The sequence below is a fragment of the Panicum virgatum genome, chromosome 4K, assembly GCF_016808335.1.
Source record: "Panicum virgatum strain AP13 chromosome 4K, P.virgatum_v5, whole genome shotgun sequence".
Taxonomy (NCBI): Eukaryota; Viridiplantae; Streptophyta; class Magnoliopsida; order Poales; family Poaceae; genus Panicum; species Panicum virgatum.
In genome coordinates this window covers 31,049,466-31,121,097 of record NC_053139.1, presented here as the reverse complement: position 1 = coordinate 31,121,097, position 71,632 = coordinate 31,049,466, and the positions used below count along the sequence as shown (strand labels likewise).

Sequence of the window (71,632 nt, the reverse complement as noted above, 5' to 3'; positions counted from 1 at the left end):
CGAGTCAATGAAATGCGACCCTCCATCACTAATTACCATCCTTGGTGTGCCAAACCTTGGGAAGATAATCTTGTCAAACATCTTACGGGCGTGCTTTGCATCTGCGGCTCTGCATGGCATGGCCTCGTCCCATTTGGAGACGTAGTCCACGACGACCAAGATATACTCGCAACCTTGGGATTTTTCGAAAGGTCCCATATAGTCGATGCCCCACACGTCGAATAGTTCAACTTGAAGGTTACAAGTTAGGGGCATCACATTGCGAGCTGTGACTCCTCCATGCCTCTGGCAGTTTGGGCATCTTCGGATGATATTTTTTGTGTCTTCATACATAGACGGCCAATAGAATCCACTTTGCCAGATTTTCGCATGAGTGCGAAATACACCATAGTGACCTCCATATGGTGCTGCATGGCATTTTTCTACGATCTTGCGTCCTTTTGCCGTGGGTACACAATCTCTGAGTAACTGTTGACGCTCCTTAGCGCCCCGATTTGTATACCGCAAGCGCACGGTTCGTGTAGCTTTTCCCTTAGAGTATTCCCCCAAGGTTTATCAATCCGTGGATCGACAAAGAACTACCTAAGGTTTTCCATCCAATCTAATGGATCTATCCTATCATGAAGCATTGATTGCATATAAAGGGTAAACCTTTAATAGATATGAGTGATATATAAAGGTTGATCTCATCCATGAATATAGGCTTAATCATAGCAAAACCAAAGATATGACTAGGCCTATCGTCATCTAGTTGTAGTTCAAGCTAACGAGCGAATAAATCATGCATCTCAATCAAAAGCATCTTTAAACCCAAAATCTCCAATCCGATCCCTCGATACTCCACCTACTTAGTGGCAATGGCCTGTCACGACGCCACCCCTTTCGACAAAAGTACCCTGAAGCAAGTCGAACCCCCTTTGGTAGTTCCGCCATGAACCTCTAGCCACCATGAATACAAGATCATGCTAAGCGATCTATCTCGATAATAGATCTAGGATGAAGCAAATCCAAAGAGAAGAACAAAATCGAAAGAGAGAACATGGTCGCTAATAGATTCGGAAGACATGATTATCATTACTCACATAATAGACTTGTTTGGATCATCACCGCCATGTGCACACCATCGATGAATCCAACTAGCTCATGAACTCCGCCATGGCACAACCACGCAGGGAGGCCACGGCGGCTAGGGTCAGCCTAAGCCATCTCCTAGACAACTTCGAAGACTTGCGGCAGCCGTTGTCTCCCTCCGGTCTTGGCCCTAGGTTTTCGTCGAGTACTGGGTGGATGGATGCTCCGAGTTGAATAAGGTGCAAGCTATTTATAAGCTGAGGAAGCCACCGGTCGAAGGGGAGGCCGAACCGCCTCAGAAACGGGCTAGGCCGGCCGGCCCCATGGGCCTAGGCCGGCCGGCCTACCCCCTTTCGGGCTCGCCTCGGTCTCATTTTTCGCGTGCAGACACATCGCATCTTCTAGAGTTTATATCCTTCACGATTGCACCCCTTTTGACGTCGTTATCTTGGAGATATCTTCGAGGAAAGGATAGGATAGGGAATCCTTCCTTAAATCTTCATTTGCTTTGCTTAATCCCGAAGTATCTTGATCTCATCTTCATGGGCTTGGTCCTTTGGGCTCTCTTGGAGGATGGATGTGCATGAATGGGCTTCGAATCAACATGGGCTTTGGTCCTCCCTTTGGGCTTTGGCCTTCGTCTTTCTTCGTGTTAGCGCTCGATCACGGGCCTCGTCATTTCATGCTTCAAAATAGGCCAAAAACCTGCAAAAACAAAGTTCCTCCAAAATATATGTGCAAGTGTGAAAATGACCAATAATTAGACCGGGGTTAGGACGGTTAGTGATTTTGATATTAAATTTATGCCATTATCAAGGATAAACAAGGGATAAAGTGGGTACTTAAGGAGCGCCAACATTCCCCCCATGCTTAAACCTTGCTCGTCCTCGAGTAAGTCCAGGAGCTTTGCTTATAAAGAAATCAGCGTTGCCCCTCAGTGTCCTCTCTGCACTTAGTCATACATAACAAGATATATTGCTCTCTCAAGTATTTAGCATTTAAGTTCATGTTGTGACCGGATACTTTTTCATTATGGAAGATAGACTAGCAATTAAAGAACAAGCCACAATAATAAATAAATGCAATGCTCTCAAACTTAAGCGAACTTCAAACCTTTACCTTGTTTCATCGTGAAGAGTTTTCAAAAGAATGCATATCAAACATAAGTGAGGTTCTCTTGCAAAAGATCATGGAAATACTCATCTCATCAAGTCGCTCAAGCCTACGTTAGATTGTCTTCAACCTATTCTACTCATATATAAAAGTGGAAGGCTTATGTGGAGCTTGGTAGGTAAAAACAATCCTAGCAAAACATTATATATGAAATATTGTCAAACTAAGAGAGAGATCTATTGGATTTACTGAGACTAGTCAAAAAGGCCATTGAAAAATAATGTTGGAGAGGGAGAAAGATGAAACACACACATTTAGATAGGTGGACATGTGCAAGTGGCAAATGGATGATCCCAAGACACAAATGAAGTTCTCGTTATCGGGTTGCACATGGTTGGAAAATTTGAGTATGGAATAATTCTTCAAAGTAACTTGGAAAATTAATGAAGCCAAAAAGAGCTAAGGAGAATTTTATTCTTCTCTCTTTTTTTCTTTCATTTTTCTTTTCTTTTCTCCCTTTTTTCATTTTTCTTTTCTTTTCTCCCTTTTTTTCATTTTTCTATTTTTCTCTTTCTTTTTTTCTTTCTTTTTGCTCCTTAGAACTTTTGATAGCATAGAATACTTACCCAGCCATCCCCCCATGCTTGAACGAATGCTCGTCCTCGAGTATGAATAGTGGGAGAACCAACTAGCTAGGGTAAGTATCTGAAATTCACCTTCTTCTTCGTAGAACCTCTTGAATCTCCGGTGAGCCTTGTCTCCCAAAACTTTTCTTTATATGGTGCCCTTGATTCTTTTGATTCCATCGAAATGATAATCCATACTCAAATTGGGTTGTGGTCAAGGAGGTAATCACAAAAAGATATTTTTGGTTTAGGGTGGATATCTAGCGAGGTTTGCAAAATTCCCGAAGTAGAAACTCACAATGCATGGATAAATAGGCTAGCAAAAAGAAGGTTACACAAAAAAAACGGAATGACCAGTTTCTTAGTCTCATACCAAAGAAATCAATCTTAATCCAACTCATCAAAATATAAGTTTGCAATCTAAAGGTTTCATCATGAAAGAATATATATGTATAGGCTTTGGTAGGTAGAACTTTGCAAGAGATTCACAAATGTAGATAGCATAGGAATTAAGTTTTCAAATTAAACAATCACAAGGTGTAAGGTCATCGGTAGACTTAAATCAAAGAGTAACATAGAATATGTGGGTTTAGAATTTAGTCATTTAACCTCCACAAATAAAAGAGCCGGTATGTAATCATTTTAATTCCATTTAATTGAGAGCAAATGGTCAAGTCATATACAACATAGCGTAGGTAAAACAAAGCAGCAACTTTCATCATTTTTCCATAAGCATAAGGCATTGCCAAAATGTATCAATGTGGTGAGCGCAAAGTGATGGTGATCCTACACTTATTGAAAACAAAAACAAAACTAGGTTGTCCTCCTAGAAGCCATGTGATAGGTTGAGAGGTATATACAAATGTTGCATCTATGGTTGAAGGCATATATGTACAAGCATTTAGAAAAAGAGAGAGTTGAGGAAGAATTACCGTCCTTCTCGATGCTCGTAATGAAGTGTAGCACGGCCTCCCCCATACTTAAGCATTGTGCTAAGCATGGAAGAAGAATCATGAGCATCTTGTGGCAACCATGATTATCTTACTCCATGAGATCTTTCTTCCTTGTCCACGAAATCCTCCCCCATGCTTAGCATGATGCTAGGCGTGGAAGGAGAAGATGGACCATCTTGAAATTCTTGAAGTCCTTCCCTCATGTGTATGAATATCATCTTCAATGTGTCTTCACCTTTGTTGCCTCAATTTCCTTCAACTTATTCTTGTACTAAGTCATGGTCCCAATCATTGCTTCACATTGTCGTCGCCTCCTTCAATTCCTCGTTGTCCCATTGCTGCCTCATCTTCACGAATTTTTCTTTCAATTTCCAGAACATAACATATACTGAAACACTGCTCCATTGCGAAGTGCACGAAGTTTTCTTTCCAACGAGTCCTTATTCGCCCAAAATTGATTTCGAACAAGAGAGTTATTTCCATTTTATCCCAGCGCTGCAATCTGTTCCGAATTTCAGAACACGCAGCGTCCAAAGTTTTTGCCATATCTCCTTTTACGGGTCTTCAAATTTATTGATCTTAGATGTGTTGGAACGGGAATTTCATGGAGCTTCTGAATATCAACTTTTTCTTCTTTGTACATCTCTGTCCATGTGCAAAATTTGATGAAAACAGTGGGACTTGTTTTCGAACTTTGGAGATGTTGACGAATTTGATTTCTTCTTTGATCACGAATTCATGGGAACGCTTTGTCATGCCTGCAAAACAATTTAAGTGCACAATCTACCCCTAAGGTAACAGTCGGGAGTAGAGACAATTGCCAACAAACCTACCATTCCTAAGATCTCAATTTGTGGCATAGCTAGCTTAGCGAAAAAAAAACCTAGTGAGTGTACGTGTGTGTGCTAGTGTAAATGCAAATGAGAGGAAGGTATATAAACAAAGACAATGTTTACACCTAGTTCTAAACACTATGTTTACAACTAGGTTGCCGAACTTCTCCATAGCCACAAAGACTTATTTAACCAAGGTCAAAACACCATGTCTATCCCAAGATCAATAGGCCTTCATAGCACAAGAAAAAATAAAGCGCATTGCAAAGCTTATAAACCAACCAAATGCAACCTCATAGCTTGGTTTATAAAACTTAATGATGATAGTCTTCAATCATGTCTAAACACCATGTTTACACAAGATTGCAAAAAGGAAAATGCTCACGTCAAGCATTAACATGGATATGAAAGCTTTCATCAATAAAGTTCTTCCGAAGGATCAAGCTAACAAAATGAAAGTGAGGACAATGAGGTGGATGCAAAATGTAAATGCAAAGTTAGCAAAAACAAGTGTTAGCAAGGTTGAAAGGACTTTTCGATGTTGTTCCGCAACTAGCTTATTCAAAAACAATTGCTAAGAGTGACAAAAAGCCTTCGCGACACTTCATAAGAAGTGAGGCTTTTGTCAATGAAAAGGTTATTTATCGAAAAGGACCAAGCAACCGAGCTAACAAGGTTTTAGAAGTAGGTTTATGGGTTTCCTATTTTTTTTTGGCTTAAAACAAAATTTTTGAAGAGAGAGTGTTGGGTATAGAAATTCTATCTAAGGTGGTTTTTAAAAAAAACTAGAGAGAAACAAAAGTTAGATTTTTTTGAATGAAAAATATAACCTATGGTTTTAGGATTGCTCTATGAGTGGTTTTCCTAAGGGTTTTAGGATCTCAAAAGCGAGGCTAGTCAATGTTTTTAGAAAAGGTTTTTTTTTAAATGCAATATGCAATGCAATGCAAGGGTGAGACGAACAATATGGTATGCAATGCAACACGGGGTGGGTGAACAAAATGATATGACATGATGAGGTGGTCTAAAACAAAACAAAAAGTTAGCCTAAGTTAACTAGCCACAAGTTTAGAATCAAAGGGTGGTACAATGCTTCATAAATCTCTCTAAAAGGGACACAAAGAAAAAGACTCTAAACACTAATAGGCACACAAAAAGGTCTACAAGTTTCCCAAGATCAAATAACAAAGTGCTCCCTCAATAACATTTAGAATGAACAACATGAAGTTGTGGTTTTTATTAGAGCAATGGTACAATGTTACTTGATATTCCGATTAAAGAGTGCAATGTAGACGGTCATATTAATATATATAAAATAAAAGATCGGGTTGCCTCCCGCAAAGCGCTTCATTTAGAGTCATAGAGCTTGACTTTCTTACATACCTTCTCATTGATGCGAAGCCATGGTCCTTCATGCAAGAGGTGAAGGTGTTCCATGCAGCTCTTATTCCACTTCCCATGTTGGACATGATCAATCACGCTTAATGGAAATCTTGCCCAATCGTCTCTCACATCATGGTCACCTCCTTCTTTGTTGTCCTTCGTCGCTACCTTTCTTTTCACAGATTTTCCTCTCTGTCCAGATTGGGAATTGTGCCAAACGATTGATCCAATGCAAGGTGCACGAAATCTTCTTTCCAACAAGTCTTCATTTGCCCAAAACACATTCCAATTAAGGGAGTTATGCCCCTTTTTCCCCGTCACTGCAATCTGCCCTGTGCTGATTTCACGTGCATCTCTGATGTTTGAGACATAGCTCCTCCCGTGGGTCTTCAATTGTATCGATTATGGATGCGTTGAACCGAGGACTTGATGGAGATCCTGAATATTCAACTTTCTTGCATTGTAAATCTCTGGACTTGTGCACAAAATTGATGAGGCTTAGCGACGTCCGTTCTTAAAACTTGAAGATGTTGATGATGGTGTTCAAAATTTTGGGCACAGTTTCCCTCCTCATCATTTGAGTTTCATGTCCTACATGGTTAGTGAAATTCGGGGCTTCTCCCGACATGTGCTCTTTTAGGGACATGAGCTTGACCAAGTGCAAAGCAAGATCGAGATTTGCAATTATTTGTAAACACATGCTACATAATCACATCCTCAATTAAATTTCATCAACAAGGCATGGTGTAATTAAATGCAGCATGTGTTTCTTGCATAGTGCGGAGCTCATTATTAGGCAGAGGTTCTTTAAGCATGAAATCAACCTTCTCAAGAAACTCTAGCCTATCATCATGAAAAGAACAAGGCATAGAATTTAAACTTTCATTCCGACTATTGGTTCGAGCATGAGATTTTTAACGATTATCAACAAAACCAATAGAAGCTTGAGAATTCACTGTATACCTTAGCCTCGGAGCTTTTTTATACTCATTGGAGTCGTGGTGCTTTGTGCAAGATGTCATCTTGATGCACTCCTCGTGGTCCGTTATGATTTGCTTCTCACGTCCCCATGTGTTGAATGTTGCGCTCTTGTAATCCGTCGTGGTTTGTTTGCAACATCTTCGTTTGTCGAAGATCGACTACTTGTGCCTTCATTTACCAATGTCATTGGGGTTCTTCCTCTGCTCCAAGCCTCTGAATTTTATCATGTACGCTTGATAAAAACATCGCCCAAGCTCCCCTTTATTGTTGTCATCGTCATCTTTTCTATCTTGTTCTCATCGCGTTGCTCCTGCCTCTTCTTCGTGGAATCTCTCATGTATACTCAACAGAACATATAGCTCTATTGAAAAGTGTATGAAATTACCTGTCCAACGAGTGGTCATTCGCTTTAAACGGAGTCCAAACGAGGGAGTTATGCCCGTTTCACTTTTGACGCTGCGTGCTGTCCACAAATTTTCAGAGTGCACAACCCGCTTGTAGGAATCTCCGATTGACTTGGTTCTTGATTCGTTGGGACGGGAACTTCGTGGAGCTTTTGAATATCCAAAAATATGCTGCTATTTGCTTCAGAGGTTGAGCAGAATATTGATGATAACAATGACTTCTTACAAATCGATCCGAAGATGTCGATGATCTTGATCTTGTGGTCTTCGGAGCGTCTTGTTGTGCATCATTGGCTTCAAGGTCATCACCATTGATTCACCAGCGAGTAGCATGGCACCAATGGTCTGTCTCCATAGTTCTTGCTTGGCCTAAGGTGTCGAGATCGAAGGAGGCTCCCATGCTTTGTGTCGATGATCAGAGCGGTCTCTTTCTTTGATTGCACTCGACTAGAAGCTTCTTGAGCATCCCATGGAGAAGATGGGTGGCATCATGGTTCCTCTAATCTTGTTGTCTCTAGCGTTGGTCAACTTCAAATCATCAACTTTTGTGCACAAGGTTCTCCAAACATCTTGCGACATCGTCATCACTTTCTCCATTGTTTGTTGCTGCCTCTTCTTCGTTGAATTTCTTGATCATCCTGCACAGAACATGTACCAAAATTCTACTCCATGGAAAGCCTTATGAAATTACCTTTTCAACGAGTGGTCATTGATCCCAAACGGACTCCGGATGAAGAATTTATGGTCGTTTTACTCCGGCACTACGCTCTGTCCCGAGGCATTTCAGAACGCGCAGCGTTGAAAGATTTTACCATAACTCTTCACACCGATCTCCAAAATTCACGATTCTTGATGCGTTGGAAAGTAGACTTGATGGAGCTTCAAAATAATCTATTATTTGCTCATGGTACTTCTCTGATCTTGGATGAAAAACTCATTACAACAGTAATACTTTGGAGATGATGATGATCCGATCGCATGATTTTCTTCGCGGGCATGCTTCATACCTATTGCTTGAACAAACAATTTTTTTCCAAAAACATTAGTCTTTAAAATCAATTGACACGGCAGAGTACCTTATTTATCATGTTTTGCTTTGGGGAGTGGGGACTCGATAGCGGATGCTGGGCCACTAACAAAAGTTAGCACCTACCACTAAAGAGCGGGTCTTCACGTAGCCATCAACTTGCTTTAGTGAGATTGGACTTGTCAAAGTACAGACGTTGAGAACTTCTCAATCACTTTGTGTCTAGGGTTTTACCTGCATTCATGGACACAAACAAGAAACACAGGATATATGCAATAATAAGATTAGGGTTAGTCCAAAAACTAGATAGATCGCCCTAGGGTTCGTGTTGCCGATCCCCGGCAACGGCGCCAGAAAAGCTTGTTGACGCTCCTTAGCACCCCGATTTGTATACCGCAAGCGCACGGTTCATGTAGCTTTTCCCTTAGAGTATTCCCCTAAGGTTTATCAATCTGTGGATCGACAAAGAACTACCTAAGGTTTTCCATCTAATCTAATGGATCTATCCTATCATGAAGCATTGATTGCATATAAAGGGTAAACCTTTAATAGATATGAGTGATATGTAAAGGTTGATCTCATCCATGAATATAGGCTTAATCATAGCAAAACCAAAGATATAACTAGGCCTATCGTCATCTAGTTGTAGTTCAAGCTAACGAGCGAATAAATCATGCATCTCAATCAAAAGCATCTTTAAACCCAAAATCTCCAATCCGATCCCTCGATACTCCACCTACTTAGTGGCAATGGCCTGTCACGACGCCACCCCTTTCGACAAAAGTACCCTGAAGCAAGTCGAACCCCCTTTGGTAGTTCCGCCATGAACCTCTAGCCACCATGACTACAAGATCATGCTAAGCAATCTATCTCGATAATAGATCTAGGATGAAGCAAATCCAAAGAGAAGAACGAAATCGAAAGAGAGAACATGGTCGCTAATAGATTCGGAAGACATGATTATCATTACTCACATAATAGACTTGTTTGGATCATCACCGCCATGTGCACACCATCGATGAATCCAACTAGCTAATGAACTCTGCCATGGCACAACCACGCAGGGAGGCCACGGTGGCTAGGGTCGGCCTAAGCCATCTCCTAGACAACTTTGAAGACTTGCGGCAGCCGTCGTCTCCCTCCGGTCTTGGCCCTAGGTTTTCGTCGAGTACTGGGTGGATGGATGCTCCGAGTTGAATAAGGTGCGAGCTATTTATAAGCCGAGGAAGCCACCGGTCGAAGGGGAGGCCGAACCGCCTCAGAAATGGGCTAGGCCGGCCGGCCCCATGGGCCTAGGCCGACCGGCCTATCCCCTTTCGGGCTCGCCTCGGTCTCATTTTTCGCGTGCAGACTCCTCGCATCTTCTAGAGTTTATGTCCTTCACGATTGCACCCCTTTTGACATCGTTATCTTGGAGATATCTTCGAGGAAAGGATAGGATAGGGAATCCTTCCTTAAATCTTCATTTGCTTTGCTTAATCCTGAAGTATCTTGATCTCATCTTCATGGGCTTGGTCCTTTGGGCTCTCTTGGAGGATGGATGTGCATGAATGGGCTTCGAATCAACATGGGCTTTGGTCCTCCCTTTGGGCTTTGGCCTTCGTCTTTCTTCGTGTTAGCGCTTGATCACGGGCCTCGTCATTTCATGCTTCAAAATAGGCCAAAAACCTGCAAAAACAAAGTTCCTCCAAAATATATGTGCAAGTGTGAAAATGACCAATAATTAGGCCGGGGTTAGGATGATTAGTGATTTTGATATTAAATTCATGCCATTATCAAGGATAAACAAGGGATAAAGTAGGTACTTAAGGAGCGCCAACAGTAACCCATCTGCACAGACTCGGTACAGATATGGTGCATCCAATAAGTGGCATCTGCTCTCATAGATTAGCTTATTTTTGCTCTCCCCCAGAGGTACATACCCTGAAACCATGAAGTTCATGATATTCGCGTACCAGGGGTGCAAAGCTGTTATCTTGAGAAGCATATCATCTCGTAGGAAGTCATTTATCGGCGGGTCTTGAGTGCTGGTAAAGGGCATGCATGATAAATGATCCACCACTGAATTCTCTACTCCTTTCTTATCCTTAATTTCTAGATCAAATTCTTAGAGTAGGAGAATCCATCTGATCAACCTTGGTTTAGCATCCTTCTTAGTGAGGAGGTACTTAAGCGCTGCGTGGTCAGTGTAGACTATGACCTTTGTCCCTGCTAGATAGGATTTAAACTTGTCAATAGCAAAGACAACTGCTAGGAGCTCCTTTTCTATTGTGGCGTAGTTGAGCTGGGCTCCTGTGAGTGTCTTGCTGGTGTACACGATCGCGTGATGCTTCTTATCCTTGGTCTGACCAAGCATGGCCCCCACCGCATAGTCACTAGCATCACACATGATCTCGAACGAACGCTTCCAATCTGGGGGTTGTATGATTGGAGCTGAGATGAGTGCCTTTTTAAGAGTTTCAAAAGCCTTGTGGCACTCATCAATGAATTGGAAAGGAACATCCTTAGCAAGAAGGCTTGTGAGGGGTCTATTAATCTGAGAAAAGTTCGCAATGAACCGTCAGTAGAATCCCGCATGGCCTAGGAAGCTTCAGATTCCTTTCACATGGGTGGGAGGCCGAAGTCACTCGATGACTTCAATTTTCGCCTTATCCACCTCTGTCCCTCTCTCGGACACCAAGTGTCCTAAGACGCTTCACAGACCATAAAATGGCATTTCTCCCAATTAAGGATCAGGTCCTTCTCCTGGCATCTTTGTAAGACTTTGTCTAATTTTTTCTAGACAATGATCGAAGGTCGTTCCATAGACCGAGAAGTCATCCATGAAGACTCCCATGATTTCCTCAATCATATCTGAGAAAATTGACATCATGCACCTTTGGAATGATGCAGGTGCATTGCATAGCCCGAACGACATTCGTCAATAGGCGTATGTTCCATAGGGGCATATGAACATGGTCTTGCTTTGGTCTTCGGGATGGATGGGTATTTGATGATAACTAGAATAATCATCAAGGAAACAAAAGTAGGAGTGCTTTGCCAACCGTTCTAGCATCTCATCGATGAAAGGCAGCGGGAAGTGGTCCTTCTTTGTGGCCTTGTTGAGTTTTCTGTGATCTATACACATCCTCCATCCCATGATGGTTCGTTGTGGAATTAGCTCGTTCTTGCTATTTTCCACTACCGTCATGCCTCCTTTCTTGGGCACGACCAGAACAGGACTTACCCACTCGCTATGCAGAATAGGATAGATGATTCCGGCATCTAGGAGTTTGAGGACCTCTTTCTTCACTACTTCCTTCATAGCATTGTTCAACCTTCTCTGGGGTTCTCTAGAAGGTGCTATTTCGGGGTCCAGAGGAATCCGGTGAGTGCAAAGAGCGGGACTGATGCCCTTGAGATCCTATAGGGTATAGTCTAAGACTGATTGGTGCTTTTCTAGGACAGTGATGAGCTTGTGTGTCTCCTCTTCTGAAAGTTTATCGCTGATGATCATGGGAGACTCTACATCACTATTTAGGAAAGCGTATCTGAGCCTAGAAGGTAAAGGCTTCAGCTCTATCAGAGGTCGTGATGGCTTTTCGGTCTCGGGTAGTTCAAAGGTCTCGTTAGAGTCCTCATCTGCCTCGATGACTTCTTCCGGGGTTTCCTCGATATCCTCCTTGAGATCCAAGTCAAAAGACTCGAGAGTGAAAGTGGCCATTATTTCCTCGATTGGTTCTGGAGTAGGGAGATCCTCCACCGAGCATTTTAATGCTCGATCCATTGGGATGAGGATAGTGTCTTTCCCTAATTTGATGTTGAGGCATCCGTCTTTGGGAACATCCTTAAAGAGAGCCTTAAGAGGATGTCCTATCAGGAAATCGAAGTTGAGATCTTCGAAGACATGTAAATTCAGTCGGACCTTAACATCATAGTGCCAAAATGGCACGTCTGTGAGTATCCCATAACTACTGGTAAGAGAACCTGAAGTTCTCTTGAGCTGTCTATCTGTTGGAGTGAGCTTGTAGTTGCCCAAAAAGGCTAAAGCAAACTCATCTGACATAAGATTGGCTCCAACAATGGGATTATAGAGGGCGTCCACATCTTCATCTTGTAGACGGCAAAGGAGTGACAAGGAAGGGGAGTTAAGATACATTGGGTTTAAGGATGACTCTCCTTCCTGCAGCCATTCGTTACTCATCAACGTTGTTGTTGGTGTTTCGAAATCACCGGCTAGTAAACTTGTTTGTGCGTCACAGGATCGGATGGTAATGCAAGTATAAGACACAAGATTTTATACTGGTTCGGGCGGAATGTCCCTACGTCCAGTTCGAGCTCTCATGCTCTTGCACTCAAGTTTGCAGTTGGGGTTACAAACGAGCGAGAGAGGGAGCGGGGGTCCCAAGAGTCTGGGTTGCGTGCGCGTGTGTGCGTGTGTTGGGTCGTGACCGGGTGAATGCGGAGTGGTTTTCTCGGTCCCCCAACCCGAAGAGCGTCCTCTCCCTTTTATAGTCAAGGGAGGAATGCTTACACAGAGAAGGACGTAGGGGTCGGGCGACTCCCGACCCCTGCCTACCATCTACCCTCAATTTATGGTCTTCGTCGGGTCATACTGACCGGTCTTGATTAGACGATGAGGGGCCTGCGGCCCACGCCAGAACTGTGTTGATCATGGCAGTACGGGGGTGTGGAACTAGCGCTGGTGAAGGCATCATCAACTATCGCGTACGGTTGTTTGTCATGTCGTAGCGTGGCGCGCGTCATCGTGTTCACTATTGGCGTCATCAGCCGGAGTGGTTGAGCCAAGCCTGCCTCAGGAAGAGACGTGTTGACCCGTCGCCCACTCCGGTTCGTACAAGGGGCATGGTGCGGTCATGTCCCTGTCTCTACGGGGTCACATTCGCAGACTCCTTTTGACTGGGGGTGCTTCCCTGCTCCCGGAGACTTGTTGTTGTATGTGGTTGTCCCTCACCCGACTCCCCTCCCTGGGGTCGAGGGTCGGGCGAGGCGGAACTCCTGATCACGAGGGTCGGGCAAGTCGAAACTCCTTCGCAGAGGTCGGGGTCAGGCGAAACGGAGCCCTTTCAGCGGGCAGCGGGGTGTCCCCGTCGTGGTGGGCCATCCCAGGCTGTCGGGCCTCTGCTTGGGCCTATCTTCCCTACGATCCCAACTTGGCCGTGGCCATTCGGTCTGGTTCTGACTGGCGCGTTTAGGGTATCCGTTACTTCTTTCCTCATCAGTAGCCCCCGACCCCCTCTGAGGTTGCTGTAGCGAAAATGGCCTCTCATGCCATATTTCAATATAATGTTTTGGTGATTGATATAGACAACACAACACTTGGACTAATATGATTGTTAAGATGACCATTCTCAGGCTTTTAGGTTCAAGTGATGATAAAGAGAAGATAGGCGTAGCTAGTCCCGAAGGGCCGCCCCTACGGGGGTTCCGCTACCCGGTTAGCGGACGGGGGTCCAAAGGATTCGGAGATTGAAGAGACCGTGAAGAAACCAAGTCAAAACAATCAAGACAGAGATATTTTCGTAACACTGGTTGAACCGACGCCAGGAAAATTACATACGTCGATGCATTGACTTGGAGCACATCTAGGAATTTTAGTAACACCGGTTGAACCGACGCCAGGAAAGTTGAATACGTCGGTGCAATAAACTCAGCAGCTGAGGCAAAATCTATACACCGGATGAACCGATGCTAGATATTGGTGAACATCGGTGCAGTTGTCCAGAGAGTTAGTTTTTCAGCAACTACACTCACCGGTTAAACCGACACTGCATCGGTTGATTACATCGGTCGATTGAGGTAGCCGTTGAAGTATAATGCCTAGTTGGAGAATGCACTCACCGGTTAAACCGGTGATGCCAAAAACAGGAGCATCGGTTTAACCGGTGATAGCGCTTGTTTGCCTTTTTCCAAAGGCTAGTTTGAGGGGTTGGGGCTATATATATGCCACCCCACGGCTCATTTGAGGTAGCTGGAGACTAAGGAAGCATACTACACTTGAAGAACACCTCCAACCACCATAGAGCTTCATTGTACATCATATAGGCTTAAGCACACTTGTGAGAGTGCTTAGTACTTGTAATAGGGATTAGTTCTTGCGAGAGCTCCCTTGAGAGAAGTCTTACTGCGGCAAGCAATCTTTGTGATCCATCGTGTGACCCTCCGACTTGGTGTGGAGTGGCAACGACACTTTGTGCGGGTGAAGAGGAGACCCCATCCTTGGTGGAGAAGCTTCGTAGTGGATTTCGGCGGGGTGACCGAGAGAGATGGTGGCGGTGCACGAGACTCGGTGTCTTGTGGGCACTTGCCTTTGCTTGCCGGCATCGCCTTTGTGGCGTAGTGCAAGACGGTGATCGGAAGAGCCTCGGTGTCCCGTGGACGTAGGTGTTTGTGCCGAACCACGTTACATGACCGTGTCTACTCGGGAGTTTGCATCCCTCTTGCACTTACCTCTTTACATACCATATTACGTTTCCACATTTATTTTATCTTGCGTGCCTTTACTTTGCTAGTTAGTTTGTTTAGGATTGGCTATAGGTTGCAAGTTTTTTGGGGTAAGTAGAGAATAGCAAAGATAAACCTTAGTCATAACTAGCATGTATAGGATGTGTTAGGTTTATCTTATGCAAGTAGTTTGAGCCCTAGATTAAAAAGCGATTAGCGACCCTATTCACCCCCTCCCCCTCTAGGGTCGGACACCCTGGTGATCCTTACAATTGGTATCAGAGCTTGGTCTCACACCTCTTACGAGGATTAGCCAATTCTATTGGTAAATTTGTGAGAAAGCTCGTACGAGACCTGTCGACTTCACCGTCGAGTGAGTATTATGTCCGAGGAAGGGATGAGTACCGATAGGGCTCCGTTTTTCGATGGCACGGGTTTTCCTTGATGGAAAGTGCTTATGCAAGCACATCTCCAAGCCCGTGGGTTTGATGTTTGGCGTGTCACCGAATTAGGCATGAAAAATGAGAATAAGGCCGAGAGACAATATGATGCCATTGCTAAATCGATTTTATTGTCCTCGTTATGTGATAGTGTGTTTAATCGTGTTTTTGCTAATGAAAATGCTCATAAGCTATGGAAGAAAATTGTCGAGAATCATGAGGGCACAAAGGATGTTGCCAATCAAAAATATCATATTCTCGGCGAGGAGCTTAGTAGCTTTAAGCAACTTCCCAATGAAAATGCTCATGACATGTACTCACGATTAAATACTCTTGTGAATGAAATTAATGCCTTAGGTCTCAATCAAGTGAAAGATGAAGAAATCAACCGCAAGATTCTCCGAAGCCTTCGTAAGCCCGACTACGACATCATCAATATACTCTTGCAAAAAGAAGACTTGGTCAAGCTTACACCCAACCAAGTCATCAATCAAATCATTGCCCATGAATATAGTATGGGGATGACAAAGAAGAAAGAGCAAGAGTCCACCTCTTCTTCAAGCAAAAAGAGTCTCGCCGCCAAGCACTCATGCAAAGCATCAACCAAGGCAACAAGACTCATCAAGCTCAAGTGAACAAGAAGAAGAGGATGAGGAAGATAGTGATGATGAATCAAGTTCAAGTGATGAAGAATATCCAATGGCTGTTCTATACCACCACCTCAAGATTGCCGAGCATGTACATGAGCTCTATGAGCTTGGGTACAAAATACTCATTAGAGGGAGTGCGGTTGGGATGGAGAAGATGGCGAAGAAAAACAACAAGTCAAGACCCCAAGCTCTCTCTGCCATCTACAAGCCCAAGAAAAGTGGTGAAAGCTCAAGTCACAAGAAAAAATCCAAGAGCTCCACCACCCATCGCCCTCGGAGATTATCACCACCTCCCATGTGTCTTATGGCACTAGGTAATAACGATGTAAGTGATGACTCCTCCTCCAATGATGAATCCGATGTTGAAACCGATGAAATTAGTGAGATGATGACACTTCTTCATAATCAACAAGAATATCTCACTAAACAAAATGAAGAAATCAAAGTTCTCAAGGCTAAAGAAAAACTTCATGCCTCATTTGTCTCAAGATATGAAAACTTGCTAAACAAATTCAATTTGTTAGACAATGAGCATAAAGATCTTAAAATAAAATATGAGAGCTTTGAATCTAAAAATGAATCATCATTGGATAAATCTTTTCCTGGCAATATTCCTTGTACTATTCCCATTGACAAGATAGATGTGTCTACCTCTTGTGATCTAACCCCTTTGCAATGAGGATGTGATTGTAGAAACATGTGATGATCTCATTGCTAAGGAAAACGATGAGCTTAAACAATAGGTAGAAAGGCTAATGGCGGACTTGAGGCGGCTCAAAGGAAAGTACACACAAGAGCAAGTCCAACCTTCTCAAGATAACACCTCCGCGGGCGTGAAGAAGCTTTAGAAGGGAGAAACCGTGACTTGCTTCAAGTGTCACAAAGAAGGCCACAAGTCCTACCAATGCAAGGAAAAAGAGGGCCAAGAAAAGGGCAAAGAAAATGGCAAGCCCAAGAACTTGAACAAAAGCAAGAAGGGCCACAAGAAGGCTAAGGAGATCAAGAAAAACACATCTCCATACTTGAAGGCTTCATACATATACACCAAGCCCACCCACAAGAACAAGCAAAAGAGCAACCACTACATACTTGAAAAGAAAAAGAATGGCAAGGTGGTAGCTCATGTCATGGGGTGGAGAACATATGGATGGAACCGGCCTATTTGGGTGCCCAAGGATATTATTCATACCATGGATGGCTCTCAAAGGGTTTGGGTCCCTAAGACTTAAGCGCCAAACAAGTGTGTCGGGGAATTTGGAGGCTTGGCAAGGTTTGGGATGCATGAGTAGGGATGCATCATGCAAAGTTGGATTAAAGCCAAGTCGTGGATTAAAGATTAGTGACCCAAACTCCCCTCCCCTACATGTGAGGTAATGAGCAAGGTAAAAGGATGATCTCAATTTCATTTGATATCCTTCATGCATCATTGTAGCTCAATGCCTCTCTAGGAATGCATGATCTTATCTTTACAATTGGTATTTACAATTGGTATCTTTTATTTGATATGCTTTCCTAGAAATTTCATATGGTAGTTTGCTTGTACTAATAATTATTCTTGAAGCATTCTACATGAGCTTAATCTTGGTGTAAAGTGCACCACTCTTGCATGGCACATGCACTTCAAAATGGCACCACCTTCCACAAATAAAATCTTACAAGTGGTATCTCAAATTCAACAAAGGTATGTTGTTTCAATTGGTGCCATGTTTTTCAAGTTGTAGAGTTTCATCCCCACTATGTGAAATACAAGTGCATACATTTGGTTAGGTGATTCAAACACTATTGCACACTTTTAGGGAGAGCTAACTCTATAGCTTGTGTCTTTGTGACTAACATGCTTTCAAGGTGATATTTGTTGTAGTCACACTCCCTTAGTGCATATGGTAATACACTCAATCCTTCGATATCAAGATGATGCACATTGCAATTAACTTTACAATTGGTATCAATTGATCAAGAAAGATTGGACAAGGGAAGAAGACCAAGCCATAACTCCCAAAGGTTAAAGAGATAAATGATATAGGGAGGCATGGCTAGGTAAAACACCTCTCACCAAGTTAATTCTTTTTGCTACTAATGCTCTTTGTTGCTAGTGGTTATGAAGCTTTTAGGTGTTTGATGACAAAGGGGGTCGGGGTCGGGCGAAACGGAGCCCTTTCGGCGGGCAGCGGGGTGTCCCCATCGTGGTGGGCCATCCCAGGCTGTCGGGCCTCTGCTTGGGCCTATCTTCCCTATGATCCCAACTTGGCCGTGGCCCAGTCGGTCTGGTTCTGACTGGCGCGTTTAGGTATCCATTACTTTTTTCCACATCAGTAGCCCCCGACCCCCTCTAAGGTTGCTGTAGCGAAAATGGCCTCTCATGCCATATTTCAATATAATGTTTTGGTGATTGATATAGACAACACAACACTTGGACTAATATGATTGTTAAGATTATCATTCTCAGGCTTTTAGGTTCAAGTGATGACAAAGAGAAGATAGGCGTAGCTAGGCCCGAAGGGCCGCCCCTACAGGGGTTCCGCTACCCGGTTAGTGGACGGAGGTCCAAAGGATTCGGAGATTGAAGAGACCGTGAAGAAACCAAGTCAAAACAATCAAGACAGAGATATTTTGGTAACACCGGTTGAACCGATGCCAGGAAAATTACATATGTCGGTGCATTGACTTGGAGCACATCTGGAATTTTGGTAACACCGGTTGAACCGACGCCAGGAAAGTTGAATACGTCAGTGCAATAAACTCAGCAGCTGAGGCAAAATCTATACACCGGATGAACCGACGCTAGATATTGGTGAACGTCGGTGCAGTTGTCCAGAGAGTTAGTTTTTCAGCAACTACACTCACCGGTTAAACGACGCTGCATCGGTTGATTACATCGGTCGATTGAGGTAGCCGTTGAAGTATAATGGCTAGTTGGAAAATGCACTCACCGGTTAAACCGGTGATGACAAAAACGGGAGCATCAGTTTAATTGGTGATAGCGCTTTTTGTCTGCCTTTTTCCAAAGGCTAGTTTGTGGGGTTGGGGCTATATATATGCCACCCCACGGCTCATTTGAGGTAGCTGGAGACTAAGGAAGCATACTACACTTGAAGAACACCTCCAACCACCATAGAGCTTCATTGTACATCATATAGGCTTAAGCACACTTGTGAGAGTGCTTAGTACTTGTAATAGGGATTAGTTCTTGCGAGAGCTCCCTTGAGAGAAGTCTTGCTGCGGCAAGCAATCCTTGTGATCCGTCGTGTGACCCTCCGACTTGGTGCGGAGTGGCAACGACACTTTGTGCGGGGGAAGAGGAGACCCCCTCCTTGGTGGAGAAGCTCCGTAGTGGATTTCGGCTGGGTGACCGAGAGAGACGGTGGCGGTGCACGAGACTCAATGTCTTGTGGGCACTTGCCTTTGCTTGCCGGCATCGCCTTGGTGGCGTAGTGCAAGACGGTGATTGGAAGAGCCTCAGTGTCCCGTGGACGTAGGCGTTTGTGCCGAACCACGTTACATGACCGTGTCTACTCGGGAGTTTTCATTCCTCTTGCACTTACCTCTTTACTTACCATATTACGTTTTCGCATTTACTTTATCTTGCGTGCCTTTACTTTCCTAGTTAGTTTGTTTAGGATTGGCTACAGGTTGCAAGTATTTTGGGGTAAGTAGAGAATAGCAAAGATAAACCTTAGTCATAACTAGCATGTATAGGACGTGTTAGGTTTATCTTATGCAAGTAGTTTGAGCCCTAGGTTAAAAAGTGATTAGCGACCCTATTCACCCCCTCCCCCTCTAGGGTCGGACACCCTGGTGATCCTTACAGTTGCACAGAAACCGCATGGGGGGTCCCATTTTCACAATGGGAGGGCTTGCTCTAGAGCGTGCATCGCCGACCCTCCACGGCTTTCCAATGGGTGCGCGTGAGTGCACCCACTGGGTGTAGCCCCCGAGCCTCTGAGTGTGTCAGGGACTCGCTCAGAGGGTTCAGCGAGCAGTGTTTATTGCTGGAGGCGATGTGACCTCACTATTTTGTCATTTTGTATCCAATGGGTGCGCACAAGCGCACCCAGCGGGTGTAGCCCCCGAGCCTCTGAGCAGATCAAAGATTCGCCCAGAGGGTTCCTCGTGCGTGGCAGCCCCTGGTTGCTGGGCCCCAGGGTGTGCAATCTTTTTTATTTTTTACTGATGGGACGCATTGGGTCAGGCGGCGAGGTAGAGCCACGATGGCTCCGCTGGCTTGCTGCTACGTCGGGTGCCGTCTCGGGCAGCCCCCGAGCGCTCAGTCCTAACCCTTGTGTTGGTATTTTGTAATGTCACGAATAAAATCCGCAAGCGCACGGATACCGCTTTAGCTTTCACCTAAGAGTATTCCAGGGTATCGTATCCATTGAGGAACGTGAGTACACTATCTATGGGTTCAGGCTCATCCAAGGACACACACGTCGGTGTGGAGAAGACAGAAGAGAGGACTTTCTATATCTAGAATCTATGTCTAGAAGAAGAGATCACGTCGCCGTTATACTTCGAGCTATATGTGTCGACCGGCTTATACAAGCCGATAGCTCCTAAATGATGCTCTATCCAATATCCAAACGTGGAGGATTACTAGAAGGCTCGAACAGGGCTATCACCACCTGCCGGCTACGTCTACAAACTGTGGGACTATCAGACAACTGAGTGGTATAGTCCAGTCTAGACACCATGTCTATGCCTTTCACTACTAACCTTAACCCTGGCCAAGACTACCCTTTTCTATCCAGGGTCTTAAGCTAAGATCAAATGCTACTTACTAGCATACACATCAACTAATATAAGGCAGATATGATAACTTGCGATCTAAACTCTAATTCTAGATAAACAAACAAAGAAAGTCTCGAACACTTACAACTGAATAAGCATCCGTCGAGGTACAAGCGGAGAAAAGTGCCGACAAATCCGGCACTTCCCCCGACTCCTCCTCACTCTCCTCCTCTTCTTCTACACCTCCTAGTCTACCTAAGCATCTAGGATGAAGGCCTCAAGCTCCAAGGGAGGACGGGTGAGTTGAGAGGGTGAGATGTGTGTTGTGTTCATTCTCTACCCCCTCCCCTTGTATTTATAGGAGGGAGCCACGGCCAAGGGGGGGCGCCATCTACAGCTGATCTCGGGCAAACCGACCTAAGAAAGCAACAGGGAAGCGCCACGTGTCGAAGTTGAGATGGTGGGGCCCATGGCCTGGTCGGCCGACCAGTAGGTCGGCCGGCCTGGCAGTTGCCCCGCCGACCTTCCCCTTTGATCCACGTGTTGGTTCCTGGGCCCACTTGTCATTGGCACAGGTATTGGCTCTTGTACTGCTGGTTTTCTTGCTCTGGTGGGCCATCTATTCCACATTCTGACACGTGTCTCGTCCTGATTTGCTGGAATGTTATGTCCTGGATAAAACCACACCATTATAAAGCAAAATTAGCTGGAAATCACCTACACACATTCTAGAACATCATCTGTGGAATCCGTTAGTAAATAAATCTATCCTAGCATTTATTCCACATTTTGGTTCCTTTTTGTGCAGGAGTTGACGGTCAAAATTGGTCGTTAGTGACCGTCAACAAGATCCCCCACACTTGGCCCTTTGCTCGTCCCGAGTAAAGGTCAGGACTAAGGTAAAGCGGTAGCTTCCTGATAGAATATCCTGCACAAAAGTTATTCCATACCTTGCTCTTGCTTGTGAACTTGAATGTGTCTATCATGATATCTTGAGTTGTTGAAGAACGGAATGATCTTAGCTTCAAGTGTCATCCTATCATGTTGCCAGACTTGGGGATTTTTGAAAGAATTTTTTTTTCCAGAAAAATTGTTCATGGTCTTACTCTCTTCCATGGGTCTCTCAGAGTCACTCATAGCTTCTTACCAGCATTTATCCTTATTTTACCTCACCGGCTCTGATGGTATATGTGAAGTTTCGATGGATGAGGTAGAATGTCATCTGCTTGGCTCAAATCTATTGCAAGGTCAAAGATTGGATCCACAGGTTTATACTCATAGTTACGACTGATCAGGTTAGTGCACAGATAAATACATGCTCCTTTGCATGTCTGACTTTATTTGCTGGTTCATGCTTCTTTGGCATGCCATTTTTTCTCTCTCTCTCTCTCTCTCTTTTTTAATACTATTGTTAGACAATATTTAAGGAGCATGAGGTTCATCTGGGCATAACACCTTAAATCAAATGTGTAAATAAAGTAAAACCATAATGGGTCATAGAATTTGATCGAGCTCAACATGTAACCAAGAGACAAATTTTTTGCGAGTGGATAGTATTGTATGGCTCTGGTAGGAAGGTGGATAAAGAGATAAGACCAAGAACTCAGTTTTTATAAATTAAATTCCCAATCTGGTCAACGTGAGAGAAACGATCAACTTTAAACCAGATATATCACGTCAGTCAACAACCAAGCATCATGGGTCCTATAAAATATGGTTCACAAACTTAAGCGCAGTATGAAAAACATTTATGCAAGGCATCTATCAAGAGCTCTTATTAGCTAATTTCTTAAACAGGTTAAAGAGTTTGAGAAGATATGCTCATGTTTAGAAACACTAAAGGTAGGAAACAAGTGAGATAGTGCAAACTTGTGAGTTGGAACGGGAGGTGCACATGACGTGTGAATGCGATCGTGAATGTGTAGCGTCATGGGATCTCCCCCCCCCCCACACTTGTTTTCGACCTGCTCTTCGATCATAGACAGAACAAACCAAATATGAAAGATAATGGGGCTCTGCCGGTATTAACACCGGGGAGCCAAAGTTCACAATCCTGAAATAAAACTAGGGCGCAACTAAACTGACCTAAACCTAAACGACTCGATTAAAACTAGCGCCCAACTAATCCTATGATAACGAGAGGGGTCTTATCTAAGATCCCTACTCAAAGTCTTGGATTCCTAGTGCCTCTACTAGGCGATCCATCCTTTCATCAAGAAACTTGAAGTAGAGGTCGAGGTCCCCTTGCATCTCTCTAACCTCTTCCCTCAACCTCTGCTGAGATGTGTCCAATCTGACATTGGCCATATGAGCTTTTGTAAGCTCATTGGAATGTTTTTTATCTCAGACTTGTCTTGATAGTCTTCCGGTCTGGCTGGTGGTCTTACTCCAAAGATTGTGAGGCGTGGTTGGAGTGGTGGCTCATCAGGAGATATCTTGTTGCGCCGGTAGTCGTGGCTGATTATTCGGCCCTCCTTCGTCACCCACGAATGCACATACTCCTCATCGGGCTTAAGCCTCGGCCCAGGTGCATGTTCGTCCTGAAACAACTTGACTGCGAAGACCTCCAATTTCTTCTTTCAGGACCTATTCTGTGGTTTGCTTCGCCGTACCTCGGCTGGAAGTGCTCCACCAGGCGATGGAGAACCTCCAGGGAAGCCTAGAGCCGAGCGGGCTCGTGGGGAAGTCGGCCGACCAAGGTGATCGGCCGACCTGCCACTGGCGTCCCTCGGGCCCTTCCTTCAGGGGTTGCTTCGAGGCGTTGCTGGCAAGGTCGCGGTCACTGAGAAGGCTTCTTCTTGAAGAGCCTTAGCAAAGTACTGCCCCATAGGGCTAAGTGGATCACCCTGGCGGGATTCTGGCGCAACGTAAGGGACTATCTCCTTGTCGCCCATGGGTTGATGATGGTGGGATGCTAGTGGATAGCAATGGAGATTTCAGGGAATAGATGGAAACAAGGTATAGAGTTTAGGGTTTCTGAAGAGAAGAAGAGGGGTACGAGACTCCTTTTCTCGTCGCGAAATGTCGTCATGCCCCGTGGAGTTTGACTTTAGGTGGGTCAAGGAGGCCATGCCCCGAAGATGGGCCTCACTAGGCTGGTCCAGAGTTGGCTGACCTATAGGTCAGCCGGCCTAGGCTGGGCCCCAGTGGGCCCCAGCTTGCACGGGTCAACTGGTGGGGTTATAAGTTTGAGAGGTAGGATGGGCCCATCTGCCCTTTTGGCCTATATGGCTCTTTTTGAATGTAAGTACGGGATCAACTAAGTCAATCACGTCTATCTCCTCATCAAGAGCTTTATTATGGTCTAGGAAAAGCTTGAGTCGTTGACCGTTTACCTTATAGGCGTTACCATTGTCATCTTGTATCGTGATGGCTCCATGTGGTGATATGTTGATGACGTGATACAGTCCTTTCCATTTGCTTCATAATTTCCCATGACCAAATAACTTGATCTTGGAATTAAAGAGCAATACCTTGTCTCCGGGATTGAAGTTCTTAGGCTTCAACCGCTTATCGTGCCATCTCTTGGTTCTTTCTTTGTAGATCGAGGCACTATGATAAGCTTTATCTCTCCATTCCTCCAGTTCCGAGATCTGGCGCTTCCGTTACTCTTCGGCTATTTTAAGATCCATGTTCCACCTCCGGATAGCCCAGTGTGCTCTGTGCTCCAGCTCTACAAGTAAGTGGCAAGTTTTCCCGTAGACAAGCTGATAGGGTGACATTCCAATGGGTGTCTTGTATGCTGTCCAGTATGCCCAAAGTACATCCGGTAATTTCAACTTCCATCCCTTTCCCATCTCATTCACGATCTTCTGTAGAATATTCTTGATTTGCTTATTAGATGTTTCTGCTTGACCGCTGGTCTGAGGGTGGTACAGAGTCGCGATGTTGTGCCTTGTCCCTAGTTCCTCGAGGAAGTTCCGGAAAGCCGAGTCAATGAATTGTGACCCTCCGTCACTGATTACCATCTGTGGTGTGCCAAACCTTGGAAAGATAATCTCATGGAATATCTTACGGGCATGCTTTGCATCAGCAGCTCTGCATGGCATGGCTTCGACCCATTTGGAGACGTAATCTACGGCGACTAAGATATACTCGCATCCTTGGGATTTCACAAAGGGCCCCATATAGTCAATACCCCAAACGACAAAAAGTTCAACTTGAAGATTGTAGTTTAGGGGTATTGTAACACCCTAATTTTAAATTTCATCATTTATTAATAAATTTAATTGGCTTTATTTAAATTTCTAAGGTTTATTGTGTTAGACTTGCATTTAATCTAAATTTTTGTTCTATAAGTAATTAAAATTTTATCATAGGTTTACTTTTAGTGTTGCATTCATGCTGGAGCTTTTATTTTGCTTGTGTGCATAAGGTTGTGGAATTCAAAGTTTTGTTTGAATTCAAATAGTTGGTTTGAATTAGAAATAGAAGAGGAGAAGAAATAGAAAAAGAGCCCAAAAACCCCCACAGCCTCAACCCAGCACCCCGCACTGGCCCACTCTCCTTTTCCCACCCCAAACCGGGCGGCCCGTTCACCCCCCACGCGGCCCAGCCACTCCCTCTCTCCCCTGCGGCCCACACTCTGCAGCCCAGAGCGCGTCCCAGCCCTCGCGCAGTCTTCGGCCCAGCTCGGCCCAGAAACCCAGCGAACGCCCCCGCTCCCCCCCCCCCCCCCCGCTGCAGCCGCTCGAAGCCCAGCGCGCCAGCATTTCCGCCCGTGCCGTGCGCGCTTCGCCCGCTGACCCGTGGGCCCCGCTTGGCAGCTCCTTCCCCTCCACGGCGCAACAGAACGCCACGCGGCCGTGATCCTCACCGTGGATTTCGCCGGCCTTCCCACCCCAGGCGCGCACGCCAATGCGCTCCGCCGCCCTATAAGTATCGCCCGCTCCCCCCTGCACCTCGTCTCCTTCTCCAGCGCCGCCCAAACCCTAGCTCCACAGCCGCCCCGCTACCTCCGCGTCGGAGCAGAAGCCTGCGCCGCCGCGTTTCCGGTGCTCCCGACGTTCCCCACCACAGCAAGCCACCGGGGGAGCCTCACACGGAGGCCACGGTCCTCGCCAAGCTCTTCTTCCCCGACCCCGGCCCCGCTGAGCACGGGAATTCGCGTGGCAAGCTCCGTCGTTCAGCGCCTGCGATACCGGAATTCCACCACTGCGCCAGCCCTCTCTTCGACCCCGTCCCACGGTGAGCACGCCAAACCCTCCCTCACTAGATTGCGCTAGATTCCAGGGCCCGTAGGCCATTCCGTGGACCCAGACCGCCGCGCTCCGACGAGTCTAGCCACCTGCTCCGCCGCACCCATGACCCGAGCCCGAGAGTATCTTGCCGTGGACCCAGTCACGTTCGCCTTGGTACACTAAAGATGCCCGACCCAAAAACCCCTTGTTTTGGCCCCAGTTTTGCTAGTTTACCAAACGCCGGCGAGCCCTGCGCCGTCGAGCCGCCATCTCCGACGAGCTTCACGCTCGAAGCCTCGAACCGTTCTCCTGACGCCACCAGTGGCTTACGCATGCCGCATAAGTGCTTCTAGGCCCCGGCCCCGCTCGAATCCAGCCCTGGAAGGCCGTGTTCGGCCTTCTCCGGCACTGCGCCGCAGCGGGAGCCCGTCTCCGGCGACCCGCGCCGCCGCCGTCGCCCCCTTTCAACCTGGGCCGTCAGATCTGAAATTGAGGCGTGAGATTAGATCGTGGCTATGTCTGTTATGAGCCGCCGGATCTCGATCCAATGGATCAGATCCGCGCGTACCCCTTCGCCTGGCCATTTTGTTAAAGAGCCCCTGCACTTTAGTAGATTCAACCCGCAGTCCACCCCTTTTGAAAAATAATTGCGGTTTGGCCCAGTTTTTAGCGTCTAAGCCCCTGGACTTCTATCTTTTAGAACCCGCAGTCCAAACCTTGAGTTTTTGCATGCTAGCCCTTAGATTTAACTGTTAATTATGTTTTAGCCCTCGGTTTTTGCAGAAAACTCCCTGGAACTTCAGTTTTCTTACAAATAAGCCCCTAGAACTTGTTTTTGGCCTAGATTATGCGTTTTAGCTCCATTTTAAGCGTTCTTTATGTCCACGTGATCGCTGTAATGCATAGAATAGTTTTAGACTAGTTTAGTGTGTTGTTTTTATGTATTGATGTACTGTTTCTTAGCTTTTGTTAGTGTTTGCTTGTATGCTTATTATTGTGCATTGTTTTGGCCATGTGTTCGTGAGTAGACGTTGATCCATCTGAGGAGCCCCAGTACCAGTACCCGGAGCAGCCGTCTTCCGAGCACTTTGAGCAGCAGCAGGAGCAGTACGAGGAAGGCAAGTATAACATGAACAACCTATCACTTTTAAATACAATTTCATACTGCATTTTAATACTGTATGCCTATAAGGATTTCCTAGCCACTTTATATCCTTTATATGTACCTTTGGGTTGCATTTTGGTTAGTTGTGCTAGGTGCCACGCTATAACACACTCTGGTCCTTTTTAATTAATTTGATTAATGGTTTACTTGAACTTAATTCTAAGAGTGGCCCTTTGTGTGGATGAGTGGCTCACGTCTCGTTAAAAGATGGTTTTTGTAGAAACAAGGTTTAGGGGGCCAGCACGGTGCTTAGTGCTTGGTTGGCCACTCTCCATAAGGACCGGTTCATAGAGCGATAACCTGGGACAACAGCGCTACCACAAGGCTAGAATGGGATAGACTTGGCTTACTAATTAGGTCTTTTTTGGTTTGGAGTAACTTACCTGCGGGGCAAGAGTAGTAAGCTTCAATGGTCCCTGCTCCTCCGGCTGGTCTGTGCTTGGTTTGCGCACCTGTGCTTGTACCCCCGTGAGGTGGGCCCCATCGTCGCTGACCTAACTCTTGCGGTTACGCCTTACCAACGAGATTCTTTGTAACGGCCTCGTAGTGAGTCGCTAGTCATCTCACCTAAGGAAGTGTGATGAACCTCTAGCGTAGCTCATGACTTGTGGGTAAAGATGTGCAACCTCTGCAGAGTGTAAAATTGGTATACTAGCCGTGCTCACGGTTATGAGCAGCCCAGATCCTCCTTTTGATTAGTGGGGTTGTCTCCTTCCGACGAGGGAGGTGCCTCTCGGGGTTACCTTGGTGGCTTGGTTTCGGTTTGGTTCTCAGTAGTAGCATGTCTAAATTTGACTAATTACTATGTAACTGGGTTAATGGTAATTCATCAACTCTTAGTAAATAGCTTTAATAAAATTTTGCCAACACTTAAAAGCTAATGCAGTTGAGTCAGCCAACCTTAGAGCCTCATAGTTTGTGTTATACTTGTTGAGTACAAGTTGTGTACTCACTCTTGCCTCTTCTCTACTTTTTCCTCTTGGCTACGCTACTACTGCTCAGTTCCTGCCGACACGAGGTAGTTCGTTCAGCGCTACCAGGACTACGAGGACTTCTAGGCGTTCGTCTCCCAGTCGACGTCCCTGTGGCGCCCTGCTCAGCTTCGGAGAGTTTTTATTCGTATTTGTACTTCGCTTCCGCTGTATCAGACATCTTTGTCATTAATGTAATAAATAACATTCGTATTTCGATTTATTATGTCTTATTCGTGATATGTGCTGTGATATACTGTTCATTCTGTTGTATATACGTGTGACTTGATGCTGGCACGTATATGATTGCTCGATTTATGTTCTTTTATAAACCGGGTGTTACAGGTATTGAGTCGCGAGCTGTGATCCCTCCATGCCTCTGGCAGTTTGGACATCTGCGGATGAAGTTCTTTGTATCTTCATACATAGATGGCCAATAGAAACCGCTCTGCCAGATTTCCGCTTGAGTGCGAAATACACCATAGTGACCTCCATATGGTGCTGCATGGCATTTCTCTATGATCTTTTGTCCTTCTGCCGTAGGTACAGATATGGTGCATCCCATAAGTGGCGTCTGCTCTCTTGAACTACTTTTTGCTCTCCCCTGGGGGTACATACCCCGAGACCATGAAGTCCACAATATTCGCATACCAGGGGTGCGTAGCTGTTACTTTGAGAAGCATATCATCCTGCTGGAAGTCATTTATCGGCAGGTCCTGGGTATTCGTATTGGTCATGCATGATAAATGATCCGCCACTGAATTCTCTACTCCTTTCTTATCTTTAATTTCCAAATCAAACTCTTGGAGTAGAAGAATCCATCTGATCAACCTTGGTTTAGCATCCTTCTTAGTGAAGAGGTACTTGAGTGCGGCATAGTCTGTATAGATGATGACCTTGGTACCCACTAGATAGGATCTAAACTTGTCGATAGCAAAGACAACTGCTAGGAGCTCTTTTTCTGTTGTGGCATAATTGAGCTAAGCTCCAGTGAGTGTCTTGCTTACGTACGCGATCGCGTGATGCTTCTTATCCTTGGTTTGACCAAGTACGGCCCCCACTGCATATTCACTAGCATCACACATGATCTCGAATGGGAGCTTCCAATCCGGGTGTTGAATGATTGGAGCTGAGATGAGTGCCTTTTTGAGAGTAACAAAGGCTTTATGGCACTCATCTGTGAATTGGAAAGGAACATCCTTGGCTAGTAGACTTCTGAGGGGTCTAGCGATCTGGGAGAAGTTCGCGATGAACCTTCGATAGAATCCGGCATGGCCAAGGAAGCTTCTGATTCCTTTCACATTGATGGGAGGCGGAAGTTGTTCAATGACTTCAATCTTTGCCTTATCCACCTCTATCCCTCTTTCGGACACTAAGTGTCCTAAAACAATGCCTTCACGGACCATGAACTGACATTTCTCCCAGTTGAGGATCAGGTCCTTCTCTTGGCATCTCTGCAAGACTCTGTCTAAATTCTCCAGACAGTGATCGAAGGTTGTCCCATAGACCGAGAAGTCGTCCATGAAGACTTCCATAATTTCTTTGATCATGTCGGAGAAAATGGACATCATGCACCTTTGGAACGACGCGGGTGCATTACATAACCCAAACGACATTTGTTAGTAGGCATATGTTCCATAGGGGCATGTGAATGTGGTCTTGCTCTGATCCTCAGGATGGGTGGGTATTTGATGGTAACCAGAATAACCATCAAGGAAACAAAAGTAGGAGTGCTTAGCCAATCGCTCTAACATCTCATCGATTAAGGGTAGTGGGAAGTGGTCCTTCTTAGTAGCCTTGTTGAGTTTTCTGTGATCTATACACATCCTCCATCCCGTGACGGTTCGTTGGGGAATTAGCTCGTTCTTGCTATTTTCCACCACCGTCATGCCTCCTTTCTTGGACACGACTTGGACTGGGCTTACCCACTCACTATGCAGAACATGATAGATAATTCCAGCATCTAGGAGTTTAAGAACCTCTTTTTTCACCACCTCCCTCATAGCGTTGTTCAACCTTCTTTGGGGTTCCCTAGAAGGTGCTATTGCGGGATCCAATGGGATTCGGTGGGTACAGAGGGCAGGATTGATGCCCTTGAGGTCTTGTAGGGTATAGCCTAAGACAGATTGATGCTTTTCTAGAACGGCGATGAGCTTATTCGTCTCCTCTTCCAAAAGTTTGTCACTGATGATTACGGGAGACTCTACATCACTATTCAGGAAGGCGTATCTAAGCCCTAAAGGTAAAGGCTTTAGCTCAATCAGAGGTCGTGATGGCTTCTTAGTCGCGAGCAGTTCAGAAGTATCACCGGGTTCTTCTTCTGCATCGCTGACTTCTTCCGGCATTTCCTCGATATCCTCCTCGAGGTCCAAGTCTAAAGACTCGAAAGTGGAAGTGGTCATTATTTCCTCGATTGGCTCTGGAATAGGGAGATCTTCCACTGAGCATGTCAATGCTCGATCCACAGGGATGTGAACGTGTCCTTCCCTAATTTGATGTTTAAACATCTGTCTTTAGGAACATCCGTATAGAGAACCTTAAGGGGATGTCCTATCAAGAAATCGAAGTTGAGATCTTCGAAGATATGGAAGTTCAGATGGATTTTAACATCATTGTGCCAAAATGGCACATCGGTGATTATCCCGTAGCTGCTCGTAAGGGAACCTGAAGGTCTCTTGAGCTTTCTGTCTGTCGAAGTGAGTTTGTAATTGCCTAGAAAGGCTAAGGCAAACTCATCTGATATTAGATTGGCTCCGACAGCGGGACTATAGAGAGCGTCCACATTTTGATCTTGGAGACGGCAACGGAATGATGAGGAGAGAGAGTTGAGAGAGATTGGAGATAAGGATAATTCTCCTTCCTGCAGCCATTCGTTGCTGATCAATGTTGTCAACTCTTGAATTGTCTCCCAAAGAAAATTCTCTTCTAAGGGATCCGTAGGAGTGACAGGACTTGGTGGTCGCTTCTGACAGAAGTATCTTGAGGTGTTGCCGAAGTCTTCAAAGACATCCGGCTCGATACTTCGGAGAAACTCCGGAGGTGAAGGGTCTTCCTCCTCTGATGTTTCGGATTTATGTTCAGGGGTGGTTTCATAGATCGAATCTACTGATGGGCTTTCAGAGGGTTCCGATTCGATTTCTGAAGGCTCCGCTTGACGCATCTCGGGCTCTATGGGAACTGGCTCATGGATACAAACGAAAGAGGTTCTGTCCAAGATTTTGTCGAGGACTCTTCTACTTTCGGTTGGGGTAAGATGGGCAAAAGATCATCCAGAGGTAAGGTCGAGATGGTGTGCAGACTCTTTGTCAAGACCAGCATAAAAATGCTGGACCAATAAATGCTCGGGTAATGACAAATCTGGGCCTGATTTTTCCAATAAGGTAAATCTAGCCCAAGCTACACCGATTGATTCCTTATCATTTTGACGAAAAGTTAAAATTTCCGTTCGTAAGGCACATATTCGTGAAAGCAGAAAGAATGCAGAACAGAATCTATCCCGAAGTTCAATCCAACTTCCATTCACACAGCCTACGACACGAATGTACCATTGCTTCGCTTCTCCCGAAAGGGAAAAGGGAAACAATTTCCATTTAAGAGTTTCGTGTGTCATGTCCGAAATTTTCTTGCATGAACACACTTGCTCAAATTCTCGCAGATGATGGTAGGGATTTTCACAATCCCTTCCTGAAATGAATTTTCCTGAACAAAGGCTATGTAGCCTGAGTCGAGTTCATAGCTAGTAGAAAGAATTGGGTCAGCAGAGGGTGCTGGCTCATAGAACTCGCTCTTGGGTGAAGAGAGCTGTAAAAGGGATAGCTGCTCCATGGGTAGCAGGGGTTGAGGTAGAATCAAAGAAAAAGAAAAAGGAGATACGAGGATGACTGAGTCCGTAGATAATGTAGCTACCGTTCCCCGGCAACGGCGCCAGAAAGCTTGTTGGTATTTCGTAACGTCACGAATAAAATCTGCAAGCGCACGGATACAGCTGTAGCTTTCACCCAAGAGTATTCCAGGGTATCATATCTACTGAGGAACGTGAGTAAGCTATCTACGGGTTCAGGCTCATCCAAGGACACACACGCCGGTGTGGAGAAGACAGAGGAGAGGACTTTCTATATCAACAATCTATGTCTAGAAGAAGAGATCACGTCGCCATTATACTTCGAGCTACAGGTGTCGACTGGCTTATACAAGTCGATAGCTCCTAAATGATGCTCTATCCAATATCCGAACGTGGAGGATTACTAGAAGGCTCGAATAGGGCTGTCACCACCTACCGGCTACCTCTACAAACTGTGGGACTATCAGACAACTGAGTGGTATAGTCCAGCCTAGACACCATGTCTACGCCCTTCTCTACTAACCTTAGCCCTGGCCAAGACTATCCTTTTCTATCCGGGTCTTAAGCTAAGATCAAATGCTACTTACTAGCATACACATCAACTAATATAAGGTAGATATGATAACTTGCGATCTAAACTCTAATTCCAGATAAACAAACAAAGAAAGTCTCGAACACTTACAACCGAATAAGCATCCGTCGAGGTACAAGCAGAGAAAAGCGCTAACAAACCCGGCACTTCCCCTGACTCCTCCTTACTCTCCTCCTCTTCTTCTACACCTCCTAGTCTACCTAAGCATCTAGGATGAAGGCCTCAAACTCCAAGGGAGGAAGGGTGAGTTGAGAGGGTGAGATGTGTGTTGTGTTCATTCTCTACCCCCTCCCCTTGAATTTATAGGAGGGAGCCACGGCCAAGTGGGGTGCCATCTGCAGCTGATCTCGGGCAAACCGACCTAAGCAAGCAACAGGGAAGCGCCACGTGTCGAAGTTGAGGCGGTGGGGCCCAAGGGCCTAGTCGGCCGACCAGTAGGTCGGCCGGCCTGGCAGTGGCCCCGCCGACCTTCCCCTTTGGTCCATGTGTTGCTTCCTGGGCCCACTTGTCATTGGCACAGGTATTAGCTCTTGTACTGCTGGTTTTCTTGCTCTAGTGGGCCATCTATTCCACATTCTGACATGTGTCGCGTCCTGATTTAATGGAATGTTATGTCCTGGATAAAACCACACAATTATACTGCAAAATCAGCTGGAAATCACCTGCACACATTCTAGAACATCATCTGTGGAATCCGTTAGTAAATAAATCTATCCTAGCATTTATTCCACATTTTGGTTCCTTTTTGTCCAGGAGTTGATGGTCAAAATTGGTCGTTAGTGACCGTCAACACCGTGCGGTCGCTTCGTGGTGCGCTTGCCCAACCGTTATTCTTGTTTCGCTCAAGGGCTATTGCGTTTTGCGGGCAAGGGGATCTGATGCCCGCTCGCAGGCTCAAACTCTCCCTGCCCGGCTGTAAATAGGGTGCCAGGGCGCACTTCCTTAGCAAGTCCTCTACCCTTGCTCCTCCATCCTTTTAGCTCATGATGGCTTCTTTCCTCGCTCATGATCATCTTCTCGAGGGAGTTATGCGGTCCCTTCGGTTCCGGTGTTAGAAGAACGCATGCGAGCCGCAGGTCATCGCTGGAGATCTATCGTGGGAATCATGGTATTCCCGCGCGGATCGCCACCGCAACTGCATATCTCGCGGCCCGTTCTCTTGCGGTGGAGGCGGCGACTGAGCAGTTCGCCAGCGCGACCCCAGGTGTTGTCCCTTGGGAGGAGGATGCTATAAGATGGCTTGCGAGAAGGTTGTCCCTTCGGGCCTTTATATTCTGGCTGCTACTCCCCCCAAGACAGGCAAAATTGTCACCTTCGCGGTGGCAACGGTTTTTGTCCTCTGTAACGGCCACGGGCCGAGCCCCTTTTGTAACTTTTTATATGCAAAGTAATGTAATAACTGTTTCGCATCGGTTTGTATCTATTACTTGCTCGTCTTTGGCTTGCCGGTATCGTGGTGCTACGCTTTTTGTTTGTCGTGGGGCCGGTCATCCCGGCCCTGTTTTTGTGTCGCCCTTCTGCGCACTCCTTTCGCTCGGAGCGGGAGGGTTGGTACATGCCACATTTTTCGTCGGAGGCAAAATGTGATGCCCGTGGAGCTGATAATGGGTCAGTTTGAGTGGGGTCCCGTTCCCCTTCGCGGGGATGCGGACTGAGTCGGCTGGCAATCGACCCCAGACTCCTGCTTTCCTAATCCCCAATGTTATCAAGATCGTTCGACCGATCCCAACGGCTCACTGCCTCCCCTCATGGGGGATACCTGGGTTAGGAAAGTCAAGACTCAAACGCAAGGTTGGGAAGCCCGGGCCCCGTGGTCATATCCAGGTGGTGGCCGTTGGGCCCTTCCCTTGTTGCCCCTCGCTCTTTTTGGCCCTGGGCAGCTGTCGAACCCGTCGGCGGGCTTGCTTTCGAACCCTAGGGCGAATGCGAGCCTACGCGGCCATTTGGACTGTCGGTCGGCCCATTTTTCTTACCTGAGGGCAATTTAGTCATTTCATCGTGCCGCTGCGCCACACGTCTGCCCACGAGCCGCGACTGTTGGGGCTACAGGCCTCGGTTATGATGGGACACGGCGCGTCGTGGGCGGCATCACCATGATGAGGCTGCACGAATCGAGGAGGCGGTTCGTCTCCCTCCTCCTTAAATTAGGCCGAGATGGCCGCGGCAGAGCACTCTGCACTCGCCCCCAAGCCAAGAACAGAAGATAGTGAGAGCGAAATGAGAGAGAAAACAGAGCCTCTTTACCTTCCTCGCTGTCGCCACTCTCGCCGCCGCTCGCAGCTATCGCCGCCGTCGAGCCCCTGACCCCCTCGCAGAGAGCTAGTGACCATGTTACAGTGGGTGCGCTCTGATGTCACCATCGCGCGCCTGAACGGCCTTGTGGCCAAGGGGCTCCTGTGCCCGCTCACGGTGGCGCAGGAGTGGATCGTTCCCCGCGGGAGGCTGGCGCCGGTGCTGCCCGCGGGGTATGTCTTCTCCTTCGTCGACTTCCGCGAGCAGGGCTTCGCGACGCCCGCTCACTCCTTCTTCCGGGGACTGCTGCACCACTACGGGGTGGAGCTGCAGCACCTGAATCCGAACAGGGTTAAGCACATCTCCGTTTTCATCGCCCTCTGCGAGGGCTATTAGGGCGTCCCACCCATCTTCGACCTATGGAGGTATTTCTTTTCCACCTCGCTCATCCAGACCAAGATCAACGGCGTCCCCATGAGCCATCCCATGGGCTGCACTAGCATCCACCTGCATAGCCGCAACATCGAGATGGAGACGCTGAATACCTCGAACAAGGGGTGGCACACCTCTTGGTGCCTCTTGGTTCTACCTTAAGAACAAAGAGGCAGCCCCTCTACCGAGGTTCATCGGCCGGTTCGTGGAGGAGGCTACCACGTCCTGGAAGTTCAGCCCCAAGGCGAAGGAGAAGACGAGGCTCGGGAGCATGCTGGCGGCAGTCCTGCTGCTGAGGGCCGCGGGCCTCACAGGGAGCAGCGTCGTTGGCGCCTACCACGCGCGGAGGGTCGCGCCCGTGATGGCACGACCCTTCGCGTTGTTCGAGATGGTTCCCTGCATCAAGTTCGCAGGGTGCGTCGTGTTGCGGGAGCCGATCCACAACTCTGAGGTCCGTCGGTGGCTAAGGGAAGCATTAGAGGCCCCATCGCCGTATCCTGACCCCGGTAGCCGGCAATGCTGCCGGAGCCCGACGCCATCATCTTCGTAAGTCTTGCTTGCCCCCGCGCCCTGTCCTTTGCCTTTTGTTTCATTTCTAATTCTAACTCTCTCCGGGCCTGCCAGGATCGGTCCGCCTTCTTCCTCTCCACCGCGCCGCTACCCGAGAACGCCGCTCAGCGCGAGGTGAACCGTCTCGCCACCGAGGCGAAACTGAAGTAGAAAGAAGACGACAAGTGGAAGAATGCAGAGCTGCAGAAGAAGAAGGGTGAGGTCACGAAGCGCAAGAGGCAAGGCCTCATTTCTTCCAGCGACGAGGCAGAAATGGTCGATCGCCTGAAGAACGACTTCGCCGACTCCAGTGACCAGCCGGATTGGGATGAGCTGGCCGACGAGGACGACACCGGGGTGGAAGGGTCCTCCTCGATGGCGGCGAAGTCAAGCACCCCTTCCTCGTCGTGGGGTGATTGCGTGCAGGAGGACACCGCGCTCGATTCGCGGCCATCGGCACCGAGGGGGCGGTGCCCCTCCCCTCCTCGGGGATCGGGAAGGGCCTCCGACCCATAGTGCGGCAGGGCAAGCGCTCCCCGCATTGTGGCGGGAACGCGACAGCCATCTCCTCTCCCAGTGCCCTTGAGTGACGCCGCGCGCACCGCTGGGACGTCCGACCCGCGCCCGGCGGCGAACATGCTGGGGAAGCGCCACGGCGTACCGGCGGCGATGACGGTCCCAAAACAGGCCCGCTCGGTGTTGGCACGGTAAGTAGTTCGCGACTTGAAGGTCTCGTTTTTACTGTGCGCGTGGTTTATTTGTTGACTCTCCCTTTCTTTTCGTACTGCGGACGCTACTCGTGGTGATCTAGTTGTTGCCCCGCGCAAAATCCTTTCCATGCAGCGAGCGGCCCAGGAGGTCGTGACCCCGACAGGGTCCGAAGGCGCAGAGGACGACGCCCCCAGGATCCCTGCTGGGGTGGCCGTCTCGCCGCCGAGGGAGACAAAGGGCGGAAAGTGCCCAATCTCCCCGCCAGCGGCAGACATGATTGAGGTCGACTCCCCCGACCATCCCAAGGAGCGGGCGGTCTGGGAGGAGCTGCAGACGGGCCCTTCGCCGACGAGCCCAGCGGCGACCCCGTCCGCATAAGACGCCGGAGCAGCCGAAGGGTCGAGGGCCCAGGTGACCGTTGAAGCTGCGCCGGCGGGGCCCGAGGGGCCGACCCCCGACCCCGCGGTGGCCGCCGACCCCACGCCTTCAGAGTCGGCCGCAGGCGACGCGGTTGTCACGCCCCCGACAATCGTGGAGGTTCTGACGACGGGGTCAGCGGGGCCGACCCCTGACCCCGCGGTGGCGACAGAGTCGGAGATGGCATGCTCGGCCCCCTCGGGGCTGGACGGTGCTGCCCCGACGCCCACGGAGATATCCGGGGCGATGGGGACAGGAGCACTCGTCGCGTCGATGCCCATCGTAGGGCCAGTTGGCGCTCCGGCCTCGCCTCTTCCGCAGAGTGGCGTGGTCATGTCTACTCAGGGAAGTGGTGATGGTTCGAGACTGCTTGCCCTAACGCGGAACTTTGCGCGGAGGGAGCTCGACTGGGGGCGACTCCGAGGGGCGGCGGCGAACGTGGCCATGCTGATGCGCACCCTTCTCGGGCTGGCGCTGGTGGTAAGTTTCCCGACATCTGACTCAGGATTCCGTGTTTTGTTTGGCAGTCTATCTCTGACCCCCACCACTACTGACACCAGCTCTTCCGTGCCTATCGGCGTGTCATAGGAAATGGAGCTTCGAGACCAAGAGCGCCTGACCCTGCGGGCCCAGGGTCAGGAGTTCACGGAGGAGCGCTGGATGATGGAGGAGGAGCTGGCCTCGGTTCGACGGGCCCTGGAGGATGAGCGCAAGGTGAGGATGGCGGAGCACAACGCCACGCGTCAGACCCTGGACGATGTGCACGCCCAGTCAGTGGTCGTTGCTGCGGAGCTTAAGCAGCTCCGCAAGGAGCGTGGCGAGCTGCACAGTGGACTCCAAACGGTCACGCAGGAACGCGACGCTGCCCTGCAAGAGCGTGGCGCCGCTGTCTAGGAGCGCGGCGGTTGTTGACGCTCACTAACGACCATTTCCAGGTGTCAACTTGATCAGAAAATCATGAGAGTTTGCATTTCTTACACGCATCCTTATCCAATAAAGTTCCTAAGTCACACTTTACCTTTTAGAATATGCAAGTTGTGTTTTCAAGCTAATATGCAGGTTACAAGCACCCTTTGGCCCGACACAAAATCGCAGAAAATATCAGAGTACCGATTCAGGCTCAAATGGACCAAGTGAAGCCCAAGAACTGAAGCAAACCCAGCTGGGGCAGGCTGTGCCTCAACTTTAGGACAAGGGGAGACCAAGACAAGCCCACTCCAGGAAGTTGGGGGCAGTTGGCGGCCCGAGGAGGCCGACCGACCTACCTGGTCGGCCGGCCAGGCTCGTGGGCCCCACCGCCTCAACCACGGCACGTGGCGCTTCCCTGTTGGCTCACAACATCGGTTTGGGGTGCTGCGGCTGGTGGCTCCCAGCTATAAATAGAAGAGGGATAGTGAATAGAACACACACACACACACACACCACACCTCTCACTTCCTCTCTTGCATTCCTTGCATAGTCTTTAAGCTTAGTGGAATTTAGGAGAAGTCTAGGAGTCATCGAGTCGCCGGAGTTGCTTAAGAGTCTAGTATGGGTTCATCTCTAGCTCTCTCTTGTAATATTCGGTCGTTTGTAATAGAATTAGACTATGGTTACCGATATGTGCTTGAAGTATATTCCGAGTTATCGAGTATATGCTTCTTGTCATGGTTGCGTTATTATTCAATGCTTGCATTGCATGATCGCCCTGTGCTGGAGATGATTAGTCTTTTGTTCTTAGAACTCTATCAACTGCTCCAGTATTCGTATGATTGCTCTAGTGTGATGTCTGTCCATCCGGAGGGTGGGGGCTCCACGCGGGACACTAGAGTATCCCTTACTAGTGTAGACATGGTGTCTAGATTAGCTAAGAGTTGCTGGATGTTAACTATACCCACGGTTTGTAGAGGTAGCCGGCAGGTGGTGACAGCCCTGTCCGTGCCTTTTAGTAATCCTCCACGTTCGGTATGGGGAGTAGGAGGTACATAAAGTCACCGGGGTGTACGGGCTCCTCCCGTTACTTCAATAGCGATCTCACTGTTGTGTAGTTTAATCTTTGACGAGCTAACTAATGAGAAAGTATAGATATAGCTAGCCTAGCACAGCTGACTCGAGCTCTGACTTTTACCTTGCTCCCGGCCTAAAGTAACCTTTATTCTTTTATCCAAGAGAGTAGTTTGTGTGTGTGTCACACTACCTCCTACCATGTTATTACCTTACCCCTGTTTATGCATGAGAATATCCAATCTAGATAGAGCTCACCAACTGATCTATATATTCCCTCACTCATCGCCTTCCCTGCGGAAATATAAATGACACCCTGGTATACTCCCGGGTAAAATGCTACAGTGGTATTCTATGCGCTTGCGGATCTATTCGTGGTTCATGAAATACTGTCGTCCCAAATTGGCGTCGGCGGGCGTCATCGCTAGGTGCCGTTGGTAGGTGCCAACAGCGGTGCGGTCCAGGAGCATGACGCCACCATCCAAGAGCGTGAAGCTGCAATCCAGGGACGCGACACCGCGCTGGCCTATGCGGAGGAGGCGTTGGAGAGGGAGAAGACCGCGCTCGCGAGCCTACAAGGTATTTTTCTTGCCTTAGTTCATTCGTCGAGTCGGTTGCCTAGTGCGCCACAGCACCGACTCATGTGTCTTTCGCAGACGCTCGCAACGAGGCGGCGGGCTTCTAGCAGGATCTGATTCGAGGGCACCAAGCACCGCTCCGTGCGCTCCAACCTGGAGGGCACCATTGTGCAGCTCCAGAATGAGGCAGTCGGTAAGCGCCTACCCTGGTAGGTCTCATTTTGGGTTTCACGGGGTTGATTGGTGATGTAATTCTTGTTTTCTTGCAGCCGCGAACTCCCTGCGTCAGGAAGCGGAGTCGGCGTTGTCAGAGGTGAAGGAGGCGCTCGAGCGCTAGATCTGTGACAACCCAGGTTTTTGGGGCTAAAACCATTCAATTAAAAATAAAATTTTTGGGTTGATTTAAAAATTTAAACCATGAGCAAGGGTATTTTTGGTAATTTAGGAAAAGTGCAAAGTCTTTCTTTTTACAAAACAGCTTTTGCAAAAGGAAAAATTTCAAATTTCATGAGGGGTTAAAATGCATATTTGTGTTTTCCCTTTTAACCCTCATAAAAAGATCTTTTTATGCTTGAAGGCTACCCTTGCAATCTTGAAAACTAAATTGTGTTCTTTTGCATTTAAAAGAAATGACGGATTTCAAAATAATTTCAAAACCATTGATCTAGTGAAAATTTGCACAACATGAAAGTTGTAGGTCTTTAAAAACTAAGCAATTTTCATGTTGGACACTTTCTAATTTGACCCCTAGATAAATAGGAAATTTTTATTTTACAGTTAGCCCCTTAATGTTTTGGAAATTGCAAAACTGCCCTCCTTCTTCCTCCCTCTGTTTTCCTCTCTGCAGATCAGGGGCGCCGCCCCTCGCCGTGGTTTGGCCGCTGTTGATCTGCTCTGCCCACGGCTAGCCACCCCACCTTGCCACCCGGCTCCCTCCAGTTCTTCCTGGCCCTTTTTCCCCTTCGCGCTGGCTGCCCGCATGACTGCCACGCCGCGCCGCCTGCCTCGCCGCCCGATTCCAGCCGCCGGCGAGCAGAAACCGCAGCACCGCCCCTGATTTCGTTTCCCCGCCGCCAGATCCTGCCCACCGCCTCCAGTAAGCTCATCTCCTCCTCCCTTGCCTATAAAAGGCAGTGCCGGACCATGGCTCTTGCGCGAGACAAGCACGGCGGCCTCCATGGCCACCGAACCCCGCGCCTCACCATGGAGCCCCCTCCTCCGGTCAAGCTCCGCCCAATCTGAATCTGAATCGGTTCCCTACCTCACCCTGATGCTTCCAAGCCCGCAATCTAGCATCTTCCTTGCCGGACCAATGCCAACCGTCGCCCGCACCTCGCCGGAGTTGCTATCCACGCCGGCGACTTACATCCAGACCGCCCCTCACCTCTCCCAAGACCACAAATCGGTGCGCCCCGATCTCCTCTTCGTTTCCCCTCACTCCCACGGCCCAGGTTCACCGGAATATGGCCGGAGCAAAGCTCCCACGGCCAGCCATGGTCGCAGGACCTGATTGCTTTGATTTGTTTCTTCCAGGGACCTTTTTGTAAGAGTTCAAGCCCTTTTCTTTGAGAACTTTGAAAATTCATAATAATTTGTAGAAAAATCCTAAAATAGCAAATAAATACTTTTTGGAATCCTTCTTAAAATATCTATGTTTTGGAAGTATAATATTTAGAAATGTTTGCTGCAAAAATAGGTTTATGTTTAATAGTATTTTAAGACTAGTTGTTCTTGTCTTTTAAATAACTAATGTTTGGAGCTATATCATGCTTTGAAATATTTATAGTAGCAGGTACATGTGAATCTAGTGTTAGTGTAAAAAATGTTGGCCTTAATACTTGTCTTTTGCTCGTCATTTCATGTGTTTTAATAAAAATGTTAAGAAATGCATGTTTTATTTATATTTCATGCTCCAATAATGTGTTTTTTGTGAATTTTGAACCATGTGTTGATCATGTGATGAGTAGAACTATATAAATTTTGTAGGACCAATACTAGTTTCTAACATGATTTCTTAAATATTTGATATAAAATGCTTGATCCATGTTTATTTTGTTAAAGCATGATTTTAATAATTCCTTAGGGTCATCTTTTTATAATAAGATCTACTGATCATAATTAGTTTATGATAAATTTAAAATAATTTTCTTACATTGTTTAATTAACATTTAATTTATATTTGAGTTCTAAGGATAATTCATGCTAGTGTTGTTCTAAAAACTTCATGTTTGGGCTTGACTAATATGCATGGTCTTTCTTTTCGAACTTTGAAGTGATGTTTGTTTTAAACCCTAGTGGTTGAATTGCCTTTTGAATTCAAATTATAGATTTGAATTCAACCTACTCCATGTTTCTAGAACTACCTTTACTTTCTTAGTGTGACTAGTTTTTGTTATCTTATAGAGTTCCTTGTGTTTGCTTCTACTCCATAAATGACTGCCCAGTAAGTAGAGAAGGAACTGGTTGTTTTCTTAACTTGAGTGTTATTTAAAAAACCAACTATTTAGTGAAGGAAAGCTATACTCAAGCACTTCACTAATTTCAACTACTGCATTGCATATAGAAATAATATCGTTAGTCAATGGAACGCACGGATTCATCCAAGAACCAGACGGGATATTTCTGAAGCACAAGTCAACATTGTGACATTAACTGGAGTCCGAGAGTGAACGGCATGAAGTCCAATCAACATTGTAGAATTAACTAAAGTCCTGAACTTCGACTTGGAAGAATTTATTCTACTAACTTTATAGACGTCACAAAAGGCAAGCCCCGGTGCATAATCCTATTATTTTATGCAACTTATTACTATTTTCTTATGCATTTAAGTTATTGGAGTTGAATGAAAACCTAGATGCATAATCTTAGGTACCTACTGTTTGAACACTAGATCTGAGTCCGAGTTAGATGCTATGCTAATAGGACCGGTAAAAGTCGAGTGATTGCCTGTCACTCGCGAGCTTATAGGAGTTGATTGTTTACCTTCTGCAATCACTATAAGGAGTGCGGATTTATTGAAGTCCGTCTGTGTTGATGAACTTGATAAGGCCGCAGTGTGTGGTAGCGGTGGTCAAGCGTTTGAAAGTACTAGTCACATGCCGTAAATTTGGTACGCGGCAAGTCTAGTAGCTGATCGGCCCGGCAAATGGACATACACCCCCACTCTCTCGTAGAGATAGGAAGTTATTTATGTTGAAAGTTTTATTATGTTGCGCAACAACTATGGGTGCAGAGAAGAGCGGTTCTCTGTAGTCGGGGAGAGTGGCCCTGATCCATGAACCGGAATGTGAAGCCAAAGGTTTCTTGGAAGTGACTCAACGGTACTTCAAGCGTGTGTGCTAGGTTTATCCTTGCAAGGTTGAATTTCGATTCAGAATCGTTCGCCTCTCACGATGAATGAGACTGCTTAATCCCTTTGCTGCATAGAGTAAGAAGTGGAACAATGATGATCTTAATATGGTTGGATGCAAATAATTCTGTCATGCTTGTATAGATAGGTGCTTACCTAGAATAAATGAACCTAGAATTTGAAAGCTAAAACTTGAAAGTAAGGACTTACTCTTAGTTGCTTTTATAGCAAAAGTAAACACCAGAGCTTTTACAAGCCTCTGCATGTCTAGTTAGAAGGATATTTTATACCTTTCTTCGGGTAAGACTTGCTGAGCATTAGTATACTCAGTCTTGCCTGTGACTTTATTTTCAAGTAACTTGGTGAGATTGACGTTATGTACGGGCTTCATCATGATGTCATATATCGTCGTTAGATATCGTTTTCTTTTCTGCTGTTTAACTCTGAAGAACTTACCTACTTCAAATTTCTGAGGTACCTTATCTTAAATCCTTCAACTAAGTTTATAATAACTTTACTATTAAATTTATATTATGGTTACCGTAATCTCTGAACTCACCTTTGTATGAGGTATGTTGTTTCGATTCGAAATCAAGTGGTTCTATCGGGATTTTACCCGACAGACTGTCAAATTATTCTGTCTTAAGTGCGTATTAACCATTTTAGTGTTATTAATGATGGTTTACGTATTTAATCCAGATTAATTTTGGCGGTTCTGCCACAAGATCACCGGCGTCGACAGTCTCCGCATCGCGGCGCATCTCGTGCTGGACAACCACGGTGTGGATCCTGCCGACGAGCCGGGACAGCTCGCGGCGCAGCCCGTGCAAGGGGTAGACGTGGTGCGGCAAGGAGCCGAGACTGCGCGGCAAGAGGCCAGGAGCACGTTGTTCGTCGGAGTACAGCGCGCCTTTGCCGTCGCGCGTAGCCACTACACCAACATCGCCCTGGACGAGCTGAGCCAAGGGTACCTGGCAGACTACACCGACGCCGAGCTGGACGCGATTGAGGAGGAGGTCGCCCTGTTCGCCCGAGCCCTGACGGACAAGATGCAAGAAGATGACGGCGAAGGCCATTAGTCAATCTGTCCAGGGTCGGGTTGTACGAACTTCTTAGTTCTAGTGTAATTTTTGATTTTGTAAAAATTTCGAACAAAGTTCTAGTCAATCTGTCCAAATTTGTTTCTCGCTTTGAAGAAGTGTTTTCTTTTCCGTCTGACTGGGGGACGAGCATGAGTTGGAGAGCGCCGGGACGAAATTCCTTTGTCGTGGGTGAGCGAGTGCCGCGACTGTTGGGGTGTTGAGTTCACGCAATTCGGCCCTCGGTTAAAAATTGTTCCGGCATCGGCAGACTCGGCTCGCCCGACCGCTGAGGGGATTCGGCTCGCCCGACCCCTGAGTGGTGAGTGGTAGTGGTGAGTGGTGCCACTCCCAGCAGCCCCTAGTGAATTCCGATCCTCCCCCGCGCAGGGGTCATAAGTCACTCAGAGAAAGGAAAGAAACAAAAACTGCCTTTCGAGGAACAGTTTTATTTTATTAGCATGACAAATATGTACAATTGGTTACACTAGGGATAAAAAACAATGTAGGTGTTCATTGTTCCACGCGTTGGCGAAAACTTGGCCGTCGGCGGTCTACAGCTTGTAGGTGCCGGGCCGAAGCACTTCTGCAACGATGTAGGGACCCTCCCATGGCAGGGAGAGCTTGTGATGATCCTTCTTGCTCTGGACTTGTCGCAGCACTAAGTCGCCAACGTTGAATGCACATCCCCTGACACGGCGGTGTTGGTATCGGCGTAGTGCCTGCTAGTTCTTAGCCAATTGTAGGAGAGCGACGTCGCGTGCCTCATCAAGCTGGTCCATGGCGTCCTCTAGGGCGGCGTCTGACCCCTGCTCGTTTTAGACCTTCACCCTCGGGGAGCCATACTCCAGGTCGGTGGGCAAAATTGCCTCCGAACCATACACCATGAAGGACGGCGTGAACCCGGTGGCATGGCTCGGGGTAGTCCTTAGGCTCCACAGGACGGCTGGGAGCTCCGCAACCCATCGTCCTGCGAACTTTTTGAGCCGATTGAAAATTCTTGGCTTGAGTCCCAGCAGGACCATACCATTCATGCGCTCGACTTGGCCGCTCGTGCGAGGATGTGCCACCGCCGCCCAGTCAACACGGATATAGTGGTTGTCACAAAACTCAAGGAACTCTTTCCCCGTGAAATTTGTGTCGTTATCCATGATGATGGAGTTCGGTACTCCAAAGTGGTGGACGATGTCTTGGAAGAAAGCTGCAGCCTGCGCTGATTTGATCGACGCGATAGGCCTTGCTTCGATCCATTTTGTGAACTTATCTACGGTGACAAGTAGGTGGGTAAAGCCCCGGGCGCCTTGCTTAGGGGGCCGACCATGTCCAACCCCCAGACTGCGAATGGCCATGTGATGGGGATGGTTTGGAGTGCTTGAGCCGGCATGTGGGTCTGCCGAGCGTAGAACTGGCACCCTTCGCAGGTGCGCACGATCTGATCGGCGTCGGCGACCACCGTCGGCCAGTAGAACCCCTGGCGGAAGGCATTCCCGACCAGGGTTCAAGGAGCGGCGTGGTGTCCGCAAACCCCGCTGTGAATGTCGATTAGCAGTTGTCTCCCTTGTTCTACGGCGATGCACCGCTGCAAAATCCTCGTGTGGCATTGCTTGTAAAGTTCTCCATCGACAAGGACGTATGATTTGGCGCACCGGGCAAGCCGGCGAGCTTCCGTCCTATCAGCGGGGAGCTTGTTGAGGAGGAGGTAAGCGAGGTAAGGCTCCCTCCAGTCCCGCATGGGGTCGGAGGTTCGGCCCTATCCCTCATCCAGCTCCATGACTTCAGCATCGGACGGAAAGGGTGCCATCCCCCGAGCCCTTTTCGGGAGGGTCGGTGCTTCGCGGGATCGGATGCGGGGTCCCCGTCGTCTTTGGTTGTACGTCAGGGTCGCGAGTTGTGGGGTGTGCCCCTGCGTCTTCATCGGATGGTCCAACCCCGGGCGCCCTCTCTTCCTCGAAGCGGATAGAGGGTTTGTACTGGTCGCTGGCAAAGATCCCGCCGGGGATGGGCTGGCGCTGTGAGCCCATCTTCGCCAGTTGGTCTGCTGCCTCGTTGAAACGTCGCGGGATGTGGACAAGTTCTAGGCCATCGAACTTTTCTTCTAATAGTCATACTGCCTGGCAGTATGCCGCCATCTTGCGATTGAGACAGCCTGATTCCTTCAGGACTTGATCCACGACGAGGCGAGAGTCGCCTTTGATCTCTAGACACCGGATACCCAATTCAATGGCGATGCACAAGCCATTGAGAAGGCCTTCGTATTCCGTGATATTGTTGGATGCTGGGAAATGCATTCGAATCACGTACCTCATGCGGATGCCGAGCGGGGAGATGAACATGAGGCCGACCCCTGCTCCCTCCTTCATCAGTGATCCGTCGAAAAACATTGTCCAGTAGTCCTGGTCCAGGGGGCCGGGGGTAACTGGGTCTCAGTCCACTCTGCCACAAAGTTGGCAAGTGTCAGGGTTTCAATCGCGGTGCAGGGGGCGTACTCGATGCCCTGCCCCATGAGCTTAAGTGACCACTTGGCGATCCTCCCGGTGGCGTCAGGGTTGCGCACGATTTCACCAAGCGGGAAGGACGTGACCACCATGACTGAATGCGACTCAAAGTAGTGCCGCAATTTGCGCTTAGGGATCAGCACCGCATAAAGGAGTTTCTGAATTTGGGGGTATCGGGTCTTGGTGTCGCCCAGGATCTCACTCATAAAGTACACAGGTCGCTGTACTTTTAGAGCATGCCCCGCCTCCTCCCTCTCTACCATTAATGCAGCGCTGACCACTTGCGTTGTGGCAGCTATGTAGAGAAGGAGGGGCTCCCCATCCATTGGGGGTACCAAGATTGGCGCCTTAGTCAATAGCGACTTAAGGTTGTCGAGCGCTTGCTGGGCCTCGGCGGTCGAGGTGAAGCGATCGCTCTTTCTTAGGAGTTGATACAGGGGAAGATCCCGTTCTCCTAAGCGGGATATGAAACGGCTGAGCGCTGCGAGGCACCCAGTGATCCGTTGCACACCCTTCAGATTCTGAATCGGCCCCGCATTTGTTATGGCATTAATCTTATCTGTGTTGGCCTCGATCCCTCGTTGGGAGACAATGAACCCAAGAAGCATGCCATGCGGGACTCCGAAAACGCATTTCTCCGGATTGAGCCGGACTCCGTTCGCGCAGAGTCGGGCAAACATTAGCTCGAGGTCGGCTACGAGCCCGTCGGCTTGCTTAGTTTTGACCACGATGTCATCGACGTAGGTCTCTACGGTCCGCCTGATGAGGTCACCGAAGCATCTGATCATGCAGCGCTGGTAAGTCGCACCAGCGTTCTTCAAACCGAATGTCATCGTAACGTAACAATACGAGCCGAATGGAGTGTTGAAAGAAGTCCTGAGTTGATCGGACTCCTTCATCGCAATCTTGTGGTACCCTTAGTAGGCGTCCAGAAAGCAGAGGGTTTTGCACCCAGAGGTGGAGTCGACTACTAGATCAATGCGCGGCAAAGGAAACGGATTCTTTGAGCACGCTTTGTTGAGATTCGTATAGTCAACACACATTCTCCATTTCCCACTCTTTTTTCGTACAAGAACAGGATTTGCTAGCCACTCCGGATGGTACACTTCCTTGATGAAGCCAGCATCCAAGAGCCTGGCGATCTCCTCGCAGATGGCCCGCCGCTTTTCTTCGTCAAAGCGGCGCAATCATTACTTCACCGGGCGGGAGCCCGGTTTGATATGGAGCGCGTGCTCGGCGACCTCCCTAGGTATACCCAGGATGTCTGAAGGCATCCAGGTGAAAATATCCTTGTTCGCGCGGAGGAAGTCGACGAGCGCATCTTCCTATTTGGGGGTCAGCATCGAGCCGACCCTCAACTTCTTTTCACCCGACCCTTGGGGGTCGCGAGGGATCTCTTTGACACCCTCGGCGGGCTCAAAGGACCCGACCCTGCGGTTAGAGTTGGGAGGCTCCTGGGGAGTCTCTGTCCTGATCAGGGCGAGCTCCTCGGAGGCCAAGACTACCGAGGCGAGCTCGCAGTTGTCCATCTCGCACTGATATGTGCGCTGGAAGCTTGATGCGACGGTGATGACACCACGTGGGCCTGGCATTTTCAGCTTGAGGCAGGTGTAGTTGGGGACCACCATGAACTTTGCGTAACATGGCTGCCCCAAAATGGCGTGGTAAGCTCCCCTGAAGCCTACCACTTCAAATGTGAGGGTCTCCGTCCAGAAGTTGGAGGGATCCCCAAACGTTACGGGCAAGTCGATCCGCCCAAGAGGAATCACCTACTTCCGCGGCACGACGCTGTGGAAAGGGGCCCCCGAGGGTCTGAGGCGTGATCGATCGATCCCCATCGCGTCGAGGGTATCGACGTAGAGGATGTTGAGGCCGCTGCCTCCGCCCATGAGCACCTTTGTCAGGCACTTGTTGCTGACGATGGGATCCACCACCAGGGGCATCTTCCTGGCTGGGGGACACTACTCGGGTGGTCAACGAGATCAAAGGTGTCGGCGACTCCGACCACCGGAGGAACGCAGGCGTCGCGGGCTCAGCCGCGAACACCTCCCGGTGCGTGATCCTTTTTTTTTCCGCCGCGACTCGTACGCGGCCGGTCCTCCAAAGATCATGAGGATGTCATGGTCGGGGAAGGCCTCTTCCTTCTCCCCCTCGCCCTCGGCCTCCGCCTCGGGCTTCTTCTTTGGCTCGCCCTTCTTCAGATTTCCCGCGATCCACTTCTTCATCAGATCGTTGTCTTTCATGAGGTGGCTCACCCGATACGGGTGATTGGGGCAGGGCTTCTCGAGCATCTTCTCGAAGTAGTATGGGGTGTCTCCTACTGGCGCCTTGCCGGCCTTGCGGTCTGCAGCAACCACAAAGTTTCCCCCGGCTTTCTTCTTGTTCTTCTTGTTCCTCTTGCCTGTGCGGTCGGACGAGCCTTTGTCAGCCGCATCGTCACGCTTCGCCTTGCCACCCTAGGCTCGCTCGAAAATGGCACCCACTGCCTCCTCGCCGGAGGCGTGGTTCCTGGCAATGTCGAGGAGCTCCTTGGTGGTGCGTGGGCCCTTGCGACCCAGCTTGTGGACCAAGGACTTGCAGGTGGTTCCAGACAAGAACGTCGCAATCACGTTGGTGTTAGCGATGTTGGGAACAGCGTTGCACTCCTTGGAGAAATGCCGGATATACTCCCGGAGGGACTCTTCCGGTTTCTGCCGGCAGTTCTTGAGGTCCCATGGGTTTCCTGGGCGTTCGTACATGCCCTGGAAATTTTCCACGAAGATCTCTTTCAGATCCGCCCAACAGGCGATCCTGTCGGATGGAAGGTGCTCGAGCCAGGTGCGAGCGGAATCGGCCAGGTACAGCGGGAGGTTATGGATGATGAACCCATCACTCTTAGTGCCCATGGTACGGCAAGCGAGGCAATAGTCCTCGAGCCAGAGCTCGGGGTCGGTCTCCCCGCCATACTTGGTGATGTTCGCGGGCGGTCGGTACCGCGTGGGTACATGCGCGCTGCAGATATCGACAGTGAACACCCTCGGGCCTGGCGGCTCGGGGCTCACGCTTCGGTCTTCGCCGCTGTCGTAGCGGCCGCCACGGCGTGGGCGGTAGGTCTTCGCCACCGACCCCGCTTCGTCGTTGTAGTTGTTTTCGCGGCGGCGGGCTTTGATGGTGTGATGAGCGTCACGATCCTGCCCGATCCGCTGCTTGACAGGGACAGCCCCGCGCCCCCCGTCATGCTGGCGGGCCGGGGCGTGGGGTTCGCCCCGTCATGGTTCGTCGTGGTGCGGGTGGCCCTGTCGAGGGGCCGACACGTTCGCTCTGTCCTGCCCGCGGCGGTCAGACTACCGACCATCGTCCCGTGGGGCCTGCTGGATGGAGACGTTTCTTACCCCCGGCGCAGTGGGTGCAGGCTACTGCGCCGGGGCATTGCGGCGCCGAGAGATAGAGCTCTCCGTCTGCTGATCGGCCGCGAGGTGCAGGTGCTTTCGCATCTTTTCGCGAGCCCACTGCTCGTTCGGCGTCGCAGCCGCGGGGAGCGCCTCGAGCAGGGCTGCCGCCGCGGCGATGTTTTGGCTTGCTCGGGCGAAAACAGGGGAACCCTGTCGGTCCTCGGCTATTTTGTGGTTGACCTTGCCCGCACGCGGATGGGCAGGGCCCCCATCGGTGTGGCGACTGAGCTCACGCCCAAGTGCCGCGCATTCTTGCTCCAACTGGAGCTGTAATTCCTCGAGCTCCTTCTAGCGAGAGAGGAGTTGGGTTCGTTGCTGGTGCGCCTAGTGCCCGTCACCCCGCGCCGATGTGGGGGCGGGCGGTGGTTGCATAGAACATCCGCCCCCTTGCGCCGGCGCAGACGCAGGGGGTGGCAACAGCCGCCTACTCCCTCGTACGAGTGCAAAAGCAGGTGGTGGAATGCAGTCACGAGGGTGTTCAGGCGAGTCCCCGTCTTCTTCCATGAAGCCATCGGGGGTTCCAGCCATGAAACACTCCTGCGAGGGATGGTGACTCCAGTGCTAGACATCCGGGTAGCTGCGCGGCCACATTGGCCAGCGATTAGGCGGTGTAGTGGAGATCATCTTGGGTCGAACGCGGACCCAAGAGCACCTGGAGCCAGGCGCGTGCTATCGAAGCCACTGCTCTCGGGGCTGCAGGGGAGCACTGCTCCTGTCGATGGAGGCGTGGGCCCTGCGGCGTGTTGGTGACCATGCTGTCGGAGCGTGTGGGTGCCTGGATCCGCTCCAGCCCCCCACTAATGGTAACGATGAAGTCCAGGCTACCAAAATGCATGAGCGCGCCCGGGGCCCATCCTTCGGCGTGGTTGGCCATCCGAAGCCTAACGGTGTGACACGCAAGATCCCCTACCTGGCGCACCAATTGTCGGTGTTCCGAAATCACCGGCTAGTAAACTTGTTTGCGCGTCACAAGATCGGATGGTAATGCAAGTATAAGACACAAGATTTTATACTTGTTCGGGCGGAATGTCCCTACTTCCAGTTCGAGCTCTCGTGCTCTCACACTCAAGTTTGTAGTAAGGGTTACTAATGAGCAAGAGACAGAGCGGGGTCCCAAGTCTCTGGGTCGCGTGTGCGTGCGTGCGTGTGTTGGGTCGTGATCGGGTGAATGCAGAGCGGTTTTCTCGGTCCCCCAACCCGGAGTACGTCCTCTCCCTTTTATAGCTCAAGGGAGGAACGCTTACACAGAGAAGGACGTAGGCATCATCAACTATCGCGTACGATTGTTCGTCACGTCGTAGCGTGGCGCGCGTCATCGTGTTCACTATTGGTGTCGTCAGCCGGAGTGGTTGAGCCAAGCCTGCCACGGGAAGAGATGTGTTGACCCGTCGCCCACTCCGGTTCGTACAGGGGCATGGTGCGGTCATGTCCCTGTCTCTCCGGGGTCACATCCGCAGACTCCTTTTGACTGAGGGTTCTTCCCTGCTCCCGGAGACTTCCTGATAACGAGGGTCAAGGGTCGAGCGAGTCGGAACTCCTTCGCGGAGGTCGGGGTCGGGCGAGGCGGAGCCCTTTTGGCAGGCAGCGAGGTGTCCCCGTCGTGGTGGGCTATCCCAAGCAATCGGGCCTCTGCTTGGGCCTATCTTCCCTACGATCCCAACTTGACCGTGGCCCAGTCGGTCTGGTTCTGATGGGCGCGTTTAGGGTATCCGTTACTTTTGCCCTCATCAGTTGTCAACTCTCTAATTGTCTACCGAAGATAGTTTTCTTCTATGGGATCCATAGGAGTGACAGGGATCGATGGTCGCTTCTGACAGAAGTATCTTGAGGTGTTGCCAAAATCTTCAAATAAAGAGATCGGACTCGATACTTCGGAGAAACTCCGGAGGTAGAGGATTGTCTTCTCTGGTGTTTCGTGTTTAAGTTCAGGAGAGGCCTCAGGGGTCAAATCTACTGATTGGCTTTCTGGGGGTTCTGATTCGATGTCTGAAGATTCCTCTTGACATATCTCGGATTTTGTCGGAACTGGCTTGTGGATACAGACGAAAGAGGTTCTGTCCAAAATTTTATTAAGGACTTCCCTGCCTCCGGATAGGGTAAGATGAGCGAAAGATCCTCCAGAAGTAAGATCAAGATGGTCTGCAGACTCCTTGTCAAGACCACCATAAAAATGCTGGAGCAGTAAATGCTCAGGTAATGACAAGTCAAGGCTTGATTGAACCAATAAGGTAAATCGAGCCCAAGCTACACCGATTAATTTCTTATCATTCTGACGGAAAGTTAGAATTTCCGCTCATAAGGCACATATTCGCGAAAGCGGGAAGAACGCAGAACATAATCTGTTTCGAAGTTCAATCCAACTTCTGTTCACACATCCTACGACATGAATGTACCATTGCTTCGCCTCCTCCGAAAGGTTGAAAGGAAACAACTTCCATTTAAGAGTTTCGTGTGTCATGCCTGAAATTTTCAAGCATGAGCACACTTGCTCAAATTCGCGCAGATGATGGTAGGGATTTTCACAATCCCTTCTTGAAAAGGAATTTTTCTGAACAAAGGCTATAAAGCCTTAGCTGAGTTCATAGCTAGTGGAAAGAATTGGGTCATTGGGGGACGCTGGCTCATAGAACTCGCTCTTGGGTGAAGAGAGCTGTAAAAGGGATAGCTGCTCCATGGATAACGGGGGTAAAGGTAGAAGTAAAGAAAAGGAAAAAGATACGAGGACGACTGAGTCCGAAGATAATGTAGCTACCGTTCCCCGGCAACGGTGCCAGAAAGCTTGTTGGTACTTTGTAATGTCACGAATAAAATCCGCAAGCGCACGGATACCATTGTATCTTTCACCCAGGAGTATTCCAAGGTATCGTATCCACTGAGGAACGTGAGTACACTATCTACGAGTTCAGGTTCATCCAAGGACACACACACAGGTGTAGGAGAGATAGGATAGAGAGGACTTCCTAAGATTTAGAATCTATGTTTAGAAGAAGAGATACTTCGCCGTTATCCTTCGAGCTACCGGTTTCGACTGCCTTAAACAAGCCAATAGCTCCAGTAGTAATGCTCAATCCAATATCCGGACGTGGAGGGTTACTAGGGCTTGGACAGGGCTGTCACCACCTACCGGCTACCTCAACAAACCATGGGACTATCAGATAAGTGAGTGGTATAGTCTAGCCTAGACACCACGTCTACGCTATTCCGTACTAATCCTAACCCTGGCCAAGATTATCCTTCTCTATCCAAAGTCTTAAGCTAAGATCAAATGCTACTCTAAGCATATGCTCAACTTATATAAGGCAGAAGAAATAACTTGCAACGAAACTCTAACTCTAAATAAGGAAGTCATGAACACTTACAACCGAATAAGCATCCGTCGAGGTACAAGCAGAGAAGAGTGCCGACAAACCCGGCACTTCCCCCGACTCCTCCTCACTCTCCTCCTAATCTTCTACACCACCTAGGCCGCTTAAAGCATCTAGGATGAAGACCACCAAGCTCCAAAGGAAGAGAGGTGAGTTGTGTTCTGGTGTATGTTGTCTCATTTGCACCCCCTCCCCTTGTATTTATAGGAGGGAGCCACGGGGTGAGCTGCACTGAACCGACCTAAGCACCCAATGAGAAGCCTCCACATGGAAGATTTGAGGCGATGGGGCCCATGGGCTGGTCGGCCGACCAGCCAATGGGCCCACCGACCTTCCCCTTTTGTCCTGTGGGCTGCTCTCTAGGCCCATTTGTCATTGGCCTGGGTTTTGTCTTTTGTCATGTCGGTTTCTTGCTCTGGTGGGCCCTCTAATCCATTTGATGACACGTGTCGTGCAATGATTCGTTGGAAAATCACTCTTGGATCATGCCACACCATTTTGCTGCAAATTTAGCTCAAAATCACCTGCACATATTCTTAAACACCATTTGTGGAATTCATTAATAAATAATCCTACCCTACCATTTATTTCACATTTTGGTTCAATTTTGTGCAGGAGTTGACGGTCAAAATAAGTCGTTAGTGACTGTCAACAGCGCCGCACCCCCCAAAACCCTAGCTCTTCGTGCGGGAGGCCATGCGATGGCCGCCACGCGTCCACATGCGCGCCCCCGGGCCAGACCGGCAATCCTCGGCATCCGTACCGAGGGGAGCCCTGGCTCGGCCGCCTATAAAGTCCCAGTCGGCCGCAACCCAAACCCTAGCCATCCGCGGGGAAATTTTCCCCAAATCCGCCGCCACCACCGGAGAATAGAGGAAGGAGAGGAAGAAGGAGATGAGGAGGAGGAGGAGCTTAGAGCCAAGGTGAAGAGGAGGAGGAGGAGGAGGAGGAGGAGCCAAGGAGAAGAGGAGAAGAAGGAAGAAGAGAAGCACCTCGTCGCCACCAAGGACCTCGCCGCGACGCCGCTGCCGAGGACCTACCTCGCGCCGACGCCCCGAACCACGATGCCAATGACCCTGCGAGACGCTGCACTGCACCGGATCATCACGGCCGCACCGCGCCACCGCGTAACGCCTAACCTCCACGAGCCCGCCGGTGAGCCACCATCGCGCTGCCCTTCTCTGCCCTGTTCTACTGTCCAACCGTCGTACGCTGCCGATGAGCCTCTGTAGTAGCCCTAGAACCTCCAGCCCCATCGCGTCCTCTTGAAGGAGCCCATCGCCATCATAACCCGCCACCAAGCCGCCTCCTTCCCCACCGTCGCGTCACCGCCGCGGGCCCAGAATGCCGGCGCCCCACGCGCGCACGCCACGACTGCGCCGCGGGTCTAGAACGCCCAAACCTCGCTCGCGCAAGCTCATTACAGCCACCAATGCCTCACCTCACCGCCGTGTCATGCGTTGGTCGGCACAGCCATGCGCGGCCCTGGGTACCAAGAGACCCGCGCATGAGCACGCATGCCGTTCCGGCCGAAAGGCCAAAGCTTGGCCTCGCCCTAGCCCACACTCTGCACCGCCGACACCATGCCATATCGCCACCCTGTCCTAGGCACGCTTGCCTCGCCGTGGCCATGCCCGACTTGACCCACGCGCACGCCGACCGGAAGGCCGCCTTTTGGGGCTGCCTCGCATGTGCACACCTGCGCAAAGTCTAGCCCACGTCAGCCCTGCCTCTCCTTGTCGCTGTCCAAGGCCACCGCCGTTCACCATCGAGGCCGAAAGGCCGTGCCTTGGGACTTGCCTGCGTGCGCCGCTGCTTCGCCAAGCTCTCGCCGTGCGCGGATACTGCGGCCAGCACCGCGACGTCGCGCATGCGACGCGCCCCAGCCCGCAGCGGCCTTTCCTCGAGCACCTTGAGCACACGCACTCAAGCACACCTCGGTTCGGCCACAGGCACACACACCCCCCCAGCTGCCCGCACTGGATCCACCCCTGTCTACACCGAATCCGCCCTTCCGCTGACACGTGGGGCCCAGTTGTCAGCGGAGAGGGGAGGCACCGACCCGCGGGTCCTAGCCACCAGTGAGCAGGGTTTACAAAACTGGTGGGAACCGGTCCGGTTTGACCGGTTACCGGTCAAACCGGTCCGGCCCGGTTTCGTTTTGGGCCGGTACCAAACCGGCCCAAATTCAAAATTCAAATTTGAATTCAAAAAAATGAAAAACTCCCAAAAAATTCCTAAAAATACTTCAAGGTGCGACGAATCTAATGGTGTCAAATTTTCTCAAAAATTCGTTCGTTTAACATACTTTTCGGGCATTTAAAGTTAAACCAAAAAAGAAAAGGAAAAAAATGAGACGGCCCATTAAGGCCCACTTGGTAAACCGGTCAAACCGGCCCGTAAACCGGTCAAACCGGCCGGTATACCGTTCCAAACCGGTTACACATGTGATTTTGAATTTGGATTTGAATTCAAACCGGTTAAACCGGCCGATAAACCGGTCAAACCGGCCAGTAAACCGGTCAAACCGGCCGGTATACCGGTTCAAACCGATTACACATGCGATTTTGAATCTGGATTTGAATTCAACTGGTTTCCGATCAAACCGGTCCGGTAAACCACTACCGGAGAGCGGCGGTTTGACCGGACCGGTCGGGATTATTAACCCTGCCAGTGAGAGAGAGGGGGAGGAAGTGGTGGGCGGGCCGCTGGTGGGCCGCCGCTCATTCCCAACCGGCTCAGCGAGCCGAGCTGAATGGGCCGTGGCCTGATCATTTCAGCCCAGCAAGCCGGAGCCCACCCAAGCTGGCCTGCAGAGCCGAGCCGAGCTTCTTGGGCTGAGCTAGCCGGTCGTTTGCCTTCAGGCCCGATAAATCGTAGAGCCCTTTCCTTTTTCTTCTAACCCTTTTTAACCCGTGGGTCCCGTGCGTCAGACTCTGGGTGAGGCTGATAGGTGGGGCCACTGAATGGTGGACACGCGGACCAGGATGTTGACCGTTGACCATTGATTAGTCAATGTTGACCAGTCAACGCTGACGTCAGCTTTGACCATGCTGACATCAGCAAAAGCTAACCTCGTGCTGACACCATGCTGACGTCAGCATGGCATGTGGCACGCCCAGAGGCTGCCAGATGTCAGCCTGTGTGTTTTTCTTTTTCCAAAAATGATATATTAATTTCAGAAATAGATTTTAGCTTCAAAAATTCATAATAAATCAATCGGAGCTCCGAAAATTATGAAACCAGTTTCATAATTCTTATAAAATCATGCTCTACCCATTAGAGTAGGTTTTGCTATCTGGTTAGATCTTATTTGAGCAATTTTGTGTACTTTTGCACTTTGGTTACTATTGTTATACGTAATTACGATTAGGTCTCTACGAGAAGGAGTTGATCGACGCCCCGGACGATCAGAGGATCCAGACGTATGTACTCGGAGGCTAGAAGCCCCAAGAGACTCAGGAGTACTACAAAGAGATACCAGGTTCACGCCCATCTACGACTTGAATTCCTATTAGTCATTGCTTGCTAGAATTGCTATGGCTTTACTTTGCGTGTGTGAGATGAACCTGCATGGCTTATTTGTTTACCGTATTCCTTGCATACCTATGTTACCTTGATTGATTCTTGAATGCTTTGGCTACCATGAGAGTGAATGGGTATGAGAATCCGTGAAATGATAGTCTTGGCATGCATGAAGATCCACCATATGAGGAGCCGGTGATTAGGGCTTTTTAGTAGGGGCAAGCGACTGGCCGGGGATGTGAATTGGGCACATCCTAAGGAGCACCTGTGGCGGGTGCAGGACGAGGAGGGGCAAACCTATTATGGGTACCCAAGGAGAGGCGATACTGTTATGGGTGCCTTTGGCGGACCACTGCGGAGGACTGCACGAGGAGATGCTTGCCCCGACTCATATGGACATATGCGATAACTATGATTTGTGGGACTTTGTAAATGTGCATGCCACTTATCCACTATACGGGACCCGGTCCGAGCTAGCTATACGCGCCACCAGACCTGTTAGTAGGATGGGATTGTGCGTGGGAGGTCCAGTGCTGGGGTGGCATGGGACTTGTAGAACTTTGAATGGCAAGGGGGGCCTCACAACTCCAGGGAGACCTCTTGCGAGAGGATGCATCCCAAGCTGGGGGGATAGGATGGTGCCGTAGTGGTTAGTTTTGTTCTCAGTAGACCGGTGCCTCGGGGTTAGTCGGCTGATCCCCGGCTAGTGTCGGGGCAAGTGGGTACAGGTGTACACCCCCTACAGGGTGAAAACTATATGTATAGCCGCGGACTCGGTCATGTACATTCCTACTCTTCTGTTACTTCATCTAGTTTAGTGTGCCTTGATATTTCTACCTCCCTCTAGTACCACTTTTCCTGCTTGGATAGCAGCTGAGGTGCAGGGAGAGGGAGTTCCTGCACCGACCTGGATTTTATAGATGGATGTTGACTGGTGCCAGAATGGCCCGCTTCGAGGAGTTATGGATCACATATATGCTTGCATAGGAAACCTCATCCTATCCATTGGCTACTGCTATACCTTATTGCATCCACTTAAAGCTTGCATACGGATGGTGACGTGAACCTATCCCATTCTTGGGGATAGTCTGGTAGATGTAGGATTCGACTCGCAGATCAAGCCCGAAGACAAAGGATGAACCTGAGGATGGTTAGTGCTACACTCGAGTGCTACCTGTGGAGAGGAGACATCAAGACGAAGGATGCCTAGAAGAATAGCTATCGCTTCTGATTTCTGTTTGCTTTCCTTGAGCCCAAGGGGCTTGTACTCTGATTTTCGTACCACAACCCTCTGGGTTATGTATTACATAAATCCATGTAATGATTTTCAACATTGTATGTCTGTGTTATCTAATTGAAATGAGTTTTGTATGTGATAGCTACTGATCTAGAGACTATCACAACGATACAGGGATTCGGGTTCTCCTTCCGGAAACCCGGGTTGTTTCAGGTGTACTCCGATGAGTTTAGCAGAAAAGAAAGACCAACCATAGAGGAGTATGATATTACACATGATGAACGGACGGATGAAAAAATATAGTTAGATGATATTCTCTTAATTGCATGCTGGAACACTATAAGGCTTTTTTTACATAGTGAGCTATATCATAATCAAGAGCACAGCAATTCAAATTGATTTAAACCTTGCAAGGGTATACTTCTTTACCCACACGGCACAAGGACCATGCGGCTCACCCAACCGATCACGTTGGATAAGGGGGTACTCGCGTCAGCCGTTCCCAACAATCCTCTTGTCCAACTCGTCGCAGCGACCATTTGGACACTTCATATATATTCTCTCTGGATTTTCACTAGCTATGCTTTGGCGTCTTGATGGTGGATTGGACTTGGCGTCTTGACGGTGAATTGGACATGGCATCTCGACGGTGGAGTGGACTTGACGTCTCGATGGTAAATTGTACATGTTGGATTATATCCATGAGATCTAAAAATCCTACAAATGTGATCTCACAAACATGTTAGTCCTATTGATTGTGTTGTCACTCAATCACCAAAATCACAAACAAGGGCCTAATGGGGCCATGTTCCTTACAGTTTTATTATTTTTTGGAATTAAACAAATTTCTGGAATAAATCCGAATATCATTTGTAGTGGAGGGTGAGGGGGCGACCCGCCCCCTACAAATCCGTTTCTAGGGGTGGGTGACACCACCATCCGCCCCTAAAAATATTTTTTCTATTTTATTCAAAAGTTTATTTTATTGTTTACATATAGTACGACTTTATATTTTAGTGTATATAAAGGTTAAGATTGTGGAAATCTCAAAATATGACTTGAGTTATATGAGATACTATATAGTTATAAATTAGAGAACTTATAATAATTTTTTAAACCATTAAATGACCTTAAATAAAAAAAAGTTATCAACTACAAAGTTTTAGATCTCGTCAATCTCTATAATTTTGCTATAAAGTTTTACTTCATATGTGATCATATGAAAAAGTTATGATCTTTTTTATATGGAACCATTTTTAGGGGCGGGCCATGCCATCACTCGCCCCTAAAAGTGCATTTTTTGGGACGGGTGAGGCCATCACCTGTTCAATTCAAAGGGCGGGTGAGGGGGTGACGTGCCCAGAAAATGCTCTTCTAGGGGCGTGCATGATGCTACAGTAACTCCTCCATTTGTAGCAACGGATGAAATTTTTATCCGCCCCTAAAAAATAGGGGTGTTCCTACAAATTGTTTTTGTAGTAGTGTTTGTGAACAACTCATCCATCTGTTCTCGCTGAGAGTTGACCAGCAATCAAAGCTCAGCATTTTCCCTGTGTGCCATTAGTTTATCTTGAAGGTTTTGTCCAGCAGATGTAGGTTGGTTGTTTCGGATCCCCACATTTTGCAGAAATATGTTCTTCTTGGTGTACTGAGCAAGCACGCCCGCCAAGACCTCTGTCACAGACCTTGTTTCTTGATCTTCTACAGGTTCGGTGATCTTGGTTTCCATTTGAGTCTAGTAGTGCAGGCAACAAATATGGTTCATTAGATATAGCAAAAAGTTAGCATTGCGAGCTTTATTTGAAAACTTTCTTACAATAGCAGACTGGACAGCAACTGTATAGCCATTCTTTCTATTGCTGTAGTGGCACTCCTTGAATAAATCCAGTGCATCAAGTTCCTGATCTTTGTACTTGTCTCCCTGAAAACAATACATAGGTGCAGTTAACTCATATGTTCACAACACTTCATAGAAGAGAAAATGAAGAAACTACATGCACGTGCACTTCATCATAGAGGGCATTCAATATATGTGCAAGATGTAGTAATATTCTTCATAAATTGGAAGAAGATCTTGGCAGTATGATCATATTTAACTTTTTTTCATTTGCTAAAATTTGAAAAACCATGTACAACTGAATTATTGACTACTTTATCACGCTATATGGTTGCAAAATGACATGTGTACTTATCAAATTTTCCAAGTGGACCACATAGCTGTGAGAGCCAGTTATTTGATGGTACTTAATATTGCCTCGGTTGGTTTTGCCTCGGTTGGTTTTGTTTGTTTTGCAAGCCTCCTACACCATGAACAGCATATATGTCAAATAAACTTTCAAATTATCATATAAGAGGCAATATATTGACTTTCAGGCTTTCAGCACAAAACATACCATTTTTTTTACTCTTCCAGAATTCCACTAGATCATTCTACTGTGTATCAGTCATAGACTTGACAGGAGAAGTTTTGGTGACCAAGTGGAGTGGGTAAGGATTAAATGCAGGCCACATGTTGTACTTTGTATTAAAATTGGAGTAAATTGCACCCACCATACAACAACATGGCAGGTGGGTGCAAATTAGTACAACAACTTGTAAAGTGCTCAATTTAGTACAATAACTTGACAACTGGGTGTGGATTGATCTAACAACTTAGAAAATACTTAATTTAGTGCATTAACTTGGTAACTTGGTACATTCACAGTCTAAACGTTACACGACAATGTATTTGCTAACGTCATATCACAATAAAGAGTATGTTCACATCAGAACGTATTATTTGACCATAGATTTTCATGTCGCAATGGACACCAATAATTTTATTCTTGGAATAAATTAATTATTGTTTTATTAAAAATAATATTTAACTACCATTACAACAGCAACATATTAAGCACATTAGCTGAATATCAATAGTTCTTAAATTTTATAAATGAAAATTATTGATGGTGATCCGGTTGTTGCTTTTAAACTATGTACAACTTTTTATTAGTTCAAATTCAATCAAATTTTAGAATTACACTGTTGGTACTTTGTAATGTCACGAATAAAATCCGCAAGCACACGGATACTGCTGTAGCTTTCACCCAAGAGTATTCCAGGTTATCGTATCCACTGAAAAACATGAGTACATTATCTACGGGTTCAGGCTCATGCAAAGACGCGCACACTTGTGTAGGAGGGATAGGACAGAGAGGACTTCCTAAGATCTAGAATCTATGCTTAGAAGAAGAGATAGCTTCGCCTTCTACATCGAGCTACTGGTTTCCCCTGGTAATAATGCTCTATCCTATAACCGAACATGGAGGGTTACTAGAGCTCAAACAGGGCTGTCACCACCTACCGGCTACCTCTCAATCCGTGGGAATATAGAACAACTGAGCGGTAAAGTCTAGCCTAGACACCACGTCCACGCTATTCTGTACTAATCCTAACCCTAGCCAAGATTATCCTTCTCTATCTGGAGTCTTAAGCTAGGATCAAATGCTACTCTAAGCATACACTCAATTCAATAGAAGGCAGAAGAAATAACTTGCAATTAAACTCTAATTCTAAATAAGGAAGTCTCGAACACTTACAACCGAATAAGCATTCGTCGAGGTACAAGCGAAGAAGAGTGCCAACAAACCCGGCACTTCCCCCGACTCCTCCTCACTCTCCTAATCTCCTACACCCCTAGGCTGCCTAAAGCATCTAGGATGAAGATCTTCAAGCTCCAAAAGATTGAGAAGAGGAATGTGAGGTGTGCGGTGTGTTCATTTCTTCACCCCCTCCCTAATATTTATAGGAGGCAGCCACAGCCAGCAGGGGCGTCTTCTGCAGCTACTCCTCTAAAAACTGACGTCTAGGACCAATGAGAGGCTACCACATCGAAGGAGTAAGGCGGTGGGGCCCACTGCGCCGTTGGCCGACTAGGGTGGTCGGCCGGCCAGCCAGTGGGGCCACCGACCTTCCCCTTTTGGCTTGTGGGAAGATTTCTAGGCCCCCTTGTCGTTGGCCTGTGATTTGACTTTTGTCATGTCGGTTTCTTGCTCTGGTGTGCCCTCTAATCCATGTTATGACAAGTGTCGCTCTCTGATTTGTCAGAACATCATGTCTTGGATCATGCCACACCATTTTGCGGTAAAATTAGCTCAAAATTACCTGCACACATTCTCAAAAACTATATGTGGAATTCATTAATAAATAAACTATCCTATCATTTATTCCACATTATGGTTAAATTTTGTACAAGAGTTGACGGTCGAAATGAGTCGTTAGTGACCGTCAACAAGATCCCCCACACTTAGCCCTTTGCTCATTCCAAGTAAAGGCTAGGACTAAGGTGCCTTGGCAATTCCTTGATAGAACATCCTACACAAAAGTTATTCCATACCTTGCTTTCGCTTGTGAACTTGAGTGTGTCTACCATGATGTCCGTAATTATTGAAGAACGGAATGAACTTGACTTCAAGTGCCATTCTTGCCATGCTGCCAAATTTGGGGGTTTGCAAATATTTTCATAAAGAAATTGTTCATGGTCTTGCTCTCCTTAGGTCTCTCATTGTCACTCATGTGTATCTTCTTACCAAGGCTTGCCTTTACTCTGCCTTACTGATATGGCTGGCATATGTGGAGTTTGGATAGGAAGTAAAAAGGCATCTGCTTGACTCAAATCTGTTGCAAGATCAAAGTTTGGATCCATAGGTATAATACTTATATTTACAAACTGATTAGGTTAGTGCACAGATAATTACACTCTCCTTTAACAACTGATTTTATTTATTGGGTCATGCTTCTTGGGTATGCCATCTTTTCCTCTCTCTCTCTCTCTCTCTCTCTCTCTCTCTCTCTCTCTCTCTCTCTTCTGAATACTATTGTCAGTCAATACTTATGGAGCATTTATTTTCATCTGTGCACACAACCCTTAATCAAGAAAACAAATAAAGTAAAACCATGATGGGTCACAAAATTTGATCGAGCTCAACATGTAGTCAAGAGACATGCAAATGATTTCTCGAGTAGAAAGTATCATATGGCTTTGGTAGGGAAGGGTACACGGAGGTAAAGACCATGAACTTAATTTTCTTATTTTTATATATAAATTTCCCAAACTTGTCAACATGTAAGGATAAACAACTTAGAGCCAAAACGTATCACGTTAGTCAACAATTAAACATCATGGGGTCCTAGAAGATTTGGTTCACAAACTCAAGCGCAGCAGGGAACAACATTTATGCAAGTGCTTATCAAGAACTCCTTTTAGTGATTTTCAAATAATTTTAGATATTCAGAAATTATGCTCATGTTTAGAATCGCTATAAGGAGGAAACAAGTGTGGTAGTGCAAACTCAGGAGTCGGAACGAGAGGTGTGCGTGACGTATGAGGATGATAGTAGCATGTATGTATGATGTCACAATATCTCCCCCCCCCCACACACACTTTGTTTTCGACCTGCTCATCGATCATCGACAAAACAAAACATGAAAGATAAAGGGGCTCTACCGGCATTAACATCATGGAGCCAAAAGTTTTTATTCGAAACAAATCAAACTAAACCTGAGGCGCGAACTAAACCGAACTAACCCAAAACGAATTAACCTAAACTAGTGCCCAAACTAAACTAATGATAATGACCTTTTTAGGATGTGAGTCCTAATAAAAGTCCCTATGGCCCGTAGTCTCATATAAGTGCTTCATCTTAGCGCTAAAACCACGACGAAGAAGACTGAGGTCGTCCCTAAGTTCTTCAACCTCTATCTTTCTTTCTGCGAGCTGATCCTTAAGACACCTATTCTCCAGGCGCAGCTGTTGGACTATCGCGGTGAGGTCAGCGATGGTTGGTCCCTCAGTAGCAGTGTCGCCCCTTGGCTTAGCTGGCGATGACTGAGATCTCACCTTCCTGGGAGACGGACTGGCTGCTGCACCCCCCTTCTGAGCATCCGAGGATCGAGTTGGGGTTGCCCCCTGCCCGAACACCGGGGCGCTCTTCTGTGGTATAGGGCTGGCAGGTGCATCTTGAGGTGGCACAGAAGACCCCATCGCCGCTCCCTCCTTGAAAAGCTGCTTGGCGATCAGCTTTCACAGGGATGGAACCTCCATGGAAGGTCTTCTGTAGGGACTCTGAGCACGAGCCCTTGATTTTCCCATCTTGAGAGGTGATGGCAACCTTGCTGCAGAACGGGGGCGACGGGTGTCACGCCCCCTGGTCGGCCGACTAGGGTGGTCGGCCGACCACTGGGCGGCGCCCACCGGCCATCCGTTGTTTTTAGTGGAGGCAATCATCGCCAGGGGTTGCACAAAGGTCTCTTGGTCCTCCACCATCACGTCGGTGGCAGGGATTGGTGCGTCGGACGGTGGTAGAATCGCGGAACGGGCAGCGGCCGGCATTGTTGTCAAGGATTTTGGGGTTCCCTCACTGGCCATGGCTTGTGAATGGTGGGATGTTGCTAGAATTGATGGAGATTTTGGAGTAGATAAAAACAAGGTGGAGAAGAAAAGGGTTTAGCTTTTCTGGAAGAGAGGCACGAGAACTCTCCTTTTCTCCTCACGAACACCGCCATGCCTGATGGGTTCGGGCTTGGCATGGGTCAGAGGGGCCATGCACCGAGGATGGGCCATATTGGGGCCAGCCCATGCTCGGCCGACCATATGGTCGGCCGACCATGGCTGGGCCCCAGCTTTCTCTGGTCGACAGGTAGGGCTACAGATCTTATAATTATTGTGGGCTCACCTGCCCTTTTGGCCTATATGGATCTTAATTAGATATATGAGCATGATCAACTAAGTCAATCACGTCTATTTCTTCATCAAGAGCTTTGTTATGGTCTAAGAAAAGTTTGAGGCGTTGACCGTTTACCTTGAAGGCATTACCGTCGTCATTTTGTATCGTGATAGCTCCATGAGTTGATGTGTCGATGACGTGGTATGGTCCTAGCCACCTGCTGCGTAGTTTCTCGTGACCAAACAATTTGACCCTGGAATTAAAAAGCAATACCTTGTCTCCTGGGTTGAAGATCTTGGGCTTCAACCGCTTATCATGCCATCTCTTGGTCCTTTCTTTGTAGATCGAGGCACTGTGATAAGCTCTATCTCTCCATTCCTCTAGTTCCGAGATCTGGCGCTTTCAGTGCTCTCCAGCTTGTTTTAGATTCATGTTCCATTTCCGGATGGCCCAGTGCGCTCTGTGCTCCATCTCTATAGGTAAATGGCAAGTTTTCTCGTAGACGATCCGGTATGCCCATAAAGCATTCGGCAACTTCAACTTCCATCCCCTTCCCATCTCGTTCACGGTCTTTTACAGAATATTCTTGATTTGTGTGTTGGATATTTCTGCCTGACGGCTGGTCTAGGGGTGAAACGGGGTCGCGATGTTGCGCCATGTCCCTATTTCCTCGAGAAAGTTTCAGAAGGCCGAGTCGATGAAGTGCGACCCTCCGTCACTAATTACCATCCTTGGTGTGCCAAACCTTGGGAAGATAATCTTGTGAAACATCTTACGGGCGTGCTTTGCATCCGTGGCCCTGCATGGCATGGCTTCGACCCATTTGGAGACGTAATCAATGGTGACCAAGATATACTCACAACCTTGAGATTTTGCGAAGGGTCTCATATAATCGATGCCCCCAAACATCGAATAATTCAACTTGAAGGTTATAAGTTAGGGGCAACGCGTTGCGAGCTGTAATCCCTCCATGCCTCCGGCAATTTGGGCATCTTTGGATGAAGTTTCTGGTGTCTTCATACATAGATGGCCAATAGAATCCACTTTGCCAGATTTTCACCTGAGTGTGAAATACACCATAGTGACCTCCATATGGTGCTGCATGGCATTTTTCTATAATCTTGTGTCCTTCTGCCATAGGTACACAATGTCTGAGCAACCCATCTGCACATACTTGGTATAGATATGGTGCATCCCATAAGTGGCGTCTGCTCTCGTAGGTCAACTTCTTTTTGCTCTTCTCAAGGGGTACATACCCTGAAACCATGAAGTTCACGATATTCGCGTACGCGATTCTTCTTAGTGAGGAGGTATTTGAGTGTAGCGTGGTTGGTGTAAACTATGACATTTGACCCCACTACATAGGATCTAAACTTGTCGGTAGCAAAGACAATTGCTAGGAGCTCTTTTTCCATTGTGGCATAATTGAGCTGGGCTCCTGTGAGTGTCTTGCTGGCATACACGATCGCGTGATGCTTCTTATCCTTGGTTTGCCCAAGCACAGCCCCCACCGCATAGTCACTAGCATCACACATGATCTCGAACGGGAGCTTCCAATCTAGGGGTTGTATGATTAGAGATGAGACGAGTGTCTTTTTGAGAGTTCCAAAGGCTTTGTGGCACTCATCGGTGGATTGGAAAGAAACATCCTTAGCTAGAAGGCTTGTGAGGGGTCTAGCGATCTGAGAGAAGTTCGCAATGAACCGTCGATAGAATCCCGCATGGCCTAGGAAGCTTCGGATTCCTTTCACATTGGTGGGAGGTGGAAGTCGCTCAATGACTTCGATTTTCGCCTTGTCCACCTCTATCCCTCTCTCGGACACCAAGTGTCCTAAGACGATGCCTTCACGGACCATAAAATGACATTTCTCCTAGTTGAGGATCAGGTCATTTTCTTGGCATCTCTGCAAGACCTTATCCAAATTTTCTAAACAATGATCAAAGGTTGTTCCATAGACTAAAAAGTCATCCACGAAGACTTCCATAATTTCCTCGATCATATCTAAGAAAATGAACATCATGCACCTTTGGAACGATGCCGGTGCATTGCATAGCCCAAACGACATTCGTCGGTAGGCGTATGTTCCATAAGGGCATGTGAACATAGTATTGCTTTGGTCTTCAGGATGGATGGGTATTTGATGGTAACCAGAATAACCATCAAGAAAACAGAAGTAGGAATGCTTCGCCAACCGCTATAGCATCTCATCGATGGAAGGTAGCGGGAAGTGATCCTTCTTTGTGGCCTTATCGAGTTTTCAGTAATCTATACACATCCTCCATCCCGTGACGGTTCGTTGTGGAATTAGCTCATTCTTGCTATTTTCCACTGCCATCATGCCTCCTTTCTTGGGCACGACCTGAACAGGGCTAACCCACTCGCTATGCGGAACAGGATAGATGATTCTGGCATCTAGGAGTTTGAGGACCTCTTTCTTTACCACCTCCCTCATGGCATTGTTTAACCTTCGTTGGGGTTCCCTAGAAGGCGCTATTTCGGGATCCAGAGGAATCCGGTGAGTGCAAAGAGCGGGGCTGATGCCCTTGAGATCCTATAGGGTGCAGTCTAAGACTGATCGGTGCTTTTTCAAGACGGCAATGGGCTTGTGTGTCTCCTCCTCCGAGAGTTTATCGTTGATTATTACAGGAGACTCTACATCGCTATTCAGGAAAGCGTATCTAAGCCCAGAAGGTAAAGGCTTTAGCTCAATCCGGGGTCGTGATGGCTTCTCGGTCTCGGGCAGTTTGAAGGTCTCATTAAAGTCTTCGTTTGCCTCGATGACTTCTTCTTTCGGGTTTCCCTCGATATCCTCCTCGAGGTCTGAGTCAGAATACTCGAGAACGGAAGTGGCCATTATTTCCTTGATTGGCTCGAGAGTAGGGGGATCCTCCACTGAGCTTTTTAATGCTCGATCTACTGGAATGTGGAGAGTGTCCTTTCCTAACTTGATGTTTATGTACTCTTCCTTAGGTACATCCTTAAGGAGAGCCTTGAGGGGATGTCCTATCAGGAAGTCAAAGTTGAGATCTTCGAAGACATGAAAGTCCAGTCGTACCTTAACATCATCGTGCCAAAATGACACGTCTGTGAGTATCCCGTTACTGCTCGTAAGAGAACCTGAGGGTCGCTTGAGCTGTCTGTCTGTCAGAGTGAGCTTTTGGTTGCCCAAAAAGGCTAACGTGAACTCATCTAACATAAGATTAGCTCCAACAGTGGGACTATAGAGAGCGTCCACGTTTTGATCTCGTAGACGCAATGGAGTGACGAGGAAGGGGAGTTAAGCTGAATTGGGTTCAGGGATGACTCTCCTTCTTGCAGCCATTCATTACTCATCAACGCTATCAACTCTTGAATCATCTTCCGAATATAATTCTTTTCTGAGGGATCCATAGGGGTGACAGGGACCGATGGTCGCTTTTGGTAGAAGTATCTTGAAGTGTTGCCGAAATCTTCAGAGAGATTGAACTCGACACTTCAGAGAAACTCCGGAGGTAGAGGATCCTCTTCCTCTGGTGTTTGAGTTTAAGTTCAGGAGAGGATTCAGGGGTCGAATCTACTGATTGGCTTTCTAGAGGTTCTGATTTGATCTCTGAGGTTTCCTCTTGGCGCATCTCGAGTTCTGTTGGACTTGGCTCGTGGATACAAATGAAGGAGGTTCTGTCCAAAATTCTATTAAGGACTTCCTTGCCTTCAGATGGGGTAAGATGAGCGAAAAATCCTCCAGAAGTAAGATCTAGATGGTGTGCAGACACCTTGTCAAGACCTGCATAAAAATGCTGGAGCAATAAATGCTCGGGTAATGACAAGTCAAGGCCTGATTGAACCAACAAGGTAAATCGAGCCCAAGCTACACCAATCAATTCCTTATCATTCTGACGGAAAGTCAAAACCTCCGTTCGTAAGGTACATATTCGCGAAAGCGGAAAGAACGCAGAACATAATCTGTTACGAAGTTCAATCCAACTTCCGTTCACACATCCTATGATACAAATGTATCATTGCTTCGCTTCCTCTGAAAGGGAGAAAGAAAATAACTTCCATTTAAGAGTTTTGTGCGTCACGCCTGAAATTTTCAAGCATGCACACACTTGCTCAAATTCCCGTAGATGATGTTAGGGATTTTCACAATCCCTTCCTGAAAAAGAATTTTCCTGAACTAAGGCTATAAAGCCTGAGCTGAGTTCATAGCTGGTGCAAAGAATTGGATCAGCGGGAGGCGCTAGCTCATAGAACTCGCTCTTGTGTGAAAAGAGCTGTTGAATAGATAGCTGCTCCATGGATAACGGGGGTTGAGGTAGAAGTAAAGAAAAAAAAAGATACGAGAATGACTGAGTCCGAAGATAATGTAGCATTTATTCCATATTATGGTTGATTTTTGTGCAGGAGTTGATGGTCGAAATGAGTCGTTAGTGACCGTCAACATACACCATTGGTATCACTGAAACACTGAAGTTGATAAGAGAGACCCTAAAACCTTAGGTTTTTTCTGCGCGTCTGCTCATGTATTCAACAACACTCATGTGTGTTTCTATTTATTACTTTATTTAGCTCATTTTCCTTTCTAATGAATATAGAAGGTTTTAAAAACATATGTACCAAGCTTCTAAAAGGTATCAATAGTTCGTATCAACATATTGACTCTTTTAGCTTAATAGTGCATATAATCAAACATATGGAAAATAGTGAGGGTGAATTATTCAATATCGAATATCAAATTAAATAGTTTTAATCAAAAGTAAATCATTATACAAAAATAATTAATGTAAAGACATAACATTAATTTCTAAACACTGAGGGTTCTTATCTTGGCCAAATATATTGCCACGCAGGCACAACACGAAAATCAATAGTCAAATAATACTTAATAATTTGTCCTAACGTGAATATACTCTTTATTGAGATATTGCTTTAGTTACATTACCGTGTAATGTTTGGACTGTGAATGCACCTATTTGCCAAGTTATTGCATTAAATTGGACATTTTACAAGTTGTTGGACCGATTTGCACCCATCTGTTAAATTATTGTACTAAATTGAGCATTTTACAATTTGTTGGACCAATTTGCACCCACCTGACAAGTTGTTGTATGGTGGGTGCAATTTACTCTTAAAATTGCCAAAGGGACTTAATCCATCTGCAGCAAGGCCAAGTCTGAGGTTTCTTGAATCTTTGGCAAAATCTTGATATTCTCTATCAAAATCTCGCCATGCCTCACCATCAGCAGGATGACTCATTTCCTTTTCACTAGGCTCCCTCTTTAACTTGTTCCAATGTGCATCTTCTACACCCTGCTTGGAAGCAAATATTCTCTTTAGGCTAGGTGCCAACTTAAAATAATGCAATACTTTCTGTGTCGAACCTTGTGTCTTTTAGGGTCTCCATCTCGACAAATCACAAATTGGACAATTGTCATGCTTAACATAATTCTTCCAAAACAGAACATAGTTGTTAAAGCACACATGGATTGATTCAAATCCAAGTCCTAAAAGTTTCTTTACTTCATTATATGACTTTGGGAGTATATTGAAATCCGGAAATGCTTCAGCCAATATCTTTAAAATTGCAGAAAATGCAGTATTGGTAATTCAATAAAGTGACTTCATATGAAATAGCTTTACTACAAAGGAGAACCGTGAAAATTTGCTGCAACCCGAATAAAGCTGATGTTTTTCCTCCTTCATCACATGAACCAAAAATGAGCCTTGATCCATTGGGTTTCCATCGTCACTGTTTCCATCTTGATTTTCACCATCAGTTCTATATTGTTCTTCTGCAGTTTGTAAGTCCCTTAGAATCCCCTCAACCCGATCATCACCACTGCTATCATCATTGTCACTAAAATTTTCTTTAATGAAGTCCATAGATTCCTTGACACCACTGACAGATTCATCGGAAAATAGTGTGCCATGCAACCAGCTCCTATCCATCTAATAATGAATTGAAGAAAAAAGAATCAATAAGCTTGCATACAATTCATATGCGACACTGAACAAAATCATGGAAATACATGCATACCGTGGTTGTCGGGTGGGGAGGAGCCTTAGGACAAGTCACACGAGGTGTCGGGTGGCACCTTTTCCTCCAGCAGCTAGCATAGCAATGGAGGTGGGAGGCGGGCAATGCGCAACTGAACGAGGGACGATTGAAGCTGCGGGAGGAAGTTCAACACTATACCCCAACGCCGATTTACCATGGCAATGGCGGGCGACGATGATGCAAGAGGGAACCATGAAGAGACAATCCCGCTGCAGCCACCTAATCCAGAGATCTAGACGCCTTCATCGGACAGTGGTCAGCCACAGCTCGATTCGCCGTCGGGGGCGGCTGCTTGGACGACGGAACAGCAGCGGCCGCGCACGGGATGATTTGGGGGCGCAATATATTTTTCTGCCCAGCTCAGAGTTAAGACAAAAGCCCAAGTATATTTAAATAGAAAATGTTTCCACTCCTATCAACACCGAAGCAGTAGCGTAGTGGAAATGAGTGGGCGTTGGAACCATGGGGTTCTAGTTTCGTACCTACCTTGGCGCGTTGTAGCTAATTCATGGCGTTGTAGCCTTTTTCTTTTATACTCCGCACACATGGGCCATGGTTGTCCTGGCTGACGTGTCAAGTTACATTGCCCATAACTTGATTACTGGGCCCGAATTTTTGCATGACAGCGCATTACAATTGGTGACAAATGCTTCATGATGTTTCACATTGCATGTTATGACGGTTGCAAAAATTCTGTCACAAGACACGGGCCTATTGGTGGAGGCCAAATGAGCCAATCCCTAATCCATGACGGTAACTTGAGAATCGTCACATAATTATGTCATATTGTGATGTTTCTTAAAACCGTCACGCAGAATCCATCATGAACCACACCAACCCATTCCACCACTGGCTAGTGTATAGAGCATGCCTCATTATTACAGTAAGTACCATTAGATTAACAACTATAATACACCTAGCTTTTTGTTTTTGAAATAGATTCTCAACTAGCACCTTATTGTCTAGGGATTATAGGCTTTCCTGTAAATCTATACTAGCTAAGTGTTCTCTGAATACATTGGACGATAAGCCTTTCGTGAGCGGATCCGCTAGCATCTTTTTTTATTTATATATACTTGAGACAAATAATATGATTCTAAATTTTCTC

The 71,632-nt window shown here is 47.7% G+C and overlaps 3 protein-coding genes across 3 annotated transcripts in view; 1 reads left to right on the top strand and 2 right to left on the bottom strand.

The window, feature by feature from the left end:
• Positions 1-34,588: 34,588 nt before the first annotated feature.
• On the top strand, positions 34,589-37,767 carry LOC120703636. Its single transcript, XM_039987775.1, has 4 exons — positions 34,589-35,609; positions 35,688-36,319; positions 36,456-37,220; positions 37,329-37,767. The coding sequence occupies exons 3-4, from the start codon at positions 36,921-36,923 to the stop codon at positions 37,632-37,634; spliced, it is 606 nt and encodes a 201-aa protein (XP_039843709.1). The 5' UTR covers positions 34,589-35,609; positions 35,688-36,319; positions 36,456-36,920; the 3' UTR covers positions 37,635-37,767.
• A 9,782-nt stretch (positions 37,768-47,549) lies between these two features.
• On the bottom strand, positions 47,550-47,852 carry LOC120702127. Its single transcript, XM_039985888.1, has one exon. It carries the CDS (start codon positions 47,850-47,852, stop codon positions 47,550-47,552), a length of 303 nt encoding a protein of 100 aa, XP_039841822.1.
• Positions 47,853-71,383: 23,531 nt separating this feature from the next.
• Positions 71,384-71,632, bottom strand: part of LOC120703633 (berberine bridge enzyme-like Cyn d 4) — a 2,032-nt gene continuing 1,783 nt past the window's right edge. Inside the window, exon 1 of the mRNA XM_039987773.1 lies at positions 71,384-71,632. This exon is cut by the window's right edge and continues 1,783 nt beyond it. Coding sequence (XP_039843707.1) covers positions 71,621-71,632 — 12 coding nt within the window. The 3' untranslated portion in view covers positions 71,384-71,620.

What these genes read in the sequence shown, in the direction of transcription:
- LOC120703636 (XM_039987775.1), top strand. Translation starts at nt 36,921, where the DNA reads ATGGCATGCTCGGCCCCCTCGGGGCTGGACGGTGCTGCCCCGACGCCC. An exon ending in TTCTCGGGCTGGCGCTGGTG is followed by an intron (nt 37,221 to 37,328) that starts GTAAGTTTCCCG and finishes GGCGTGTCATAG; the next exon opens with GAAATGGAGCTTCGAGACCA.
- LOC120702127 (XM_039985888.1), bottom strand. Translation starts at nt 47,852, where the DNA reads ATGGTGGTCCCCAACTACACCTGCCTCAAGCTGAAAATGCCAGGCCCA.